This window comes from Capsicum annuum, chromosome 12, assembly GCF_002878395.1.
Source record: "Capsicum annuum cultivar UCD-10X-F1 chromosome 12, UCD10Xv1.1, whole genome shotgun sequence".
NCBI lineage: Eukaryota > Viridiplantae > Streptophyta > Magnoliopsida > Solanales > Solanaceae > Capsicum > Capsicum annuum.
Window position 1 is genome coordinate 137,562,025 of NC_061122.1, and position 72,089 is coordinate 137,634,113.

Below are 72,089 nucleotides of genomic sequence, written 5' to 3' on the forward strand. Positions count from 1 at the left end.
TGCCATGACCTACCCCTCATGTCAGCAAATATGAGTTTCCGGTGTTCTTCCATTGAACTCCCACCTTCACGGTTAGATTTCACACTCCGCTTTTTATTGCCCAATTAAAATCATTTCCAACCAAACTATTATACCATTGTTATTAACCAAGGTTATTAGATAGTGGTATCATCATATCGACTATAACTTGAAAGTATTGTCCTTAGCCAAAACTTTTAGAGATCAAGGGATTCTCATGTACCCATAGATCACATTGACCAATTAGCTTAGGGGGTTCCTATGTACCCCTCAAGTATTCATTACCATTTTAACTTGGGTGATTTCCTTGTACCCCACAAGTATGTTTATTAAGCCACACCACTTAAACCATTAGGGCTCCATTACCAACATTAAACCATGCATAAGTTCCCTAAAGAGCTCAACAAAGTAGTGAAAACAATCTAATAGGCATTTTATCAAATACATTGGGGGCATAATATTACCAAAACGAAAATCCATTACCAAATAATCATTCTCATACAACCAATTATTCAAAACCACCATTAAAGCATATAAAAGCATAATTAAAACATGGAAAAACCATAACCAAATATTTATAACCGAAACCCCTAATTTATATTTGAAAACCCAAAACCATACAATACACACACCATGAAAACATTGTATAAAATCATGCCTTTAATTGGAACTAACAATGAGAGAAGAAAACATGCCTTAATTGATAAAGTTGGTAAAGAGAAATCACCATAAAAGCCCCAAATTAATCCTTAAGATGCAACCTTATCTTCCTTTGCCCAAGAACTCTAGAAAGGATTCGAGTGTTTTCTAAGTGTTTAGGAATAGAATAGTAGAGAAAATAACCTTCCAAGTGAGTTAAAAGTTGTGGGGCCATATTAGGTTAAGTGGAAAAATGTCCAGATTGCCCTTACTTGAACTCCTAAAAATCCCGTCAGGTGGGTACAACTATCTATACCAGTAGTACCCTCAAATACGAGTGGTACCCACCACTCATACCCAAGGTTATCTCTCTTGGACCCAACACTGTCCAAGGTACGACTTACCCCTCACTATGTCGTACCCAAGTGTACGACTAGTGCCAATGATTCACACCTCTGGCAGAATAAAATCCCAAGGGGATTGAACACTTCCCACCATATGAGTCCATGGTACGACTCTTAGCCTAGCTTACGGCTCATGATGAGCCACTCAAACTCAAATCTAGCTTAAGTTACCAAGTCTAAGACTAAGTGAAGTAACCACACAACTCGTACCCACCTATATGACTTGTACCACCCAAGTCGTACCATTTTTAGAAATTAAATCCAACCCACCAATCAATACTAGTCAACATACGACTAAACCATACCCCTCGTATCCTAGTGTATGAGTCATTACCTCTAGTCGTATCCTTTTGAGAGACCAGAAGCCTAGGAAATTTTCCAAGGGCCAGAAACTTAGGGTGTTCACTGTTCCTCACTAGGAACATTAATCCTCGAATGACGGACAAGGTAGGGTAACCACAAGCACGATTCATTTGCATTATCAAATATATTTCCAATCTTTAACAAAGTTTGAAAACAAATATGCAAAGATATTAATCGTTCCTTTAACAAACTTAGAAAATAAGATGTGTTGAAGAGCACATACCTTCTGCATGAATCCCAGGAGCAGAAAATAGATGCGGATACTTGGATATCATGTCCTCCTCTGCTTCCCACATAACTTCTTCCACCTTATGTTTTCTCCATAGAACCTTAACCAAAGCCACATCCTTGATTCGCAACCGACAAACCTGCTAATCCAAGATCTCAATCGGAACCTCTTCATAAGACAAAGAACCTGAGATACCCAACCTTTCCAAAGGAACAATCGAATAAAGATCACCAAAAAAACTTCCTCAACATGGAAATGTGAAATACCGGATGAATGGAGATCAAACTATAATGCAACTCCAATTCATATGCCACCTTACCAACCCTCTAAAGAACCACATAAGGAACAATATACTGGGGGCTGATACCAAACCGTATTACTCCCTTCATGGGAGATACCTTTAAGAACAATGTTTCCCCAACCTCAAACTCTAAGTCTTTATGCCTTACATCCGCATAGGACATTTGTAGACTTTGGAAAGCTTTAAGCCTATCCTAAATCACCTTCACCTTTTCCATAGTCTAATAGACCAAATTTGGACCGAACATATCCGTCTCATTAAGCTCGAACCAACCAATAGTAGTTTTACACCTCCTACTATACAATACCTCATAAGAGGCTATTACGATACTAGAATGATAGTTATTGTTGTAAGCAAACTCTACCAAAGGTAAATGCTCAACCCAATTTCCATCATAATCAATCACACATGCCCGAAGCATATCCTTTAATGTTTGAATAGTCCTCACAGCTTTCCCATCCATCTGAGGATGAAAAGCAGTACTCAGACTCGCCTTAGTACTCAACCCCTTCTGAAAAGACCGCCAGAAGTGAGATAAAAATTGCGTACCACGATAAGAGATAATCGAGACAGGTACCCTATGTAGTTTCATAATTTCTTGAAGATATAACTGCGTATCATCCTCACCCGAAAAGTCCTCACTGGCAAAAAATATGTGGACTTTGTCATCATATCTATGATGATCCAGATAGAATCAAATTAGTTTTGAGACCAAGGAAGATCGGTAACGAAATCCATATTAATCACCTCCTATTTCCATTCGGGAAAATCATTTCTTGATACAACCCACCTAGCCTCATGTGCTCAACCTTAACTTGTTGACAAACCATGCACTAGGCCACAAAATCAGCCACATCCCTCTTCATACTATTCCACCCATACATCTCCTTAAGATCATGATACATTTTAGTTGAACTGGGATGGACAACATAGTGTGATTCAAGCGCCTGCACCAAAATCCTTTGTCCCAATCCATCTAAATCATGAACGCACAACCTCACTTACCATCACCACTGATCTTGAATACCATTACCTTTTGCCCATCAAAATTACTCTTAATTTTTATCAAGAAAGAATCTATCACTTGCTTCTCTTTAAATTATACAACAAGAGATGACCGAACCACTTCCTGTACCATCACACCACCATACTCATAGTTCAAGAGACGAACTCTAAGATTAGCCAATCAGTGAATATCATTCACCAATTCCTGTTTCTCCTTATCTACATGAGCCAAACTCCCCGTGGATAACCTGCTAAGAGCATCAGCAACTATGTTATCTTTATCTGGGTGATAGTGAAAACTCATATCATAATCCTTGAGAAGCTCCAACTATCTCCTCTACCTGGGATTTAGCTTCTTCTGAGTGAACACATACTGTAGACTCTTATGATCAGAAAAGATGTCTACATGCACTCCATACAAATAATATCGCCATATTTTCAAAGCAAAAACCACCGTCAATAGCTCCAAATCTTTAGTAGGATAGTTTCTCTCATGCACCTTAAGCTTTTTAAAAGCATAGGTAATCTCTTTCCCAAGCTGCATCAAAACACAACCGAGACCTACTCAAGATGCATCACAAAAAACTACAAACTCGTCATTGCCTTCAGGAAATGTTAGAACCAAAGCTGAAGTTATCTTATCCTTAAACTTCTTGAAACTCCCTTCACACGCTTTAAACCAAGAAAATTTTAATTTCTTCTCAGTCAACTTAGTCAAAGAAGCCGCTATCAAAGAAAAGCTCTCTTCAAACCGCCTATAATACCCAGCTAAACCCAAAAAGCTCTGAATGTTGATTAGGATGGTGGGTCTAGGACACCTTTTAACCACCGCCACCTTTTGAGGATCCACCATGATTCACCCACTAGAAATAATGTGACCCTAGAAAGTTACAACGTTCAACCAAAACTCATACTTGGAAAACTTGGTATATAACTGTTGTTCCTTCAAGGTATGCAACACAACCCGGAGGTGATTAGCATAATTCACCTCACTCTTAAAATAAACCAGTATGTCATCAATAAACACAAAGATAAAGAGATCCAAAAACTACCTGAAAACTTGGTTCATCAGATCCATAAACGCCGGCGGGGCATTAGTCAAGCTGAAAGGCATAACCAAGAATTCAAAGTGCCCATACTGAGTTCAAAAATCTATCTTAGGGATATCCTCCTCCGTAATCTTAAGTTGATGATACCTAGACCGAAGATCTATCTTAGAAAAGAATTTTGCACCTTGCAACTGGTTAAACAAATCATCAATCCTTGAAAGAGGATACTTGTTCTTAATTGTTACCTTATTCAACTACCTGTAGTCAATGCACATCCGAAGGGAACCATCTTTCTTACGCACGAACAACACTAGTACACCTCACAAGGATACACTAGGATAAATAAACCCCTTATCCAGAAATCCTTGAGTTTTCTCAACTCAGCCGGAGCCATTCTATAAGAAAGAATAGATAATGGATGAATGTCCGAAATTAGATCATTACTAAACTCAATTTCCCTATTCGGAGGAACACCAAGAAAATCATCAAAAAAAACCTTGCAAAACTCATTTACCACTAGAACTGAATGCAAAGAAGAACTTTTCAAGTTAGAATCTTTAACTTGGAACCAAATGATAGAGACAACCTTTGGATATTAATCTCTAAGCTCTAAGATAAGAAATAAACCTCCCTCTAGGAGCTAGGTAACCACCCTTCTACTCTATAATTGGCTCACCAGGGAACCTAAAGACAACCTTTATGAGGTCGACAATCTAAGAAAGTGTAACATGAGTGTAACCAATACATCTCCAAAATAATATCAAAATCCACCATATCTAGCTCAAACAGATCTACAAAGGTCTATTTTCTACCAACAGATACCACACATCCCCTATAGACTCTTTTAGCAATTACCGAATCACCTACCGAGGTAGAAACTGAAAAAGAATCCAAAATAACCTTGGGGTCAAAACTAAAACATACGGCCATATATGAAGTCACATAAGAAAGAGTGGACCCCGAATCAAGCAGGCAATTCACGTCACAAAAAAAGAGTTGTAACATACCAGTAACGATATCAGGTGATGATGCCTCATATTCTTGTCGAGATGGAAGAGCATATAACCTATTTCAGCCTGTGCTGGTACTAAAAATACGAGAAAATGCAGAAGCCGCACCACGAGATGCAGGAGCAAAAAATAAAGCGACCGAAGCTTTGACCGCTCCCAAAATACTTTTCCCCACTGAATAGTTTATGAGCATGTGACTTGGCTGGTTATATTTAAAACACTTGTCTCTCCCTTCATCACGAAATTCTCGATGAAGACGACCACAGAACCGACAAGGAGGGCATGGCAAAGCTGACTGACCCTCACTTGCCTGGGATTGGGCACCCTGTGCCCGAAATTATCACCACCTTATGAACGCCTGTCACCCAATTACCTCAGGTAAGGAGCACTAGCAGTAGAGAAGGAACCAGAACTCTCCCACTTCTTTTTTAGCCATTTACCTTCATCCCAACCACCCTGCTACTGAGCATCACCCTTCTCAAAGAACCTGCTACTCTTACCTTGCCTTTTCCTAAACTCTGTATGTTTTCTTTTCTCACCATCTACCTACTACATGTGGACAGCTAACCTTGAAATATCCATAACCTTAATCAGTAAGGTAGTCTTGCTTTCAAGGATCAAGTCTTGACATAGCCCAGAAGTGAACTTCCTCATTCTCACCCTCATGTCAGCCACCAAATCTAGATCATACCTTGATAGTTGATGAAATTTCAAGGCATATTCCTTGACAGACATTTTTCCCTGCTTAAGATGTACAAACTCCTCCATCTTTATTTCCATCAACTCCTAAGGAAAGAAGTGATCCAAGAAGGCATTAGAAAAGGCCTTCCACAAAGACAATCTATATCACCTCTATCATTGTCCCACTCCTCGTACCATTGGTACGCAATATCCTAGAGCTGATAAGTTGCAAGGTTCACACCATCCATATTTATAGCCTGTATCACTCTAAATATTTTCCCTATTTCATCCAAGAAAACTTAAGGATCCTCCTCCACTTTCACACCAGTAAAAGTAAGAGGATTTATCTTTATAAACTGGCCAACCCTTATGGCCTTTGCAGATAAAACACCAGACACATCCCGCTCAACCTGAGCAATAACAAACTGAACAGTAACATGCATCAATTTCTAAAATTTTACATTAGTCACCTCGCTTTGAGGTGGACTAGTAGCAACCAGAGAAACTCTACAACAATTGAGTCTAAACTTCAGACGTAGGATGTACTCCATCAATATCGTCCCTAGATAGGACAGAAGGATTTTTTTGTGTTCTAGATCATCAAGGCATGATCTAAAAAGTGAACAAACAAGGATTAGAGAGGAGTCCAGGACTTAGACGCCAAGATTAAAAATAAAATACCAAGAAAATGAAACATTCCTAAATGCCCTATAGCCTCTCTCTTATGAGTGTGGTAAAGAAACTTTAGTTTACATGGCTATGTGGACCCCTAATTAACCATGAACCTAAAGATCTGATACCAACTTGACACAACCCAACCTGGGACCTTATCGTAATGGGCGTTCTAAGCCCAACCCAGACTTGGGGCTGCCCCTATTACCCTCCTAACCTCTATTCGTCTTTCCTAAGTTGGCTAAATTTTGAGTATATAATAATATAGTGAATTTACTTAGTTCTAAACTCTAGGATAGGTCCATAACCGAGACTGATCCAACTGAGTCTAACCGCTCAAACCCAATTCGGACCATACCAAAACCAAACCAAGTTTCATAACATAACATAAAAGGATGGAACAACCAACAATACCATCTAAGAGTGCCAGCCCCAATACAAAGGTTGACACCAATACCGATCTCTCTCATGCCAATGCATAGTAGTTCTATAAAAGCCTCTAACCAAAGAATACCAAAAATTCAATTGGGACATGCACACAACCATAGCCAAAATCAATATCCATAATTAAACCGAAGTATAAAATAACATTCATGAAATGGAGCCTTCTGAAAAGATGAAAGCTCACCACTTTAATCCAAAAGCTGACCCCGAATGTCTGAATGCTAAACATGAAGAGTAGCATGATCCCTTTCTGCATCGCATGGGGATACAACACCCGAAGATGGGTTGGCGGGTGAACGCTAGCATGAACTCAGGATAAGGATAAAATAATGTCATTTAATAAAACTAAGTAAACTATCCATATTCAAGCAAATCATACGTATATATATAACCATGTCTGGAAAGGAAATCGAATTTAGCATGCATTTGAAACCATTAGCTTATGTAAAGCTTAACCGTCCTAAAACCACCCATGGGCAATATGACTCCAGTGTACCCCTGAACGGGCCCCGATGTGTATAGCCGCACCGATTAGAGATAATATAAGAGTCAGAGATTCCCATATACCCTTCACTCTCTATGATACATATGTATAGTGTACTTAAAGAATTCTCGTGTACCTCATAAGTATCATATAAGGTCGCTATGACCTACCTATCATGTCAACAAATATGAGTTTCTGGTGTTCGTCCATTGGACTCCCGCCTTCACGGTTAGCTTTCACACCCCACTTTTTATTGCCCAATTAAAATCATTTCCAACAAAACTATTATACCATTGTTATTAACCAAGGCTATACACCTTCATGGTTAGCTTTCACACCTCGTTTTTATTGCCAACTAAAAATATTTTCAACCAAAATATTATACCATTGTTATTAACCAAGGCTATTATATAGTGGTATCATCATACCAACTACAACTTGCAAGTATTATCCGTAATCAAACCTTTTAAAGATCAAAAAACTCGCATGTACCCATAGATCACATTGTCCAATTAGCTTGAGGGATTCCCATGTACCCCTCGAGTATTCATTACATATTAACTTGGGGGATTCCTTTGTACCCCACAAGTATGTTTATTAAGCCAAATCATTCGCTTAAATCATTCCACACCATTTAAACCATTAGGGGTCCATTACCGAGTTTAAACCATGCATAAGTTCCATAAAGTGCTCAACAATGTAGTAAAAATATTCTAAATGGCATTTTATCAAATATATTGGTGGAATAATATTAGCAAAATCAAAAACTATTACCAAGTAACTATTCCCATTCAACCAATTATCCAAAACCACCATTAAAGCATATAAAAGCATAATTAAAACATGCAAAAATCATAACCAAAACCCCAAATTTATATTTGAAAACCCAAAACCATAAAATACTCAAACCATGAAAACATTAGATAAAACCCTGCCTTTAATTGAAACTAACAATGAGGGAGAGAACATGCCTTAATTGACAAAATTGGTGAAAAATCACCACAAAAGCCCCAAATTATTTCTTAAGATGAAACTCTATCTTCCTTTGTCCAAGAACTCTAGAGAGGATTAGAGAGTGCTTTCTAAGTATTAGGAATAGAATAGTAGGGAAAATAACCTTCCAAGTGAGTTAAAAGTCATGGGGAATAATTAGGTTAAGTGGAAAAATGTTCAGATTGCCCTCACTTAAACTCCCAAAAATCTCATCAGGCGGGTACGACTATCCATACCAGTCGTACCCTCAAATACGAGCGGTACCCACCACTCGTACGCAAGGACATTTCCCTTGGACCCAAAACTATTCAAGATACGACTCATTCCTCACTATTTCGTATCCAAGTGTACGACTAGTACCCATGATCTGTACTCTAGCAGAATAGAATCCCAAGGAGATTGAACACTGCCCACCATATGAGTCTATGGTATGACTTGTACCCTGGCTTATGGTTCATAGTGAGCCACTCATACTCAAATCCAACTTAAGTTACAAAGTCTAAGACTAAGTAGAGTAACCAACTCATACCACCCAAGTCGTATCCATTCCAGAAATCAAATCCAACCCACCAACCAACACTGATCAGCATACGACTAACCCATACCACTCGCATCCCAGTGTACAATCCGTTACCTCTAGTCGTATCCTTTTAAGAGACTAAAAATTCAGGAAATTTTCCAAGGAAAAGAAACCTAGGTTGTTTCAACAAAACATTAAATTGATTGAGTCCATATATGAAACACTAGCAATATGATTTTTTTTTTATGTGAAAGTAAATAAAAGTAGGTTTGCATCCTTGCTCTTTAAAGACTGAAAGATATAGAGGCGCAATGACAAGTATGTACACTGCACACACTACTCTCCATTAGTTCAATTGCCATTACTTCACTTTTCTTATCACTTTGCTATATTCTAAATTTTAGATAAGATGCATTTCAAATATGAGACTGCTCTTTTCTTTCTTCATTCTCTTTTCATTCTCTTTTCATTCACTTGATTCTTTGATTTTTTAAAGATATATTTACTAACAACGTAGATTTAAAATTATTAGTATGTATGCTTAATTTGTTGAACGAGTTACTTATTCTTACAAGATGTTTCTCCAGTCTATTATTGATAAGTCATGGTGAGACATGTAATGGTATTAGCTAAAAGAAAAGAATTTGAAATTTTATGTAGGAATATATTATCACTTTGACAGATGTGTACTCTTCTGTTTGCTAGTTTGTAGTTGACTGTTTGTTTATTTACAGTTGTATATCAGAATGCAAGTAGCTTAATCCCTATATATTCTAACATTGCTACACTTTTTCTATTCATATTATAAATTGTAAGATTATTGACCGAGTTGAAATTTTCTTAGTTGTGTAAATGAGTATTCTCAAATTAAATCTAAATTCATTTCTCCTTTTCCTCCGCAGGTACTTTTTGTCAGATGCTGCCTCAACACTATAAAGAAGACAAAATGCAGCACTATGTAATAAATAGTGTAGGATGTAGATGAACGATATGAACAATGCAGTCAAATGCAAACCAACGATGCCAGCCATATAATATCTTGTGTACATAAATCTATATGCATTTAGGTAGCAAAAATGTTGTAATAAATAATATATAAGCATTTAGCTAGCAAAAAAGTCTCAATGTTGGGCCCACGCTAGCATGGGTCATCATGTGCACCAACACCAAAAAAATACTGAAGTACACCAGCAACAAGAAATACACCAACACCAAAAAAGTACAGAAATGCACCAGCAACAAAGCAACAAAAAATACAGACAAGTTTTTTCAAGTAATCTATAGAAAGGTTAGAGGTAAATAAAAAATTCCTTTTGATTCAGTTGTTTGTCTTCTCCACACGTATCAAGAGGTTAATTTATTAATAAGGAAAAAAATTCAACCGACCTTGAGTGACATTATATTATTATTCCTAGAGCTCGCCATTATCGGTTGTGCTTCAATTCGTTTCTCTTCATTTATTCGTGAAACTCTCACCTCAAGCTATTGGTCTAGTTTGAAATAAATCAAAACAAACTAATATATAAAATAAGTATTTAAAAGGAGGACAATAATGTTATTCAATTTTATAATACTAGCACTTTTGTAATTCAACTTTTAATTTGAGGCAAGCTAATTTATTACAAATAGTCCTATTAACTAATCTAGGAGTAATGGTTCCTTGCCTATCTCTAAGTTGAAGTGGCAAAGCTTGTTCAGCCATCAACAGAGGCGGATCCAGGATCCGAACTCTCTGGGTGCCAAGTAAATTTATCGATTAAATTAATCAGATTATTCATTCTTCAATCTATAGAACAACTAACCAACCAATTAATAAAAAGGAACAATAATAAAATGACAAAACTTAATCTTTCAATAATATTACTAATATCCATAATTCATTACAATTGTCCACGACGAGTTTTCATATTCTGAAAACGATCAACGATGGCATCATTACTTACATTTGCAAATACATCACACTCTTTGTAGCATATTAAAAAATCATTTAAATATTGATCACCAATACTATTTCGCACTTCATTTTTTATGTTCTTCATGGAAGAGAATGCTCTTTCCACAGTTGTCGTAGCAACGAATAAAATTAGAGCCAACTTCACAAGTAAATAAACAAGTGAATAAGTCTCCACAAGATTTGCCTCAACTAATGCCTTTGCCAAGTCACGAATTCCTTGCAAGTTGGAGAATTTGGAATTACCACCTCGCATATGAATTATGAAAGTATCAAGTTGGTAACTCAAATCTCAAAGCTTTCCATCATCAAACACATTTGGATAACACTTCACTAAAGTCATAATTCCATCTTTGTCAAAGGTAGAGAAAGAATTGACAGGATTCAAGCTACCCATCCCAAGAAGCAAATCACTACTCACTATATCAAAACAATCATTAAGCTCTTGAAGTTGCACATCAATGACCGCACAAAAAATTTCAACACATAAATGGTGCAGATAACAAACATCCAAACACTTATGCTTTGACTTTCTAGGAAAATAAGGCTCATCTAATTTGGGAATTAAGATACCATGTGAATCACAAAACAAAGACATCATCCAACAAAGATTTCCACCCATTTTCTCTTATATCTTGCAATCTTTTCTTTGAGATACTAAGAAACTCCACGGCATTAACAATATCTTGATCTTTTTTTGTAAAATATTGCTCAACTCATTTGACATGGCCAACACTTTCAACATCAAGTAAAGCATAAAAACAAATTTGAATGTTTTGACCTTTGTCAAAAGATATTCCACTTGATTTCTATCACTTGAGGTAGAACCTTCAATTTCAATCACTTCAAGCACATGAACAATAGATGAGAAAATAACAAGAAAGTTATCCAATGTCTTGAAATATGATCCCCAACGAGTATCACCAGGTCTTTGAAGCCCACTTTCTTGATGTAATCCTTGTCCGGTATGAGCTTCACTGGACTCAAGCAATTGCTTCAAATTTTAGGCTTGGTAATGACGAAGTAAATCTCTACGCTTAAAAGATCCTCCAATAACATTCAACACATTAGTAACAGGATAAAGCAAGTCTTTAATTTCTAAATGTTTTTTAGCAATAGCAACAAGTATCCGTTGCAATTGATGTGTAAAACAATTAATATAATATGCCGAAGGACTATCTTTCATAATTAAAGTTTTGAGACCATTTATATCTCTTTTCATATTACTAGCTCCATCATAACTTTGTCCACATATTTTGGATGGACTTAGTGAGTGATAAGAAAGCAAAGAATAAATTTCTTTCTTCAATGAGCATGCCGATGTATCACTAACAAGGACAAGACCAATAAGTCGCTCTACACCTTCACCATTCTTATCAACATACCTCAAAACAAGAGTCATTTGTTCTTTATGTGAGATGTCTTTGGATTCATCAACTAATATCCCAAAGTGATCTCCATTCAAGTCCTCAATTATAACTTTCAATGTTTCTTTCGCACAAGCATTGACAATATCCTTTTGAATCATAGGACAAGTCAAAGTATCATTTTGTGGAGCTTTTTCTAATATTACTTTTACCACATCCGGATATTTGTCTCCATGTCACAGCAAAAATCCTAAAAAGTAGCCTTGATTAGTTGAAGCTTCACTTTCGGCATGACCTCGAAAAGCAATCCATGATACAAAAGAAGTCTTGCCACATCAATTGAAGCTTCCAAGCGAATTCTGTAGCCTTGATTAGTTGAAGCTTCACTTTCGGCATGACCTCGAAAAGGCAATCCATGATACAAAAGAAGTCTTGCCACATCAATTGAAGCTTCCAAACGAATTTGGTACTCACTTCTTGCCTTCTGAGAATGTTTGTCAAGAACAACTTGAATTGATTGACGATGATTTGACAAATCTAGCATCTTATTGTAACATTTGTGATGAATACTATTTACTTTACCGACATGTAAACGAAATCTTTCAAGAGCCTTAGTCCAACCCCTAAAACCCTTTGATGCATAAAAATCACCCGTAGTTTCATGAACAAATTCATTTTTGAACAAATAACAACGACAATATGCGGTATCTTTCTCCACACTATACTCCAACCAAGTTGAATTTGAACCTTTAAACCAACTTGAAGCAAATTGACACATTTTACCTCTTATTTCACTTGAAGGATATTGTTTCAAGACAGGTTGACAAGGCTCTTTTTCAATATAATATTTTATCACTTCATCTCATATTCGAGGATCATAATCAGAAATAAGTCTTCTTTCTCCCGGATCGACTTTAAGTGAACCCAAATCAAGGTCAGTTATAAGACAAGAACGATTGATATTGACATTACTAGAACTAGATTGAGAATAATTAATCTTCTTGAAAAAATTCTCCATCTCAATTCACAAAATTAAAACACTTTCTCCTAAATTAAGATAATTTCAAATTTGGATTTCTAGGCTCAAGAAAAAGAAACAAAATAACTTTTAAAAATAACTTACAAAGAGAGCAAGCAACAAGCAAAGAGAGAGAGCAAGCAGCAATAATAGCAAACCTCAAGAAAAAAAGAGTGATGTTTTGATTTGGTCCTTCACTCCTTTGGAAATAGGGTTTTTGTTTTAATTTTAATGAGAGATATTTTATTATACCTTTAAAACAATTAAATTTAAAAAGAAGTTAAAAAATAAGATTACTTTTATACAAAAGTCAACTGACAACTAGTAATACGTTTTTGCCCTGTTTTAATGAAAATTATACGTCTGTTGATTGTTACCTTGTTTTAATGAAACAATTAGTAGCAAAAATGATTTTAAAAAACAAGTGCTGCTAGCCAGGATCGAACACGCGACCTTGGGGCTACAAAAGAAGCAATTTGCCACCTGCACTAGACAGTCTTCTATTATTATGGGTGTCATATTTAATATGTAACTATATCCGTATATATATACAGCTATATATATAGAGTTTCCGTTGATGTTTGCGGGTGGTGTGCCATCCCCACGGGCCTTAATAGATCTGCCCTTAGCCATCAAAACATGCAGTTGGGAGGAGCAGTCAGCTGAGATAAAAGTCAACCACTTTATTGACTTCGCGAAAGCTATGCAGGAGTACCGAACTCTGCAGTTTTTTCGAAAACGAGCTACACAAAGAAATTAAGGGTCATTTGGTATGAGGTACTAATATAAATAGTTTCGAGATAAAATACTAATCCCGTGCTTCGTTTGGTTACCTAATTTGGGATAACTTATCCCGATACTAATAAATAGTACCGAAATAAGTTATCCTATACATTTGGCGGGATAACAATTCCACCTTAAGTTATACTTAGGATAAAATTATAAAAAGACACAATTACCTATATATATATATTACCCTACTACTATATATAAGAGAGAACGTGAAATTTCGGTAGTCCTCACATCAATTTTTTTTTGTTAATTTTATTCATAATTTAAATTTTAATTACTCTATAAATTTTTATCCATTTCAATAAATTTGAACAATTATATGAGCTTATTAAATGCTACAGATGAGTCACGAAAAAATAATAGTGACACCATAAAAATAAAAATTATTTATACAATCAAATTTAATCAAATTTAAAATTGATTGAAGGATTTATTGTCTTTATATTTTGTAGATATGTTTACTAAACTTATTTCAATTTTCATTTTTTTCTAACAAAATTATCATGGACAAGGAATTAAAGTATGTTGACATTCCCTTTCTAACTTAATACATGCCTAATTATTAAATAAAAAATTATTTATTATATTTAGTTAAAAATATTTAAAAATTTAATTTTTTAAAATATTATAATTTGACTCTCCAAATATTAATGATACTAAATAATGAAAAATGAGAGTAATTCTTTTTCACATTTCTTATGATGAATTCTTTTGACAAAAAATGAGATTATCAATATTTTATAGAATTTAGAACAAAATAAATAATTTAACATGAAATATTAAAGTTTCATACACATTTAAAAGATATCAACATAAATTTCTTAACATATATTTTAGAAAAACGAAACTAATAAATTTAAAAAAAAAATTAGTAACTTTTTAATTTCTTTAGTAAGATTTAATATGAAGAAAAATAATTAATTTAAATATGGTGAAAGATATTTTTCTAAATAAACTATTTATTCTTAAAAAGAATGCAATGCATATTATTTTTAGTACCAAAAACCAAACAACTACCAAAAAATAATACCAAAATAACTAATTCCGGTACAACTAATTCTAATATAATTAATTTCAGCATAACTTATCCCACCATATTTTCCAACTAAACGACCCCTAATAGAATTAGGCGATGGTGGGGCACTTTCCAGTATATTTGAACAGATCAAGTGAGTCCGTTTCAATCTCAACAGGCTGAAGAGCAAAAGTATCAAGAATCTCAAGCCCTTGCCCTTTGAGCAAGGCAGCACCCATGAATCCCACAATCCAGATACCTTCCGAATTACAAACTACACAACCAATGCCTCCTTTATTACTACCTGCGATGAAGGAGCCGTCGATGTTGACTGTATAACATTGCGGCGGGGTTTTATCCAAGTGACAGGTAACAGGTATAGTGATGGGCTTATGAAGGGAAGGGTCTGAAGCTGTGAAAAATCTATATTCAAAAACTCTGGAATGCACCATAGAGGCATATTAACAAAGCACAACGTTGATTGAAAAAATTACTATTTCGGTTAAGCCATAAATGCCCAATTGCGAAAGGGAAGAAATCTCCAATTAAAGGGAATGGGAGGGGTGTGAGGGGGAAGAGGAAAATTTAGTTTTTTAAGAGTTAACAACCAATGTGCAGAGGTGAAGGAGATAAAATCAACATTAAGACCAAAATCTAACCAAAATTTTTTGGCAATGAAGCAGCGTAAGAAAATATGAGCTGTAGTTTCCTCCTGAAGTTCACAAATCGGGCATAGGGGAGCATCAGCAATGCCTATTTGATGGAGGTATTTAAGAGGTAGGCACTCTCTTTTGAGCAAAGCCAGAGGATGAACTTGAATTTATTTAATCGTATCAAGCTTCCAAATCCAAGCACATTCATAAGGCAAAAAATCATTAAAGTGAATATAAGTACTAATATAATTATAGGCACTTTTCCTGGTAAATAGGTCGTTTGAAGAACCTGGCCAGTAGGGTAGTATCGAGGGACGAAGAGGTAGCGTCTAAAGCTAACAGTGAGGGATTTTTCAAGAATATCAGTATATCACTAGGAAGTTGCAACGAGATTTTAGGCCAGTTCCAAGAGGATCCATCCCAAAGATCGGAAAGCTTATAATATTTCTCTCGTAAAGTTGGGGGGCCGTGAATCATTCAAAGGGGAGGGGATCCAGGGATCCAACTATTATAGCAGAAATTAACAGATTTGCCCGTTATAGGTTTCCAAGCTACATTAGGGGAGCAAATCTCACCTCCTCGTAAGATAATTTTCCAAATAAAGGAGGCATTCCAAGTTCTAGAAGTGTTATACTTATTAACCGAAGTACTGGCCAAAAGGGAAGTACAGTTAGAAAATAATCTCCATGAAAGGCCGGTGAGAAGAGTAAGGTTCTCTGTTTTGGCGTCAATAATCCGAGCCTACCAAATTCCTTGGGACGGGAGACGGTTGTCCAGGAGATGTAGTGAAGTTCTCTTTTCATGAGTGAACCCCAAATAAAGTTTGCTGAATTTATTCAACGATCTACTTTGACTTAGACATAAAATTTAAAAAAATAAAAAAGATTATTGAATTTATAATTTTAAATTAAAATTGTGTCAAATTTACTATAATATCCTTTAATATGTTATACGTAAAAAATTAAAATTAATGTATTACCAAAAAAAAGAATTAATTTTGTTTTAAAATAAACTAAAAAGATCATTCCTTTTTAAAAAGAGAGAGTACTTGTTATTTACAAGTATCTATAAGCACACAAATATTTACTCGTATTTACTCGCATTTTCATTTTAGTATGTTGATTTGTAGCCGCACAAATCATCGTAACTTCTTGTAGATCACAAATTAACTATTCATAACCCCTAATCTAGATCACAGATTTTCAAGAATCTATCTTTCGTTAATTTCGTGTTTAGAAATTATTCATCTGCTTGTTATCCCCAACCTGATCCTTGTAAGCCGAAGTTCAAAGATAAAACATCACAGGGTATTTACATTGAACATCATATGCATGGAGGACCATTACTTGGAATATTAAGAGCAATAAAAGAAAAGTAGAATTAGAAAGAAAAAGAAATTAAGAGTATTTATTGGAAAATGATACATAAAGATACACAAAGATAAAAAGAGGCATTTACAGTGTAAAAGTGTTTTACTATCCAACTAACACATAGAGTGCATAAATAATGCCGGGTATGTATCCCAGGATTGTCAGCAATACACAAATCCAGAACTCGACCTGCATTTTCCCAAAAATAATAAATACAAGCTCATCAATCGTCAAGCTCTTCAAAAAGAAACATTTATTTATTGGCTAGGAATTACAGCATGCATGATCGTAAGAATTGCTATTTTCTGGCACTAACATCTCCTAAAGTACTATGTCCATATGAATTTTCACTATTTTAAACACAACATACAAAAATGAAATATCCAAGCACATCGAAAATCATTCTCTTATATATATAAAAATAAGAGATCACCAATTGTATGTCAATTATTTCCTGCAAATTAGTTACATGCAATCAATAATCTTCCAATTGTATATGTATGTTGGACAGTTAGTTTTCTTAAAATAATTTATCAGGATAACATTGAATTGGACATGACTGTACATTAATTAATTTGAGTACTAATCTATAAAGTTCATTGTTTATTGTTTAATTAGGGGAAAAAGAACTTACACCACAGCCACAACGGAGGAAGACACCAACAGGAGGAAGTATGATAGCAAGGATGACTTCAAGAAATGTTTCAGAACCCATTTTCAATACTATTTTCCAGCTTGGGAATTAAGAAGAAGTGAATGAAAGAATGGATGAGATATGATGATATACATACATACAATATGTGTGTCGGTTAATAAGGGCTTAAGAACACACGTGGAAGCACCTCAACACGTGTGATCCTATAGCTGCGTTTATGTGTACTTTACCAACTACACCTTTTTCAATCAATACACGTTTTATATATACTCCCTTCGTCTCAAATTATTCGTTTCAAATTTTTTAATTTAATTTTTTATTTTATTTATTTTTTTATTAATCAAGAAGAGACAAATTTTTTTTTTCATATTTTATCCTTTGCATTAATTATTTTTTCTTCAAATTAAAATATAAACATCATTTAATAGAATTATTATGATAAACTAATCATATTATTAATTATTTTTCTTAATCTATGTATCATCTCAATTTGAGACGGGTAATTTGGGACAAAGGAAGTACTAGTTTAGATAGTTTAGATATACTCGTCTCACATGTACCTTATCTTAATAAATTTAAATGTTACACTAAATATGATATTTACTTATGTAATAAAAAATTTATTTAATTAGTTATAAAATAGTTGTAAATATGTAAAATTCAAATAAGGCTAATAAAAAATATATTGACAATTTCTTAAATATACGCTTGATGTCTTAGCAAGAAAATAATTATAATATTTAATATGATTCTGAAATTTGATCGATCTGTAGCGTTAAAATTATTAAGTTGAATATTATAAACAGTTTTAAACCAAACCCGAATTGCAATATTGAATTTACATTAGAAGATTCCCTGCTTTTAGTTACATGTAGGTGCACATGTTACTATTTTAGGGCCAATAATATTATTTAATTATGTAATAAAAAATTTATTTAATTAGTTATAAAATAGTTATAAATAAGTAAAATTCAAATAAGGTTAGTAAAAAATATATTGACAATTTCTTAAATATACTTTTGATGTCTTAGCAAGAAAATAATCATAATACTTAATATGATTTTGAAATTTGATCGATCCGTAGCGTTAAAATTATTAAGTTGAATATGATAAACAGTTTAAACCAAACCCGAATTGGAATGTTGAATTTACGTTAGAAGTTTCCCTGCTTTTAGTTACATGTAGGTGCACATGTTACTATTTAGGACCAATAATATCATAATATCATATTACATTATACTAAGTTACTACTTCCCTTTTTCCTTCAAAGACAGTTTTGATAAGAATTAAGTGTGGATGTCTCTAATTTTCAATGATCTTGTTTGTAAAATGTATATTTCTCATGCACAAGTATGTTGGTTTTAATGGTTGGCAAGATTGCCTATAAAGTCAATACAATTGTCTTTTTTTTTTTTTTTGGTAGAAAAAAGGCATACAATTGTCTCCATTTTATATACATAGATCAAAAGATTAACAAAAGTCCCTATTATTTGTTTCTTAATTTTTTTACTCTGTTATTTTATTTTATAACACGTCATCAGCACGAGACTCTACTATCTCAAAGCTTGAAGACTAAGGTATTATTTTCTCTTCCTTTTTAATATGTCTAATCTTACGAAACTTGAATTTGTTACCCTTCAAAGTTCGGCAAGAAGTACCTTTCATGAGTATTGTATGCTGAAATCCATTTGGATGCTATGGTCTTGGAAATACAAATAAAAATAAAAATAAAGCATCAAATCAAAATTGTGTTAAGGCTATGATATTCTTGTGTTATCATATTGACGAAATTTTAAAAATTGAATATCTTACTGTTAATGATCCAATTGTTTTGTGGAATAACCTAAAAGAAAGGTATGGTCATACATCCAAAAACACGATATGATTGGATGCATCTGAGATTTCAAGATTATAAGTTTATTCATGAATACAACTCTGCCATGTTTAAAAAAAAATTCTCAATTGAAATTATGTGGAGAGACTATTAATGATGTTGATATGATAGAAAGACACTCTTCACCTTTCCTGCCTCGAATGTGCTCTTGCAACAATAATATCGAGGGAAAGGTTTTAAAAAATATTCTGAACTAAGTTCTATTCTTCTTGTGATTGAACATAATAATGATTTATTAATAAAAAAATCATGAGCTTTGACCTACTGGATCCACTACAAGAAAATAGCGAAATTGTGACAAAGATTTTAGTCACAAATCTGTCACAAATCATTGATTGTGATGGATTTGTGACGAAAAAATGTCCCTCTCAGAACCTTTGGTCATAAAATTATTGTGACGCATTTAATTTCCGTCACAAAATTATTGTGATGGAATTGAGATAGATCGTCCGTTACAATATAAATTCTTAAATTTGACTCAAATTCCATCACAAATTTATAACAGATTTGTGACAAAATATTCCGTTATAAAATAATGACAGAATAATTTCCATAACAAATTCTTTAACCTAGTCACCACAATTGTGACAATATATTTCATTACAAATAATTAGTGACAGACTAATTTAGTCACAATATGACTCTCTTGCCTATGTTAGTAACATATTTAGGATAAATTGTGACAAATTAAATCTGTCACAAATTTTATTTGAATTTTTAATTTTAATAAATAATAATTACGAAATACTATGCTCTCTCTCACGTTTTATATATATATATATATATATATATATATATATATATATATATAACATAATACAACATATATAATAAAAAGCCGTTTGAAGTTAATTAAAAATGTAAAATCACAACTTCAATAAGCAAAAGTCTACCAATAATTAAAATTTAAAGCATATAACTATCTAAAAATGTGACAATGTTCAAGTCGACACTTCAAGTAACTAAAGTCTCAACATAGTAAACACTTGAGCATTAGATGAGTTCCTATTAGGGAGAGTAGGATTACTAAATGAGCAAGAAGATAATGTCATATCGCTCATCATGCGAGACCATTGCTCCTTCATGGATTTGAATCGGTCATCTCTTTGTTGCCTCAAACGAAAAACTTTTTGCTCTACTCGTTGTTGCACCTCCAACTCTACACGCTCTTGAAGAACTCTCTTGATTTTCTCTCATATACGACACCTCTTTCTCAAGTATTTTAATGTGCTCTTCGACAACATGATCGAACACTACAGGCAAATTGCATGTCATATCTTTATACAAGGTTAAAGCTTGAGATCTCAATCCATACACACATCATTTTTTTTTCTCTGCCCACAATATCAAAGTAGATTTATATCGAGTTCTTGATCTTCTAATGAATCATTTGTTGATCCCAAAAGAGCAGTAGCTATGACAACCTCCATTTTATCCTAAAAAATACAAACAACCAGCCAACAAAAACAGTACAACAGTAGCATACCCAGTGTATTCCCTCAAAATGGGGTCTGGGGAGGGTAAAGTGTACACAGTCCATTCCACTACCTCAGATGAAGTAGAGAGGTTATTTTCGATAGACCCCGACTCACGACAAATAACAGTATAACAAGCAGAAAACAAAAACAAACAACAAAATGGGGTAACACACCACTTGATAATAAAAAAACAAGACATCCACAGAGTAATACTATGAACTATCTATCCGAAATCCCAAACATCACCAAAACACCATAAATAAGAAACTACAAGACACATGCATGACAGTACGACTACAGGTATATCGATAAACAAAGCACTCCTCAAGGAAGCTATCAAATATGAACCAGAAATAACATTTAAAATAAGCGTAATCACTGAAAATAAACCCTTGAATCAGCAGGCTTGCGCAATGCATCCAAGACAGCTCGCAAGGCAATACCAAGTGCAAGATGATTTACCAGCTGATTCTTAACAAGTGACCCTGCATAAGCAAATTCATACCACAGCAAGAATTATAACTCAACTAGGAAACAAAATTAGAAAAAGGGAAAGTAATTTAAACAAGTTTAAAATATAAACTTCAAAAACTTTAAAGTCAATTGATGTTTTGAAATTATATATTTCTTATGCAATTAAAAGATTAAGCAAAGTAAGCCTTAAAGTAGGAAAGTTTAGAAAGACATATTTAACTAATGTTCATTGAAATTAAAAGTGGGAAGCTCGGGGGAAATTTGCGATTTCAAACATTATGGAGAGGCCATGAGATGAAGGTAACTAATTAATGGAGTTGAGGCAGGCTCATTAATATTACAGATGAAATAGTGAAACAGTATCACTAGCAATCTTATTTTTTTGATGAACTAGGTGTACGCGCTACTTGCGCTCACCTCGACTAATTTCACCGGTTACTTGTCACCTCCCGCGGTTTGAACCTGAGACCAACTTCATTGACCACTACGCCACGCTCTTGAGTGCTACCAGCAATAGTTACTAGTAATATTTACTTCATTAGTTCACAAGTCTAAAAATAAATTGAAGAAGTTGTGTATCGGGGCCACCTCGTAATACTAATTCCTTGACCATTACTTGTGGGACTACACTGGGTATGGTGTTGTTGTTGTCGGACCTTGTAACACTAATTCCATCCATTCATCAACCTTGTAATAAATTTTTAAAGTTGTTTTTATTGGGGCCACTATAAAGGATACTTATCTGCAATCTCAATTTTTTCAATGGCATGCAAAAGAGAACAAAATCATTCAGTTCTTTGTATAGAACTTACAATGGACCCTTGCCTTGAGCGCCAATAAATTATTTATTTTTTCTCAATCACAAAGTTACAGTAGAAAGATAAAAGATTCAACAATATTGCTCTTTTCAACAGCGTTCAAAGAAGAAAAATATGATATAGTGCATTTATATATAATCTAGAATGTTAATTTGTGCGTCAGAAGAGAAACTACATTACCAAGCCTAAGTCAAAGCTACTCTTTTGTAAAGTAAAAACAAGTATTTCCACCATATTCAGATGCTTCCAATGGTTGATTTGGGATACCAACATCTCTTTGTTTCATTATGTGATTTCTAGACGACTGAAGACTTAAAAGTGTAATGTCTAATAAGGTCGGCAAAGAAGAGCAGCAACAGACTGCGTGTAATCTTGACCAGAGCTCTTATTCTTTTGTGTATAATAATCTATAGAGAACCACGTCAAACCCGACTGCATTCTGATGAACAAGCCAACAGAGCTATTAAAACAACCTCTTATTGCTATTAGTTGCAAGCCTGCAATAGAGCCCATTGGGCTACAAATGCCTACGAGACTAATTCGGTTGTGTTGACTGCCTAATAATCCCATGTCGGGGACACACTCTAGACGAATGATTGATTTATATACATTCTTAACAAGCATTTAGAGCTCCAACTTAGCAAGAACAAAAGTTGGCCCCAATTGGCTGACCAACTCATGCCTGGGGCACACCCTAGATCAATGGTGAATCTCCCCACAATCAAAACATGCCATCGGAACTCTCTAATACACTAAACCTATTGACCCAAAATAGTAGCCATGGCTCGAAATCCACGACCAAATATCCCATGATGTCTGACCATAACCCTGTCTAATGTAACCTCACCACGACCTATCTGAGAATCACCAATAACCTGAGGTGCCATTTATACATACCTGATAAGATGCAAGTGATGGTGACCTCTGCTGGTAGGATCCCTACTCCTAGATGGAATACCACTAACAGTAAACTACCTACATGGACACTTACTGTCACCTCCATATGTCTTAATACATTTCCTCTCTTTATTCCTTACATGGTTAACAACCTACAAAAATAAATATCTAGCTACTACTAAGTTCTCTAATTGCAAGAGAAGTAGTACAATCAATCCTCTAAAAATACCTACACCAACCCATGCCATGTAGGAACTAACATAAGAGTATCTCTGGTCGACTTGAGAAACTTATACTATAAAACTAATAAAGAGACTTGCAGCACAACAACAAATCCCAACACTAGCCTTAGGATCACTCAATGTACCAAGCACCACCACTAACTGTGAAGTATCCATGAAATAACTCAGAATCCTCAACACGGTATCCTAAAAAGTTGATGTAGTTACAAATTATTTTGGAGCCTAGGCTAGCCCCTTAATCTAATGGATTATTCAAATGCTCAGTTTGGGTCCAAATGCTTTAAAATCAATGGTTCTCTTAAACCACTCTCAGAAATATTCCTCTCTAACTCTTTAAGATTTCAACAAGAACAACAAGAAGCAAACCACAACAAGAACAACAAGATGTCAGCAACAATGCTAGTGAATCGAAATAGGCCACACACGGCTTCACTAGACTTCAAGAATTCAACAAAAACCAAATTTTGAAGAGTACGAGATTGCAACAAGTGTAGTGAATCAAAATTGGCCCCACATGGCTTCACTACTTCAAGATACAAACAACAATGTCTCAAGATTACAAAAGAAGGATAAATAACTTTACATACAATATCCAAGAATCTAAGAATCCTAATAACATGAAAAAGACCCTAAGATTAAAGGATGTTAACACCAAGTTCTTACTTGGTCCAAAAGGAACTCTATGACCTCAAGATCCTAGTTTCTATCCAAGATACAACACAAGTCACTCTACTTGCAAGAGCTACATTGATCTCATGCTTTCAGGATCTAAAGAATGAGAAGCTTATTAACAAACTTACATTAATGCTCTTCGACTTGGCATCAACAAAACTGTCATCCTTTTTTGGGTGCAACTTCTTAAATATCTCCCATGAATTTGGTTCACGGCCCATTTCAGTTGCATGAAAAAAAGTTCAACATTAAAATCGGAGATAAAGTCAAAGAATTAATCTACTCCCTCCGTCCTATTTTATGTTTTACCATTTGATCGGGCACAAAGTTTAAGAAATAAAGAAAGACTTGGTAATTTTTACCAAATTGCCCATCAAAAAATGTGCTACTAACTTTTTTTTTAATTAAGTGGGACCAATAAAGGTAAAACTGGAATTGTGTGTTTTACTAGTTACCAAATAAGGAAAGATGACTTTTTTTTTGGGACGGACCAAAAAGGAAATGATGACACATAAAATGGGACGGAGGAAGTATTAAAGTACAAAATTTACTAATTTTATAGTATGCTCCACTGTTAACCTGGAACCACCGGTATGCTTGCTTGGACTAGTGCCTAGACCACCAGTTTCACTAACAACTAACAAACTTCAAGCACAACTCTGGATTCTAATTTGATGAAAAGGGCGTAAACTAATAAGTTACCCTGCTGATATAAACTAACACATCAGCGTAAAAAGAGTTGTAGATGGTAAGTCAAATCATCTTAAACTAATGATGTGACTTGCCGGTATAAAAGGCTAAAACTGAATTCTATTATCTATAAGAGGCATTAAGTACTAAGTTATCCTAGGAAAAGAATATATTGTATTAAAAAAATATTTCAAACCTAAAGAAGAAATTCTGCAAGATAAATTGTCAAAGTGCCTAACCAAATTATTGAGACACTAAAAGGCTATGTCCCTAGGTTCACAAGAACCAATACGACACTCAATAGCAGTTGGATGCAACAATGCAACATATACCGAGTGGATAGCTGTTAGTCTCGACCCTGCACAAAATATAACTCAGCAGCGCCTGCTTGGCCTTAGTCTGCTTCACCATGACAACTTGCAGGGCAATACCCCATCAAATAAGATACCTTTCTTACTAAACATCTCCAGTTCCCAGGTCGTATTTATCTCCGAGTGGACTGTTCATCATATTAAGTATTGAGGCCTCTCCTCCTGTACAACACAAGGTCAAATACAGGGGGAAATGATTATGCCATTCTCAAAATTCAACTACCACTAACATTACCGCTATCCATTACGTACTAATCTACCAAGACTGCTACAACTGCTCTCCTATCAGTAAGTTGCACCACCAAATCTCATGGTCAAACTACATCACACAGAGAAAAATAGAAAGTGTTTTATTCTTCTTTTTAACTATCCTATTTAAGTAATATGTGTAAAATAGCACCAAAGCATCCTCCTGCTTCAAAAGACAGGTTAAAATCCACTACAACTACTAACTCCCCAACTGATGGCTCAAACCAAAAAGTAAATTCAAGAAAGTTTAACACAAGAGAATATATCTATGACTATGAAATGAAATGAAATGAACCGCATTAACTAACAAACATAACCATAAGCAAGCGAGATAAATACTGCACTTAACAACAATAACACGAAATAGGTAATACTAGCGACAGTACTAGTTATTATAAACTAGAAAATAGGTACTTCAAACTAGAAAATACGTACTTCAATAATAACACGCTTGTTTTCTATCGTTTACTTTTCCTTCATTTCAGGACATTGTATATCTTTCGACACAAATTCAGCAAATCCAACTAAACCTTGTGATACATAACCCCAATTACTGTATGGCATTTAGCAACAGCTACATAGTTTTATATGAGACAAACCACTCAATAGACGAGTTGGCTTTACACAATTAACTCTAGTAAAAACATCAGAAGAGCAACTGAGATCACACTAAACTCTATTCAAACAAGCGACTTGGGCAGTTGGACGTGTGCTAAGGAAGTGCTTGCGCTGACGAACTCAATAATTTGACCCCAAAGAATGGAATTGGCTCAAAGAGCGCCAATGATATTCAACATGAAAAATTACCTAGTGATACTAATAAAAAATAGTGGAAGCTAAATTTTATATGCTAATTTGATTCCAAACCCATCTAAAAGTCTAGCTATAAGCAGGACATAGACATTAGGCGACCACAACATTATTAAGCCACTAAGAAAATAAAGCATGGATGACATAATAAGCATAGGGAGATGACCAACACTGTCAGCTATGGATCCAGAACAAGTTGTGACAAGGAACAACCCCATCAATGCCTTCTGACAGCAGAAATAACCCCATGAGTTCCAAGAAACAACTGAAACTTGCGCCACATCACTAGTTAAGGGAAATTTTATTGGAATCAATCTATTCCATACCTCAACAAGCAAAAATCAACCTATTCCATACCTCAATAAGTTGAAAAAAATAGAAATTGAGATAAATTACCTCAACGAGTGAAGAAGAAGAATCGAAATTGAGATGAACTAAGTGCTTGTGGAAGAAATTGAATTCGAACTCTCTCAGTGAATGCGACTGTTTCTGCCTATGACGAAATTAAGAAGATGAAAATTAAGGGTTTTGGGGGAAACTAATGGAAAAAGATGTAAAAAAAAGAGAGAAAACGAAAAACATTGTAGAGGAAACCCCAATTCTACTTTTGACGGAAATAAATCTGTCACAAATATATATATATTTTTTTAAGGAAATAAATTCATCACAAATTGTTATTATATTAATTATATTTTAAAAAAAATTGTGATGGAATGCTCAATGTGTCACAAATTTAGTCACGGATTTGTGACAAAAAGTTATTATTTTTTTTCATCACTTTTAGTTTGTGACAAAAATTATGTCTGTCACAAAAATTATATTTAAATCTATCAAAAAATTATCACAAATCTGTTACTTTTTGAATATTTATGTGAAAATTAAAAAAAAAAATTATATTTATGCAAAAATAATCCATCATAAATCCATCAAAATTCTGTCACAAATTGTGAAAGAAGTGTTCCGTCTCAAATATTTCGTCACAACTTAACTATTTTTTTGTAGTGATCTACACCATTTTCTAAAGTGAATGAGGTGTACGTCCACCATGCTAGGCATAGAAAGGGTCGTGGATCTAATCGTGGACGTGGTTGTGGCTATGATTATGGTCAAGAAAGAAATCATGTTCCTGGTATTAGTCATTCATCAAAGAAATGACTTCGTTAAAAGGAACAAGAAAAGAATGAGAAACGTGAAGCAAGTAAAACATGTGTTTGTTTTTTATGTGGTGCAAAAAGCCACTATATGCGCAACTGTCATACTCCCAAACACTTGATTGAGCTTTATCAAGAATCATTAAAGGAAAAAGAGAAAAATCATGAAGCTAATTTTATCTCTGAAAATCATGTTGACGTTGCTCATTTAGATGTAGCAGATTTCTTTTAGCGTCCTGAGGGAAAGATAGATCACCTGATTGGTGATGGTTCTGTGACTATATAAAAGTGAACAACTTTTAATGTTTGTTAGTAATAGTAGTGCAATGAATAAATATTAATTTACGAGTAGTTGTTCTATTCTATTAGTATTCTTGTTTTGGCCATATTATCGCATTTCTTAGTAATTTATTTTTGATTTGATCCTATCATATTTTAATATGCAACGTTCTGTCTGCTTACAAAAAGAAAAAAATTGCTCATATAGTCTTAATTCTTGCATCTTTTCTGATATCATAAAATATAGTTCACTCGATTATATTTATAAAGAAACATTTAATCAAATTACCAATAAATTTTCTTTAACTTGAATCAACTATTATTATTGATATTGTTTTTCTCAACAAGTACGTGAAAAAGGAATCTTAGTACTTGTGACTTTCTATTAAAATTTACCATGAAAATGAACATCACTCATTTAATTGCTCAAATTTATTATACTACTTAGTGTTAACTTTGTAGTTCATCCGTTATTAATATTTAATATATATTTCTTTTGTGTATGTCATTTTATTTGAAAATATGAATAATTTTTAAAGCAAGCTATGCAATTATGAAGACATTTGCTTAATTAATTCTGGTAAAACACACACACAATATTTAAAAATGAGAAATATTTTTCTCATTTAAGTATGGGCAAAATAAGTGTTACTATAATTGTTGATAGTACTAATTTGATTAAAGGCTTCGAAAGAGCCATTATAATTTTGCCTAAGGGAGATAAACTCATCATAAATAATGCTATATTTTCTTCTAAGTCTCGGAGAAACTTGTTGATTTTTAAAGATATCCGTGAAAATTTTTATCATATCAAGACAGTGGATGAGTTGAACTATGAATATCTTGGTATTACCAAGAATGTCTCTGGACAGACGTGTTATAGAAAAGTTTCCTGCTTTATCTTCTGGCTTGTATTGGATAAAGATTAGTGCGATTGAGGCACATTCTATAGTAAATCCAAAGTTTACTAATTCTAATATTTTTTAACTTTGGCACGATCGACTGGGACATCCTGAAACTATAATTATGAGACGAATTATAGAAAATCCAAATAGACATCCATTAAAGAACATGAAGGTTCTTTCAAATAATGAATTTTCTTGTACTACTTGTTATCAAGACAAGCTAATTTTGAGGCCATCACCAACTAAAGTTGGGATTGAATCTCCTGCATTCTTAAAACATATACAAGGGGATATTGTGGACCTATTTATCCACCTAGTGGGTTGTTTAGATGGTTCCATGTGCGCCTATTATCATCTCGCAAATTGATATTTACAAAATTATTGGAACAAATAATACGATTACGAGCACAGTTTTCTGATAATCAGATTAAGTCTATTTGCCTTGATAATGATGCAAAGTTTTCATCTCAAGCATCTAATGATTATTGCTTATCACTTGGGATATAAGTTGAACATCTTGTAGCTCATGTTCACACTCAAAATGGCCTTGTTGAGTCATTAATTAAACATTTGCAATTGATAGCAAGATCATTGCTTATGAAAACTAAGTTTCCTACCTTTGTTTGGGGTCATGCTATTTTGCATGTTGCAATACTTGTTCATCTCAGACTGACAAATTATCATAAATTTTCTCTATTATAGTTGATTTTGGATCAAAAGCCTAATATATCTCATTTAAGAATTTTAAATGTGCTGTGTATATGTCTGTTGCACCACCACATCGTACAAAGATAGACCCCCAAAGAAGGTTAGGAATATATGTTGGGTTTGAATCACCCTCTATTATTTGTTACCTTGAACCATTAACTGGAGATATTTTGCTGCTCGATTTGCAGATTGTCAGTTTGATTAGGGGGAGAAAATAGTAGAATCAAAAGAGAAATTTTGTGAAAAAATTCATCTCTATCTAATCTTGATCCACGTGCTTCTATTTATGAGCAAGAGGTATAAAAGATTATTAACTTGTGAAAAATTGCAAATCAAATGTCAGATGCATTTACAGATTTAAAAAGAATTATAAAATCATACATTCCTGCAGTGAATGTCCCAATATGAATTGAGGTCCTTGTAGGACCATTTACTAGTATCGTCGCTAATGAATTCAAAGCACGCTTGAAGTGTGGTAGATCATTGGGTTCTAAGAATCAAAATCCTATAAAAATAAAAATAAATGGTCAAGATGACACCATGAAAAAATCTCATATGAAAGTTTAAGATTTGAACAATTTTGATATCCCCGAAGGAACTAATGAGCTGAACCTCAAGAAAATGAGGAATTATCGATAAATACAAGTGATGGGAAAATTAATTTGAATCGATCAAAAATAGTGATGGACTATGTCTTTACATATAATATTGCAATGAAAATCATGCAAGATGGTGAGGAATTCGAACCTCAATCAGTCACATAATGTCGATAAAGAAATGATTCGCCAAAATGGCAAGAAGCAATTCAATCTGAGTTAAATTCACTTGTCAACGTTAAACTTTTGGACCTATTATTCAAAAACCAAATGGTATTAAATCTGTTGTCTATAAATGGGTCTTTGTGCGTAAAAGAAATGAGAAAAATAAAATACAAAGATATAAGGCACGCCTTATTGCACAAGGATTTTCACAAAGGCCCGACATCGATTATGAAGAGACATACTCACCAGTTATAGATGGAATAACATTACGTTATCTCATTAGCTTTACTGTTCTTGAGAGTCTTGAAATGCATTTGATGGATGTGGTTACAGCCTATCTTTATGGATCACTTGATAATGAGATATACATGAAAATTCCTGAAGAATATAAAATGCATGAGGCATTTCGAGAAATGTATTCAATTAAATTGCAGAGATCATTATATAGTTTGAAGAAATCTAGATGCATGTGGTATAACCGTCTTAGTAAGTATTTATCTAAAAAAGGTTATATAAATAATGAAAGTTGCCCATGTGTTTTTATAAAGAAAATAACATTGGAGTTGGTTGTACTTGTTGTTTATGTTGATGACATAATCTTATTGGAACTTCATAGAGCTTCAAAAGACAATTGATTATTTAAATAAGGAATTTGAGATGAAACATCTTGGAAGGACAAGATTATGTCTTGATTTGCAAATTGATCATTTGACAAACGGTATCTTTATCCATCAATCTACCTATACAAAAAAGGTTTTGAAAATATTTTATATGGATGGAGCACATCCATTAAGTACTCCAATGGTTGTTTGATCACTTGATATGACTAAGGAAGGATCACTCCAATCAGTGCACTAATGTATCTTACTAACTCTATAAGGCTTGATATAGCCTTTTCTGTTAATTTAATAGCAAGGTATAGTTCTTCTCCTACTAGGAGGCATTGGAATGGAATCAAAAACATATTACGGTATCTAAAAGGGACTATCGATATGGGCTTATTTTATTCTAAAAGATTGCAGTCCTGATCTTGTTGGTTATGCTGATGCAGGTTATTTATCTAATCCACAGAAAGTTCGATCTCAAACATGTGTTCATATGTGGGGGTACTTCCATATCTTGGAGATCCACAAAACATCCATCGTGGCCAAACCTAAGAGGTTAAGGGATTCCCATGTACCCATTTACCAAGTTAACTTGGGAGATCCCATGTACCCTACAACTGTTCCATTATTACGTTTGCTTGGGGAATTTCATTGTACCCCACAAGGAGCTCAATTAACCATAACCATAACCACCAAACTATTTCATTTAACTACTCTAAACTATTTAAACCATTTAGGGTCCATTACTGAACCATACAATGAAATAGTTCGATTAAAAATCCATTAATATAGTGAAATCATTATCATAGGCATTTTATCAAACATGATGGGGGCATAGTATTTCCAAAACAAAACCAATTTCCAAGTTGCCATTCCCATGCAATCAATTATCCAAAACCACCATTAAAATATGTAAAAACATAATTAAAACATGGGAAAACCATAACCAAACCATTATAACCACAACCCCCAATATATATTTGAAAACCCAAAATCATATAACAATTATGCCATGAAAACAATTCACAAATATGCCTTTAGTTGGAACTAACAACGAGGTAAGAAGTACATGCCTTAAATTGAGTAGATGATGGAGATAAATACCAACATAAGCCCCAAATTGATCATCTTAGTAAATCCCTAGCCTTTCTTTGCCCAAAAGCCAAAGAGAGGATTAGAGAGTGTTTTCTAAGTGTTAATGAATAGAATAACAAAGAAAATAACCTCCTAAGTATGATATAAGTTATTGGGCCTTAATAGGTTTTATGGGGAAATGTCTAGATTCACTTAAACTGCATAAAAGGCCCATCATAATGTATGACTACCCATACGAGTTCTATCCTCCAATATGAGTGGTACCCACCACTCATAACCTAGGCCTTCTCCTTGGACTGAACACTGTCTAACATATGACTCATCCAAACTAAGTCGTACCCAAAGCATATGACAAGCATCCTTGATCCATACCCCTGGCAAAATAAAATTCAAAGAGATTTAAATACTGTCGCCAATATAAGCCCACGGTAAGACTCGTACCCTGGATAGTGAGCCACTCTTACTCAAATCCAAGTTAAGTTACCAAGTCAAAGATTAAGTGAAGGAAACACACAAACCAAACAACCCATATCCACCAATATGACTCATATCCACAAGTCATATCCCTTCTAGAAACAATCCAACCCGCCAACCAATACTAGTTAGCATATGGCCAAACTCATACGAATCGTACCTAAACATACCACTAGTACCCTCTTGTCATATCTTATCCAGAAACCAAAATTCCAGAAAATATTCTAAGGGCCAAAAATCCAGGGTGTCATAGTCTCCCCCACTAGGAATACTCATCCCCGAATGACGAAAAAGGTAGGGTAACCGCAAATAGAGTCATTTTCATTATCAAACATTAATCTAACCTTTAACAAAGTTAGAAAACAAAGGTTCACAGATATTGACCTTTTCTTTAAGAATGTTTGAAAATAAAAGTATGTTGAAGAATATATACCTTCCGCATGAATCCTAGGAGCAAAAAAAATGTGGATACTTGGACTTCATGTCCTCTTTTGCTTCCCATGTAGCCTCTTCCACCTTGTGGTTCCTCCATAGAACCTTAATCGAGGCCACATCCTTGGTCTGTAACCGATGAACCTGTCGATCCAATATCTCAATTGGGACCTCTTCATAAGACAAAGGTACAAAATACCCAATCCCTCTAAAGAAACAACCAAAGAAGAATAACCAATGTATTTTTGCAGCATAGAGACGTGAAATACCAGTTGAACGGAGCCAAAACTAGAAGGAAACTCCACTCCAGAAATTACAGTACTAACCCTCCGCAAAATCGCATAAGGACCATCAAACCGGGGACTGAGCTTCCCCTTCTTACCAAATTGCATTACTCCATTCATGGGAGATACCTTTAGGAATATCTTATTCCTAACCTCAAACTCCAAGTCTCTATGCCTTACATCTGTATAGGACTTTTCGCAACTTTGGGTAGCCTTAAACCTATCCCAAACCACCTTTACCCTTTTAATAGCCTAATAAACCAAATCCAGATCGAACATATCTGTCTCACCAAGCTCAAACCTACCAAAAGGAGATCTATACCTCTTACCATACAATGCTTCAAAAGGGGCCATACCAATGCTAGAATTATAGTTATTGTTGTAAGCAAACTCTACCAAAGGTAGATGCTCAACCCAAATTCCACCATAATCAATCACGCATACCCTAAGCATATCCTCTAATGTCTAAATAGTCCTCTCTACTTACCCATCTATTCTAGTATGAAAAGCAGTACTCAGACTATCCTTAGTCCCCAATCCATTCTGAAAAGACTGCTAGAAGTGAGATAAAAATTGCATACCACGATCATAGATAATCAAAATAGGTACCCTATGAATTTTCACAATCTCTTGAAGATACAACCGCGCATAGTCCTCAGACAAATAATTAGTCCTCATTCGCAAGAAGTAAGCAGACTTTGTCATCCTATCCACGGTGACCTAAATTGAATTAAATTAGTTATGAGGCCGAGGAAGATCGATAACAAAATCCATATTGATCACCTCCCATTTCCATTCAGGTAAATCAATTTCTTGATACAACCTATCGGGTCTCATGTGCTCATCTTTAACTTGTTGACACACCATGCATTTAGCCACAAAATCAGCCACATCTCTTTTGATACCATTCCACCAGTACTTCTCCTTGACATCATGATACATTTTTGTCGAACCGGGATGAACAATATAGTGCAATCCATGGGCCTCATTCAAAATCCTTTGTCAAAAATCATCATCATCAGGAATACACAACCTTTCTTGGTACCGTAAAGTACTATCACTACTGATCTCAAAGACCATCACCGTTTGCACATAAATATATCTCTTAATTTTCATTAAGTCAGGATCCAGCATATGCTTCTCCTTAATCTCTGCACCAAGATACAACCGAACTACTTCTTGTACTATCATACTACTATCATTGGATTCCAAGAAACGATCATCAAGATTAGTCAGATATTGAATATCCTTTACCAATTCCCTCTTTCCTTTATCCACATAAGCTAAACTTTCCATAAACAACCTATCAAGGGCATCAGCAACTACATTAGCTTTACCTGGGTGGTAGTGAAGACTTATATCATAGTCCTTGAGAATTTCCAACCATCTCTTTAGCCTGAGATTTAGTTCCCTTTTAGTGAACACATACTGTAGACTCTTATGATGTGGAAAGATGTCCACGTGCACTTCATACAAATAATAACACCAGATTTTCAAAGAAAATACTACCGCGATAAGCTCTAATCCATGAGTAGGATAGTTCCTCTCATGTACCTTAAATTTCTGTGAAGCATAGGCAATCACCTTCCTATGTTGTATCAAAATAGAACTAAGTCCCACCTGAGACGTATCATAATAAACCACAAACCCCTTATTACCTTCAGGAAATATAAAAATCAGAGCCAAAGTTAGCTCATCCTTAATCTTCTTGAAACTTCCCTCACAAACATCGGACCAAGAAAACTTCACCTTTTTCTGAGTCAACCTAGTCAAAGGGGCAACTATAATTGAAAATTTTTCCATGAATTGCCTATAATACCTAATCAAACCGAAGATGCTCTAAATATTGGTTGGAGTCATGGGTCTAGGCTATCTTTTAACCACAACCACCTTTTTTGGATCCATCATGATCTCCTCACTAGAAATAATATGACCTAATAAAGTCACAACGTTTAACCAAAACTTACAATTAGAGAACTTGGCATACATTTATTGTTCCATCAAGGTCTGTAACACCATACGGAGGTGATTTACATGATCCACCTTACTGCTAGAATACACCAAGATGTCATTAATGAACATAATGATAAAAAGATCCATAAACTGCCTGAAAAATCCTGTTGATCAAATTCATAAATTCCATCGGGGCATTAGTCAAATAAAATGACATAACCAAGAACTCAAGGTGCTCATATTGAGTACAAAAAGCTGTCTTATGAATCTCCTCTTCCATAATCTTAAGTTGATGATATACATACTGAAATCTATCTTAGAAAAGAATTTGGTACCTTGCAACTGATCAAAACAAGTCATCTATCCTCGGAAGAGGATATTTGTTCTTAAGCATTACCATATTCAAATTGTCGATAGTCAATGCATATCCAAAGGGAACCATCCTTCTTGTGCGCGAATAATATTGGTGCACCCTATGGGGATATACTAGGACGAATAAACGCCTTATCCAGAAGATCCTTATATTGCTTCTTGAGTTTTCTCAACTCAACCGAAGCCATTCTATAAGGAGGAATAAATATTGGACGAGTGTACAGAACTAAATTAATAACAAACTCAATCTCCCTATTTGGAGAAATACCAGGAAAATTATTTGTAAAGACCTCAGGAAACTTATTTACCATCAGAACTGAATGTAAAGAAGGACCCTTCGAGTTATAATCTTTAACCTGGACCAAGTGATAGCGACACCTCTTGGAGATTATTCTCTATTCTCTAAGATAATAAATAAACCTTTCCCTAGGAGCTAGGGAACCACCCTTCTACTCTGTAATCGGTTCACCAAAGAACCAAAAACAACCTTACGGGTTTGACAATCTAAGAATACATAAAAAGAGTGTAACCAATCCATTCTCAGAATGACATTAAAATCCACCATGTCCAGTTCAACCAAGTCCACTAAAGTCTGCCTACTACCAACAGATACCACACACCCCTTATAGACTCTTTTAGTAATAATCGAGTCACCTATCAGGGTAGAAATAGAAAAAGGATCCAAAATAACCTCAGTATCAAAACCAAAACACATAGCCACAATAGGGGTCATATAAGAGAGAGTAGACCCCAGATCAAGCAGATAATACACATTACGAGAAAAGAGTTGTAACATACCAGTTATGACATCAGGCTATGCCTTAGATTCCTATCGAGATGCAAGAACATATAACCTATTCTGGCCTGTATCGATACCAGAAGCAGGATCAGATGAAGAAGAGCACCACTAGGTGCAAAAGTAGAAAATGAAGCAACCGGAGCTTTGACCGCTCCTTAAGCACCCTTACCAACTAGAAAATTCCTGAGCATATTTCCTGGATGACCGTATTTAAAATATTTATCCCTTCCTTCATCATAAAATAACCAAGGAAGACAACCATAGAACTGGCAAGGAGGGCATGAAGAAGTTGACTGAGCCCCACTCTTCTGAGATTGGGTACCATGTGCTCAGAAATTATCACCACCCTACTGACGCCTATCTTCTAAATATTTAGGTTAAGGGGTACTAGCAGTAGAGAAGGAACCAAAACTCCCCTACTTCTTCTTTTTTCATTTATTGCTATCTCGACCCCCTTCTTATAAGCTCCACCTTGCTCAGAGAACCTGCTCCTCTTACCCTACCTTTCCTTGAACTCCATATATTTTTTATTTTCCTCCTCCACCTACTATAAGTGAACAACAAACTTCAAACTATCCATATCTTTGATCAGCAATGCAGTCTTAGTTTTAAGGATCAAATCCTGAGATAGCCCAGAAGTGAACTTTCTCATCCTTTTCCTTATATTAGACACTAATTCCAGAGAATACCTTGATAGCTGATGAAATTTTAAGGCATATTCCTTGACTGACATTTTTCCTTGCATAAGATTCATAAATTCCTCCATCTTTACTTCCCTCAGCTCTTGAAGAAAGAAGCAATCCAGAAAAGCATTTGAGAAGGTCTCCTATAAGGACAAGTATAGCATCTTGAGATTTGGGCCCTTGAAAATTTTCTTGGGTTTTGGACTTTCTGGGCAAGGTACGACTCAAGGGTACCAATCGTGCCCTTGGATATGATATGAGGATGGCTAACTCATATGTTGGATAATGGGTTTGGCTTGGTTATTGTACAATATATGACTCAACATCAACGAGTTATATGGTTTGATATGAGAAGTATGATTCCAAGTCGTATGATATTTATTGGTTGGACTAGTTGAAACTGTCCAAGATATGGTTTAGGATATGATTTGATGGTATCCTAAGGTGAGAGTTGGGGGTTGTTTTTTCATATTTTGTTCAGTATAGGGGACCATGGTGAAGGGTAGGGTACGAGTTTGGGTACAACTTATACCATAGGGTATGATTTGCATGGGTGAGTCTTACCCACCTGGAAGTTGACTTTCAACTTCTTAGTCGAGGGTAGTCTGAATATTTCCTACCCCAAACCCTCATGTATCCACATTATATAACCTTTGGTGTCCTCTTATAACACACTTTGAAGAATAGAAAAACTCAAAATATCCTCTCTAAATACTCTCTTGAAGATTAAAGGCTAGGGTTTCTACAAGGGTTCTTTAAAGGGGCTCAAGAGTCAAGTTTCTCTACGGAATCTTCTTGTACAAGGCATGTACTACTATCATAATTTTTAGTTCCAACTAAAGTCATGTTTTAAGGTTTTTTAAACATTGATTATGAATCATGAGTGGTGGTTTTGAAAACATATGTTGAGGGTTTTAATGCATATTGTTAAATGTTGGTTTAAATTATGTTTTGACATGCTTTTGGTGATGGTTTGCACATGTGGGTGCTTCTTGGTTATGGTTTAACAAATGGGTCATGATTTAGCATAAACTCAATGGTTTATTCTTTGGTTATGGTCTTGGTAAAGATATTCCCTTAACATGTTTGATAAAATATGTAAGAGAATGTTTTTACTCTATTGTTGAACTTTCATTTTATCTATTGCATGGTATCATTTGTTAAAGGAACCCTAAATGTATTTGGATGGGTTTGCCTATTTTAAATGCTTGGAACAATCTCGAATAGTCTAAATGGTTAGAAAGGTAAAAGGGTAAGGTCTTGGTGGTTATGGTTGGTCTAACTAAAAACCTTATGGGGTACATAAGAATACCCTAAGAAATGAAATAATGAAATTTGTTTGAATAACGGTTATAGATTAATTGAATATATTTTTGGGGTGCAAAGGAATACCCCAAGTAATATTAATAATGAAATACTTGCGAGGTACACAGGATTCCCCAAAGTAAGCTTAATGATGATGTACTTGCAAGGTACATGGGAATTCCCTAAGTAAACTATAATGTAACCTATGGGGTAGATAGGACTCCCCTAAGGTTGGATAAGGACATTTCTTGCAAGATATAGTTGGTACGACGATACCACTTGTACTAACCTTGATTCATAATAAATGGAATAATGGTTTGGTTGGATGGTAATGGTTTTTTATTGGGAAATAATAGCGGGGTGTGATAGCTATCTGTGAAAGTGGGAGTCCAAAGGATGAACACTGGAAACTCATGTTTGTTGACATAGGATAGGTTACGATGACCTCATATATAATACTTTTGGGGTACACGGGAATCCCCTAAGTAGATTTATACATATGATTCATGGAGAGCAAAGGGTACTCGGGAATCCCCTACTCCTAGGGTATCTCCGATTTGTGTGGATACATGTATCGAAGACTGTTCATGGGGTTACACTAGACCCATATAGTCCTTGGGTGGATTATGATGGTTAAGCTAAATATACCCAGGTTAATGGTTTTAAAGGCATGCTAAACCTAGTTCCGTATCCCGACATGGCTATATATATCTATATATCTATGGTTTGTATGCATATGGTTGGTTTAGTTGGTTTTAAAGGTTGGCATTATTTTATCCTTTTCTTGAGTGCATGCTAGTATTCACCGGCTAATCTATCCTCGGGCGGTTGTATCCCCATGCGATGCAGAAATTGGCTATACTACTCCTCTTGCTCTTTGACCAAGTTTGGGAATATTCGGTGTTGGATTGAAGTAGTGAGCTTTCATAGTTTGGAAGGAATCTATTTCATGTCATGGATTACTTTATATATGTTTGTATTTTCATAGACTTTGGGTTTGGCTATGGTCGGGGGAATGTCCCGGTTAGGTACTCTTTGGTTTTGGTTTAGAGACTTTGTATGGACAATTGTGGATTTAGGTATGGTTTGATCATGTTATAAATATAAATATACATTGTATTATTGTTTTGATTTTGGTATATGGTGTTGGTTTGGCGACATGTTGAATATTGGTGGTTGGACTTGGTTGAGTTGGTCTCTGATATCGACTTATCCTAAAGTTACCACATTGGAAAATACATTATCTTGTTATATGTTCGGAGTTCATCCGACTCGAGATATATGTTGGTTGGTTGGGTTGGGTATCGAGGGCCGTCTCCGATCCCAAATGGACTTGGGATTGCCCATTACGACAAGGACCTAGTTTGGGTCATGTCAACAACTCCTCAACATTACCTCTATCCCTATCCCACTCCTTGTGCTACTAGTACGTAACATTCTTGGGCAGATAAGCTGTAAAATTTACCCCTTTCACATACGTGGCCTGCATCACCCTAAATATTTTCTCTATTTCATCCAAGAAACCTTGTGGATCCTCCTCCTCCATCACACCAGTAAAAGTAGGAGGATTCATTTTTATAAACTAGCCAACCCTTTTAGCCTTAACAGATGAACTACTATATGCATCCTACTCAGCCAGAGAAGTAACCAGCTGACCAATGACAAGAATCTATTGACAAAATTCCACATTCATCACATCTACCTGAGAGGCCTAAGAAGTACTGGAAGGAAACAGAGGAGCTATAACACAATTAGGGATGGAACCCCTAGACCAAGTATGGACTCCAGATGTAGGGCGTACCCCATCAACATTGTCCCCAGATGGGAAATAAGAGTTTTCTTGTGGTCCAGATCATTGAGGCATGATCTGAAAAGCAAAAAAACAAGTATTAAAGAAGATTCTAGTGCTTAGATTCCAAGATTCAAAATAGAATACCAATAAAGTAAAACATTCCAAATGACTTTTAGCCTCTCTCTTATGAATGTGGCCCACTACACACCCCAAAGAGAGACTCTACTAGACATGACTTTGTGGACTCCCAATTGACCATGAACCTAAAGCTCTAATACCAACTTGACATGACCCAATCCAGGGCCTTGTCATAATGGGCATACCAAGTCCAACTAGGATGGGAGACCACCCACGTTACATAACCCAACCAACCTATGCATATCCTGAGTCGGATGAATTTTGAATGTATAACAAGATCGTATTATTGTGTAACCCAAGACTCTGGAATAGGTCTATGACTATGACTATCCAAAAAAGTCCAACCATCCAATACCTAATCGATAACCAATACTAAACCAAACCATAATCCAAAACCATAACAATATGAGTTCTAATATAATTATATAATCCTAAAATAAAAGAGAATGGAACAATCATAAAGTCAGACCAACAGTATCATCCCACTACTAATGCCAATACTAATGATGACACTAATACCAATCCTGCCTATTCCAACCCATAGCAGTTCCACAATAGCCTTTAACAAAGAGAAAACTAATATCTGGTTGGTACATGCCCCAATCGTAGCCAAAACCAATATCCATAAAATAAAAAAACTATATGAAAATATCCATAATATAAAATGGAGAATTCAGGAATATGGAAACTCACCTTTTCAATCCAAAATCTAATCTCAAAGTTTGATCACTATGCAGGAGGAGTGGAATGACCAGTTCCTCCATCGCGTGGAGATACAGTCGCCCAAAGATGGTTAGTGGGTAAACACTATCATGAAATCAGGATAATGATTGAATAATGGCATCCAGTAAAACCAAGTAAAGAAACCATATACATACAACTCATACATATATATAGAAAACCATGTCGGGAAAGGGAACAAGGTTTAGCATGAATTTAAAAACATTAACCTGGGAATGTGAAGCTTAACCATCCTAAAACCACCCAAGAGCTATAAGGGTCCAGTGTAACCCCCTGAACGGGTCTTGATGCGTGTAATCGCATGAAACAGAGATACCATAAGAGTATGGGATTCCCAAATACCCTTCTCTCTCCATGATAAAAATGTATAGTATACTTAGAGGATTTCCATGTACCTCATGAGTATCATATATTGTTGCCATGATGAACCTCTCATGTCAGCAAACATGAGCTTCCAGTGTGCATCCATTGGAGTCCCACCTTCATGATTAGCTATCACACCCTGCCATTGTTACCTAATTAAAACCAGTTCTAACCAACTAATCTATTATTCCATTACTATTAACCAAGGCTATAAGTAGTGGTATCGTCATACCGACTATAGCTTGCAAGTACTGTCCTTAGACAAACCTTAAGAGGTTAAGGGATTCCCGTGTATCCGTTTACCAAGTTAACTTGGGGGAGTCTCATGTACCCCACTAGTGTTCCATTATTATGTTTTCTTGGGATATTTTATTGTACCCTACAAGGAGTTCAATTAATCATTACCATGACTACCAAACCATTTCATTTAACCATTCCAAACTATTTAAACTATTTAGGGTTCCATTACCAAATCATACCATGCAATAGTTCCATTAAAATCCAATAATATAGTGAAATCATTATCATAGGGATTTTCAAACATGTTGGGGGCATAGTATTTCCAAAACCAAAACCAATTTCCAAGTTACTATTCCTATACAACCAATTATCCAAAACCACCACTAAAACATGAAAAACATAATTAAAACATGAGAAAACCTTATTCAAGCCATTATAATCGAAACCCTCAATATAAATTTGAAAATGCAAACTATATAACAATTATGCCATGAAAACAATTCATAAAACATGCTTTTAATTAGAACTAATAATGAGGGAAAGAGTACATGCCTTAAATTGAGTATATGAAGGAGAGAAATAACCAACACAAGCCCCAAATTAATCACCTTAGTAAAACCTTAGCCTTCCTTTACCCAAAATCCTTAGAGAGGATTAGAGAGTGTTTTTCAAGTGTTAATGAATAAAATAATAGATCAAATAACCTTCCAAGTGTGATATAAGTCATGGGTTCTTAATAGGTTAAGTGGGCAAATATCCAAATTTCCCTCACTTAAACAGCATAAAAGTTTCATCATAGGGTTCGACTACCCATACGAGTCATATCTTTCAATACAAGTGGTACCCACCACTCGTACCCTAGGCCTCCCCCTTGGACCTAACACTATCCAACACATGACTCACCCAAACAAAGTCGTACCCAAAGCATAAAACCCACACCATTGATCTTTGGCCTTGGTAGAATAGAATCCAAAGAGGTTTGAATAATGCCCCTCCAAACAAGCTCATGGTATGACTCATACCCTGGCTTACAACACATGGTGAGCTACTCATACTTAGATCTGAGTTAAGTTTCCAAGTCTAAGATTAAATAAAGGAAAAACCCAAACCAAAGGACCTATATCCACTAATATGACTTGTATCTACCAAGTCATATCCATTCCAGAAAGCAATCCAACCCACGAAACAACACTAGTTAGTATACGACTAAACCTATACGAACTGTACCCAAAATACGATTGGTACCCCTTAGTCATTTATTGTCTATAAACGAAAAATATAGTAAATTTTATAAGGGTCAAAAACCCAGGGTATTATATATACCATTTTTTGTGATCGCGGTATACCTCCGAGCACAGATGATAGCAAAGTCAAAAACATATTTTTGACTTTCAAAACTTATTCAAAACCCAAAGAGCACAACCCAATAGTAAAATATGAGTGTAAACTACATTTCTAATCCATTGGAATCATCAAAAGATTCAACCAAGATTATTTTGACAAAAAATGGGGCCTATACCTATAGTTCTATTTTTTTTATAAAATTCACTCAATAGCCTAAAATAAGTTTGGGATCCTTGGGTCCTGAACCAATGTTCCCCCTAGACTAAAATTGATGTTTCGAACATGATGAAGATGTTGGATTATCTATCCAAGGTTATTTCGACCAAATATGGGCCCCATACCCATATTCTTAATGTTTTAACTTTCTGACCAATAGATCAAAATGAGCTTAGGCACATTGGGACCCAAACCAAAGGTATATCAAGCCTAAAATAAATATTCTTAAGATGATGGAACATTTGGAATTGTATCTGAGATCATTTACTGAAGTTATTGCCTGATGGCCATTTGGAACCAACAAAAACTTTAAAAAAAAATTGCCTATAAAAACCAAATAAACTACCCGATAACCAAACCATCGATCCCAAAAAGTCATAAATGACTTGGGGTAGCTATGGAGAAGCTCAAATAGCAAAGATAATTAAAAATATGAAAAATAACTGAAATTGTCATTACATCTCAGCAATAGGAATAATAGAGGTGTCAGTAGACTTTGAAGCTGGGTCATCTTGTGGTGAATTGAGAGAATGAGAATGCTATGTAGAAAGATCTATATATGGTGTAGGAGATAAGGGCACCTGATTGGATATTTGATTTGTACCCTCCTTAAATTGGGTACTAGTGATGTTGACTAGGTAGCTGCTGTTGCAGACTTATTTTTAAACCCTCCTCAGACTGGGGGTCTTGTGTAGTCTCCTCATTTGCTGAATCAAATTCACCCACCTTTTTAAAATCCTTCTCTCTCCCAATAGACTAGGGAGAGTGTGGGGGTGAAGTCCTGTCTGACTTTATCCTTGATGTAGGAACTTAAATGGTTGTGGCTATCCGGACTCTAGCCTATGTAGATGAAGGTTGAGTACCCCAACTGTGTCTGTTTTGGTAGCTAATTTCCAAGGGTGGCTGAAATAATATCCTCTGCTACAATCGTTCTTTGGCCAATAATTTATGGGATTGTTGGTCTGTCTGGGATCGGCTACTCCTTCACTGAGCCATTACACTCAACAAATTCATCATGATTTCTGGAATTTATTGAGCTCTTTGTTGAAGCCTTTGGCGCCATAGTACCTAAAAAAGCAAGTGTTAGTGTTAGGAGGAAAATAAGGGAGTGCAAAATTTGAAAAAGAACAAAAATTGTCAAACTTTGAATTTTTCCAAAATTTTACATCCCTACATAGTGTAATTAGTTCATTCCAGTTCAATTTTGCGCATACAACTTGTAACATTTATCAAACACAGGTAAGACATACAAGACTTTTGGGATTCATCAACCTTTTTAACTTATACTTCCATTTGAGCATGATCACAAAGTTTTAATTCAAGAAAAATTCACCAATTTTAACGTGTTGATTATTCAAGGCTCCTAAATATAAGTTTGTTGAGTTTTACATGATTCACAAGAAAATATACGTACCAACTGATTTATTTTGGATTAAGCACAAGAAGTTACTAATGGGTGCCAAGAAATTTATCTTCGATTTTAAGAGATAGAAGTAGAAACTTGAAAAAGTATAGAAACCCTAGCCTTGGAGAGTGTTTAAGCATGTAAGTAATGGAATGAGGGATGAGTCTTGCCACATATAAAATTTGACAGGAAGTTGAAGTTTTTAAATTATAGAAGGATTTGGAAATTTGAGGATTATGGGGCATAAAGATCAGCTTTTAAGCTTTTACATGTTAGGGTAGGCTGATTTTGGGATGGGCAAGGCTTGGGTAGGCCCCAATTTTTTTAAAAAATTAGGCCAAATAATTTTGGGTACCTACGAGCCATAGGTGGCAGGTCATACGTGACCAAAATATTTCAAACCTTTTTTTAGTTCTTTGGACTTTTTGTTCTGACATATAAGACACCACTTATGCAGTCATAATTTTTATTTATGACACTGTAAGTAGGTTCGTAGGTAAAAGTTTAGAGATACCTAAAGATCCTCATAATTTTTATCTTGCATTTATTATGTAACTTACCTGGCAGAAGTGCGACTTATGACCTCCATAGGTGGGTCAATAAGTTCCATTACCTGGAATTTTTTGAATTTAGCAATGTTTTACCATATTTCAGGTAGTTCCTCATGATGTACACCTATAAAAAAGAAAAATAATGTGAGCACTAAATTATTGGGTTGCCTCCCACCCAGTGCTTGATTTAACATTGTAGCATAACGTGGTCATGTTGGTTTCTTAAACTTTACCAACAGGACCATGTTGTGCTTGATTTAATGTTGCATCAAGACACAGGTACCTTGATTACTCAGACTTCATCAAGATAACCATATAAATGGCCTCCAGGGTCATCAACATAATTTATTACTAACACCACCCTCATATCAATCGGTTGCCTTATGGTTCTATGAATATTGAAGGTGACCTCTTCATCATTCAACCTAAACTTAACCTCCCCCTTCTCCATATCCACCAAAGATCTACCCGTGGCTAAAAATAATCTCCCCAAGATTATAGGCCTCTCAAATTCAACTTCACAATTCGAAATAACAAATGGTATTATTCATTGTATGGTTTTCCATCAACAACTATATCATCGTTAGTTTTAGAGAGCTTAAGCCCACCCTTTTAACTACCAGCGACATCAAGTTAATGCTGATACCTAAGTCACATAATGCTTTGGTGAACCTAGATATCCCAATGGTGCGTGATATCATGAATGCTTTAGGATCACCCTTCTTTTGCACCAGAGATCGAGAAATGATCTCATTACAATGATGCAACCCACCAACATCCAAAAAACTAACAACTCTCTTCTTTGATACCAATTCCTTCATATATTTTGCATATCCAGGAATCTACTTGAGATATTCTAGAATAGGGATATTCATCAACTCCTTCAGCATATCAATAAGCTTTCTGAACTTTCTTTTTTTTCTTCTACTTCAACCTTTGAGAAAAGATGGGGAGGTCGTGGACTGGTCTTCACTACTATATCATTAACCCTTTCCTTACATTTCTCCTCTTTAGCAATATGATCAACACTTGTTGACTTTTTTAATTCTCCTTCAGGCATCTCCTAGGGATTGACACTATCATTCCTTGGCTTATCAACCATAGACATAGGGAGATCAATAATTGCCTTACTATTTTGAGTGGTAATGACAAGATAGTGATAATCTTTCTTAGGATTCTGAATTGTATTACTTGGAAGGGTGATCGTTTTCCTCTAATTTAAAGTTGTAGACATTGGCCCAAACTGTTGCTCCAATTGCTTAATCAAAGGAGCATGTAATTCTACCTTTTAGGTTAACCCTAAAATTTATTCCTTAATCTTCTTCAACAATTTTCCTTAATTTCATGACCCTTGACTATCTTGGACAACATCGCCTCCATGCTTGACTTAGTGTCACGGTTTTCTGGAGGAATGTACTTCTAACCTTGGTTTCCTTGCCCCTTGGCTTAGAAACCCGCTAACTCTCTATCTAGATATTTCGCATCTTTTTCTAACTCAAAATCATATGATTAAGAGGCCTTACCCTGTGAGCTTACTGAATTTATCTTTTTAAAATTCAGTGTCCTGAACTGCTTTGTCAATAACCCAACCTCCATCCTTAGTTGAGTAACCTCTTGCACCACTGCATCATCAACAACTCTATGCTCATTGGAAGAAATAATAGCATAAAATCTAATGCCTTTCTCTTTCTCTCGAGTATGCCACCCCCAGTTGTTGAGAGCGATCTGGTATAATATCTCAATGTTGCCTCCCAATTTAGGTACATTAATGCTTCACCAGTAAAAGTGTCTGCATAGCTTTCAAATGGGTATTCAAGGATCCATTGAAGACTCAAATAAGTTGCTTTCTACAATTCTATGATTCAAATCCATACTTAACTTTTTTAAACAAAAACTATGCCTCATACATTGATAAAAAGTCCACCAGCTTAAAATTATATATCTCATTCTTCAACTAAAGCATTCTTTCTGATGGAAAGAAATGATCTAAAAATTTCTTCCACAACTCATTCCAAGTAGTGATTGATCCTTGAGGAAATTTCCCTAACCATAATGTAGCTTTACCGATTAAAGAGAAAGGGAAAAACCTAAGTGTGAGAGCTTCCTAATATACCCACGGTATAGTGTATGATGAGAAAATCCTAGTAAATTTATTAAGGTGCATGTTTACATCATCAATGTGTAAGCCCTCAAACACACTCTTTGATAACACTCAAACTACACCTCTCTTATGAGAATGTAAGCGATCATTGCCAATATATAACTCAAATAAGCGATCATTGCCAATATATAACTCAACTAGTTGGGGTCGAATCCCACAGGGAATATGGAGTGAATTTGAGTTATCTACGGGTTAATCAACTAATAGTTATCAGTTTCCTGTGAATGGGGTTTTTTGGAAAGGTGACAAATAATTACTTTTCAATTCAGTGTTTGAAATCAATATGATAAGGAAAACTAGAGTTAAGTTCACTATGGGTGTTGGGATTTGATAGACGCTAGTAATAGTTCAAGATTCTTGTGATAGGTAGGAACAACAGACTATCCTTGTCGAAGTTATGTCTAAATGTTTCTCAACCTATTTAGACATTTAACCACCTAATTCTCTCAAACTTAGGGAATTTATATTTCATAACAGGAAGTTATCTAAAGTTAATTAATCTTGTTATAGCACTAATTATTAAATGGAAGTTTGATTCTTCCAAGTCCCTATTGATAATTCACTTCTTACTAGGGTTGATTTTTTATCTCAAGTAGATCACCAGTAAGCAAGGCCTATCGTTTGCAACCAATAGTCAGAGTATAAAATAATGGAATTAACAAGAAGTTTCAACCATCGTTAGAATCTTGAACACTTAGTTACGTTACAAACCCAAACCCATAGATCCCACAGCTCGGGTTAAGGGAATTTAGCTACTTATAATAAAATAATCAAGACAATAAGTTGAATTCATAGTTTGATAGATGAACTTACAGCAAGATGAATATCAACAAGTGTTTCTCAGATTTGATTAACAGTAGAAAATCCCAAAATAATTGTAATAATCTCTCTAAAAATAATAGTAAAGTTCAAGTCAGAAAACTAGAGAGAAGAGATTCTCAAAACATCAGTTCCCCCCTTTCATTACAAAACCCTAACATATGCTTTAAATACTTCAGCCTACTTATGAAAATAAAATCATAGATCACAGTATTTTTTTGGACAGGAAATGATGTGTAACACGGCTTATCAGGAGTCTGACGACTTATTAGGAATGTCGTCAGCTCTTCTTAACTTTTAACAATATCTGCCTTAGGTTAAAAATAAGACGTGACAGATTATCAGATATGTGATAACTTATCAGAATTATCATCAATTCTTCACTTCAAATCCCATTCCCTGCCTAAGCCTAATAACGAGCCTGATGGCTTATCACACTTATGACAGCCTATCACAGATGTCATCATGAATTCTAGCTAAAGCTCATTCTCTGTCTAAGGCTGACGGAAACTCTGATAGCTTATCACAAGGATGATGACTTATCAAATAGGTCTTCAACTATACTTCCTTCTCTACTTTCTTAGAAATCAACTCTTTTACTTCCATTATTGTTGGTTCTCTTGCATCTTGACTTTTACTGCAATATTAAACAAAAAACAATTACAAATGACCGAAGTTACTTAAGACTTTGTAATTATTCTTAGTTAAAAGCCTCAAATGTGTTAGCATCTTCTCACACATCAACACCCTCAACTTAAAACAATTGTTTGTCCTAAAGAAACAAAAACACAACCATGAGGATACAGAGTACATTCACCAGTCAACCATCCATATTATCTTAAAACATGTTCACCATCTCCAAGGTCAATTCATTTAAAAGCCACAACTGTGAATATTATTGAAGAACACCAATGCGACACACAGGAATTAAGATATGACATCAATTGAGCAACAACAACCATGCATGTACCAAGATTACACTATCCAAACAAGTTAGGAACTAGAAACACAACCAGTGTGCCCTCACTACAAAGAAGTCCCACTTCACTTATATCAGACATCACATATGTAACCATGGGGACAATCAAAAGACACTCACTCTCAGAATGAAGTTCCAATCAATGTATGCCAAATACCATAGGCTTGCCCTTATTTTTATTACCAAGATTTTCAGATAGGTCAGCTAGGATCGCCTATAGGTCTTCTCTTTGGCTTGTAATGTAGGCTAGGGGCTGGTATGATACTCGATGATATTTAAAGTGACTAAGCCTCCTTGACACTACACTAACTTTTGGGGCCTCACTTATTAGCCTTTTTTCAATTCTTCTCTTTTCTTGATCACACATATTCAGGATGGGTACCGTCTTTTCTACAATCACTTAATTTTTTTCACAACTTTTCTTTTCTTCTTCTTTTCCACTGCACTTAGCTGTTTATTCTTTTTTTTTTATTCTACCTTTCTTTATACTCATTTTACATCATGCACCTCTATGATAGCCACCCTCAACTTAGGCCATTTGCCTAAGTCAAGGTGCACAGTGTCCAAGGAGGACCAAGGCCAAAACAAGTTCAATATGTATAAATGAGACAGTGATAGGTATCATAAAAAAAGAAATAGGCTATTCAAGCTCAAAATAAGGATCAAGGGATATTATGCATACAGGGAAGGTCATTTAGGCTAAAAGTGGCTAATCTCAAAATGGCCTATGATCCTTTCCTAACCCCTATCCTTCAATTTAGGTAAGAGTAACCGGGCAAGTTCTGGATTCAACATACAAAGGGAACTAAGTAAGATCTCACACGCACATGGCATATATCACAAGTTACTACTTGTCCAGTTCATGCAATTGTTTAGCAATGATTATCAAGTCACTAGAACTGATGCATAATAATATGCACAGTGGTCACAATTAGATGCAAATCATATAGTTAAATAATTAGACCATTTAAGAGGTGTTCACAAAATAACAAAACCATGTTAACTGCCTCAAGTACTTATATTTCACCTAGTCAACTGCAAAATATTACAACAACAACTCACACTACACCCTCAAATTAAAATCAAAGAAAAGCTGAACTAAGGGTTAGGGTATACCTGGAGCAGATCAAGCACGGGAATCATGGGTCCCTGACGCTGTTGCTACATCCTCAGCTACCTCATCTCCATCGGGATCCTCCCTCTATTTTGACACATCTGGCCTAGCAGTTGTTGGAGGCCTAGTAGTTTAGGCACCTACAACTCTCACTCGTAGGGCCTCCTCCTATTTCTCATTTTCTGCTAGTGACTTGCTTATCGCCTTCTTCATCTCATTTTTATCCTTATTTCTTTCCTTCTTCTCCACTTTTCTTTCTTCATCGCTATCAAGCCTTTCTCTCTTACCCTTACCTTTCTTCTCACCTTTATTACTTTTTTTCTTTATTAGTTCCCTCGTGAGATCAAGCAATGGGATTTCACCCTCAGACTCATCAACAGTTGGGTCTACCGACTACCACAAGTTGGTGCTACTGTAATACTCCAATATTCATCTTTACCTTGTCAAAGGCGGATCTAAATTATACAAGGTCTGAGCTCGACATTTCTCTTAACTGTGTATTAAAATGGTTTTCTAACTCATCAATCTATTCGGGAAAGGCTCAAAAGGGCTCAAGTGTAACCTTAATCCTCTTGTCTATCGTAGAGGCAAATTGCTTGGCAAAAAGTTACAGTTGAGCCTCGAACCACTTGGCTTGTTTTGCCACTCTCCTAAAATTCATCGAGTTGAAGGCAAATTCTATGGTAAACACAGCAGTTGAAGGATTTGTTCTATTTCTAGGCACTACGTTTGCTAGTTCTTGGGATGTCGGTGGTGCAGCTTCAGAATCCAACACTTCTACATTAGGCGCTGAGCTGGTATCTGTAACTGGTGGATATTTTTCAACCCCTGCTTCTCTATCAAATGTTAGCCTTGGCTGATTTTCATCATATCGTATGGGGTTGTGGGTCTTCTTAGTAGGCAGTTCGTTGTCTATCCCTACAACCTTAGGTATATTGGCTGCCTTACATAACCTCATCAGTAGACAAGGGAAAGGATATGCCATGTCAGGACTTGAGACCTAAATTTTAATCTCCTCAGTAATGATTTCTTTGAAGTTCAAGTTGAGTTTATCCATAAGACTTGCAACCAGTATTTCTCTATCATCTCCAAGGATGTCATCTCCCTCAGTAGACATCAAATAAGTGCGCACTACACCCTACTAAAACCTTGACTCTTGAGTCAGGGAGGCCTTGAAAATCCTTTCATTCAGGTTGGTCAGCCATTCAGGTTTTTCTTCAGCTATGAGGGTGGCTAACCAAGACTGTTGATTTGCATGATGCTTAAACTGAGTATAGAATTTAGGTGAAATGGCCTGAGGAGTGAATTTGGGGTCATGAAGAAATCTATTGATTTTTGTTTCTAAGAGATCCACCATCACACCCCTTACTAAAACTTTATCCAATAAGGGTTTATCTGCTGATATCTCCCCTTCTTTGTACATGTTCTACAATCAAGCCAGATAGTTTGCATAGAACTCCTGATTTAGTGTAGGGAAAAATGAGCTTCCTTATTTTGTGGTCCAGCCCAAGTCGTGGTCGAAATTTTTGCTCCACTTTAGGATATCTGCTTTACCCAGTAGTGATGATCTTCTTTTCTTCAAATATTGGCCTTTTAATGGTCCTCTTTTAGTTCTGAGAAGCCCTTTATAGAAGATTTTCTGTGCCTTGTGAATTTGCCACCTAGCACTATCTCGAAACTTGGGGTTGTTGCATTTAACCAGAGTTCCTTGAATCAAAGATTCTTTATCATCCTATTTTTCAGCAAAGGGGACTTAGATGATGGTCCCTCAGAGTCAGCATGCTCTAACTCAGGCTCTCAGACTCATAATGCTCAGACTCATGCTGCTCGAAAGTTGTCTGCTCAAAAGCTGTACTATCAGGTGGTGTTATTTCTTCAGTATCACTTTCTTCACTCTCCTCCACTTTAACTGGTATAGGTGGCGAAGGCTTTTTCGGGCTTTTGTTTTTCCTTTTCTTCCTGAGCAGTGGCTCCTCCTCCTTATAATCGGATTCCTCATTGAAGAGTCCCCAAGGTACACTCTCCTTTGTCACTTTCTTTGTAGGTTTGGGTCTTTTTCCTTTGGGTGCCATTGTAATACCTGTAGCAAAAGAAAGCACTCATTTAGCACTCATGATCATCCAACTTAAGAAGTTCAGTCATTATAATTCTATATTACTCAAAAGAGGTTCACAATTGTATCAAATTAAATTTGTGATGACATGTTCTGATAAGTCGTCACAAATGTGATAACTTATCATTCGTGTCGTCATCCTTAAACAGAATAGGCTTATTTTTCTCAACTTGTGAAAACATAGTCTGATAAGCCATCATAAATGTGATAGCTTATCATACACTTCGTCAGCTCAGAATACAACCTCCAGCTCAATTTTAGTCTTGATTATCAATCCACTTTCTTCTTAGAATTACATAGAGTTGTGTTCTTCAGCTAAGCCCTAGGTTTTTACGCACAATGCAACACTGTACACCCTAGATTTTGTTTTTCACACAATGGCAAGTTAAGCATGCCTCAATCCCTTTGAAACTAAGATTTACCTCAGCTGCATCACTTACCTAATGATGTAGAGAGTTGAGTTATGAGCATACCTAATAGGTAACTTCTCTTGGTTACGTAAGTGAAGGAAGTAGTAGATGAAAGAAGAGTTCTTGATTTTGATTTCAAACCCATACTTCACAGGGAAGAATATTTTTTGTGTTTTATTTAGGAATTAATTTTGAAAAGAGTAAGTAAATAAACTAAATATGGAAGGAAATAAAACTTAAAGAAAAGAAAGAAGATACGCTGGAAGGTGAAAAGGTTTGATCGTGGGCCGGGCTGAAATTTTTAGTATTTGGGCCTAATATTACCTGATGGCTTATCAGATGTCTAATAAGTCATCGCAGATGTCATCAACCTTAGCCAGAGTGTTGCCTTCTTTTGGATTTTTTGATGACATATATGACGACTTATCATAATTATGATAACTCGTCATATCTGTCATTAGGGTCCCTTGGCTGACTGCATCAATTTTTACCTAGACCCCTGCATACCTCTTCAGTTCATTATGCTTTCTATCTAAATAAATTAAAACAACTTATGTTTAAATATAAAAAATTGGGTTGCCTCCCAATAACGCCTGATTTAATGTTGCGGCACGACTGGGTTATCTTGACTACTCAGACTTTGTCAAGACACCATGCTGCTACCTCTTTCCCATCTTCATAAAAGACATCCATGATTGAGAAGACACTCATCTCCTTTTGCTGTGTCATAGATGAGTTCATTTTGAATCTTGCTTCTTTATCATTGAACCTGAACTTCCGCTCATTCAGCTCCATGTCCACTACTACTCTCCTAGTACCAAGGAATGGTCTACCCAAAATGATGGGTACTTCAAAATCCACCTCACAGTCTAGGACTACAAAATCTGCAGGAATTATAAAGTCGGCCACCTTTACGAATACATCATGTAATATTCCTACTGGCCACTTTACTGACCTATCCGCCATTACCAACCGTATGTTTTTTAGGGTAGGATCCCCCAAACCTAGATGTTTATACATGGCTAGTGGCATCAGATTTATGTTCGCCACCAGATCACATAGGGCCTTAGCAAAATTGAGAGACCCGATTGTATATGGAATAGTGAATGCTCCAGGGTTGGACTTCTTCTACACTAAGAATCATGTAGAAATGACACTAAAATGGTTGAGATTATCCTATGGTTTATAGCTTACTGCTCTTTTATTTGTTACAAGGTCCTTCATGAATTTAGCATACCCTGACATTTTCTCGAGTGCCTCCACTAAAGGTATATTTATTGTTAACTGCTTTAACATTGCCATGAATTTGCTAAATTTCATGTCATCAACCTTCTTCTCCAATCTTTGAGGAAAGGGAGGTGGTGGTGTTAGGAGAGTTTTCACCACTACTTCCTTTTCTTTTTTTTTCCTTGTTCTGGAGAGTCATCAGAACCATCCAGCTTCCCAGACTCTACTGGACATTCTTCTTTGGGTTCATCATCTACTTCAATCACATCTTTAATCAAACTTTTGCCCAAAGAAGGGCCAGGTAATATTTTACCACTCCTATGGTAATTACTATACACGAGCCATCACTTTGCGAATTCTAAACTGTATCACTTGGTAACATTCCACTCTTCCTATAGTTCAGTACTGTGGAGAGTTGGCTCATTTGTTGTTCCAGCTGTTTAATCAAAGTGGAGTGTTAATTTACCAACTGACTCATAGAGGAAAAATCGGTCTTTATGGTAGTCACCCCTGAGTTGGTAGCCTCCACTCTCTTTAATAATTTAGCCATTATGTCCTCCAGGGACATCTTTTCATAACTTGTTGTAGCAGTCTCACGATTTCCAGGAGGTACATATAACCCGCACCTATCATTATTGCTCGTCCAATTACCTTGCTCCTGGTTCTTATATCCAGCCTTGTCATAATAAGTCCGACCTTGATTTCCTTGGATATTGCCTCGGAAACCCCCCTGATTATTTATATAGTTCGCCTCTTCTTCTGAGTCAAACTCCACTTTGCTCTGCGATCCCACAACCTTCACTTTCTCAATTTTAACTGATAGAAAATTCTTGGTTAGCCATGCCCGACTCTGTTTAGTCATTCTCTCAAGAATTTCTAAAGCCTCTAGGAATGTAAGATCAACAAACGAACCACTAACAACATTATCTACAATCGGTTTTGTCACAGTGTTAAGAGCCCTATACAAAGTGTCTATCAAGTGTATGCCCATCATTTTATGGTTCGAATACTGCGTCAGCTTCTTTTTAAATCTCTCCCAGGTTTCATTCAAGGCTTCAGTTGGGAGCTGTCTAAAGTTGTTGATCTCATCCCTCAACTGTACCCTCTTAGAAGGTGAAAAGAACCTTTTTAGGAAAGCTCCTTTCAACTGCCTCCAGTTGGTTATAGAATCAGGTGTCAGCTTATTAAACCATAATGTTGCCTCCCCAAGCAGAGAAAATAGAAACAATCTCAAACGGACAGTGTTCTGACCCACTCCTGGGCTATCAAAAAATTTACAAATGGTGACAAAGTTCACCAGATGCAAGTTCGGATCATCCCTTTAAAGGCCACCAAACAACCCCTTCAGATTAAGGAATTAATCATAGTACTCGTAATGTTGAATTTCGCCCCTGGTGCTAAGGTGGAGGAATAATTTCACCCAGTTCACCTGCTCCATCCATTCCATCATCATCATCATTGAGGTCATACTGGACCGGCTGGGGATCTTGCTTTCCTCAGAATGGATGGTTCCTATTAGCATTATGCTGTACTGGCCTCATCTTCCAAGTCGTCATCCTTAGGATTTGGATTCCGTACTTGTTGACCATCATTCTACACATTCACCTGAGCTCTAGCTAAGGCTGCTAACCTGTCATTCTCTTGCTGGTCTTCCATTCTTCCGATTAGTTGCAATTCCTGATTAAATAGTAATAATGGTTCTCTGGAACTTCTGGTTCTTAGAAAGCACAACAAAAGTCCTGCAGCAAACAAAAACAACAAATAGATGTAAAACTAGGAAACTTAACTAACAGTCAATTAGCTCACACAACTTTAATTTACAATCGTATTTCCCGACAACGGTGCCATTTTTGATAACTCTCAAACTATACCTCTCTTATGAGAATATAAGTGATTGTTGTCAATATATAATCCAGCTATGTTGGGGTCGAATTCCACAGGGAATATGGTGTGAATTTGAGTTATCTGCGGGTTAATCAACTGATAGTTATTAGTTTCCTTTTTAGAAAGGTAACAAATAATTACTTCTCAATTCAGTGTTTGAAATCAATATGATAAGGAAAGCCAGAGTTATGTTCACTATTCGTGTTGGGATTTGACAGATGCTAGTAATAGTTCAAGATTCTTATGGTAGGTAGGAACAACAGACTATCCTTGTCGAAGTTATGTCTAAATATTTCTCAACCTATTTAGACATTTAACCACCTAATTCTCTCAAACTTAGGGAATCTATATTTCATAACAGGATATTATCTCAAGTTAATTAATCTTGTTACAACATTAATTATTAAATGGAAGTTTGATGCTTCCAAGTCCCTGTTGATAATTCACTTCTTACTAGGGTTGATTTCTTATCCCAAAAAAATCACCAGTAAGGAAGGCCTACTATTTGCAACCAATAGTCAGAGTATAAAATAATGGAATTAACAAAAACTTTCTACCACCTTTAGAATCTTGAACACTTAGTTATGTTACAAACCCAAACCCATAGATCCCACAATTCAGGTTAAGGGAATTTAGCTACTCATAATAAAATAATCAAGACAACAAGATGAATTCAGAGTTTGATATATGAACTTACAGTAAGATGAATAAAAACAAGTGTTTCTCATATTTGATTCACAATAGAAAATCCCAAAACAATTTTAATAATCTCTCCAAAACTAATTGTAAAGTTCAAGTTAGAAAACTAGAGAGAAGAGATCCTCAAAATTTCAGTTCCCCCCTTCATTAGAAAACCCTAACGTATTCTTTAAATACTTCAGCCTAATTATGGAAACAAAATCATAGATCATAGTATTTTCTCGAACAGGCGACGACGTGTGTGATTGCTTACCAGGAGTCTGATAACTTATCAGGAATGTCATCAACTTCTCTTCACTTTTGACAATCTCTACCTTAGGTTGACAATGAGACGTGATGAATTATCAAAAATGTGATGACTTATTAGAATTGTCGTTGCTTCTTCACTTAAAATCCCATTCCCTGCCTACTCTTAATGATGAGCCTAACAGTTTATCATACTTCTAACGGCTGTTCACAGGTGTCTTCATGAATTACAGATGAAGCTCATTCTCTGTCTAAGGTTGACAACAACTCTGATAGCTCATCACAAGGCTGATGACTTATCAGACAGGTCATCAGCTATACTTTCCTCTCTACTTGCTCAGAAATTAACTCTTTTACTTCCATTATTGATGGTTCTATTGCATCTTAACTTTTACTACAATATCGAACAGAAAACAATCAAAAACAAGAAATGTTTCTTAAGGCTTTGTAATTATTATTAGTTAAAAGTCTCAAATGTGTTAGTATCTGCCCACACATCACTCTTCAGGTTCAACAGATGGATCATGGCACTGGTCATATCAAACTTCACATCCGGTGGTAGTGCAGCAGGAATGACAGCCCCTGTATCTATAGGATCAACTTATACCAAGGATACCCCTTCTTACTCTCTTGAGTTCTACTTGATGATCAACTCCTTGTCTCTTACTCTCTCACTTTGCCTCATGAGCTAAAATATGAGAATTTATATTCTTTGCCACATTCGCTTCCGCTAGTAATTTATTAGTAGTCTGATCTACATTTTCCTAAATCCTACTAGGTGGAGGGGGAGGCAAATTATTTGTGTTATTCTAAACCATTCAAGCTTACCTTCTCGTATATGTTCTATCATTCTATGATTTAGCCGTAGGATTCTTTACAATTCAAGATTGATGGGGAGTAAGGGATTTCCTTGACTCTTTATGCTAGGATATACTGGTGTATTCCCCAAGAAGAATGGAAAAATAAAACCTAAATATTTTAACAACTTAAATCAATAATTCCCAACTGTAGTACCTGATAGTTTTGCCAAAATTTTATGTTGACCAAAACTATACCTCCAAGAAGTATAATGCGGTCGAAGACATATATAGTAACCCAACTAGGTTGGGGTCAAACCTTTAGGAAATATGTGGAACTATTTCTTGAACTCACTGGAAACACCGAGTAGTACAAAAAATAAATGGCAGAATTTTTCTGTGAACAATAAATTGTAAAAAAAACTTAAACGTTTTTCGTTGTAATTAATCGAAAACAAAAACTAGGCTTATGTTCCCTTTGGCTTCTAACTTCGTAGGCTTATCGTGCTTAATCCAACTATCACACTGCTATGCATATAGACTCTAACAAGTTATGTATCACTAATAGCGTATCAACACACTTTAGTGAATCTCACTCATCTCCTCTTAGTCTTAAAGTGCCATAGGACTAGCCCTTGTCTTTGACCCCAGTTCAACAATCTCTTCTCGATCTCAAATTGATTATATAAAGATAATTAGCTTAAGTAGATTAAAAAGATGCATATAATGGTAATTATCTTTAAATTATAGTTGTGATAATTTTCTCCTAAGATCTCTCTCTCTCTAGTTCGTCGTAAAAATGGTCGGGATCTAACATTTACAACCATTAAGAAATTAATAAGAGCAAAGAAAACCACAATACATGCAATAAATATGATGTAGAAAGATTGCACATTTCTCCTGCTTCATTAATCTTTCAGGGTTTCCAAAACCCTAGCTAAGGGAATTTGCCGCTTATCACTATGAAACAATTAATGGAATTTATAATTTAAAGAATTAAATTAATCTCACAAGAACTTATGGCAAAAACCTAAAGTATCAAATTGAATAGTAAATCAAATTCAAAGAACACAATCCCAAAATCAAAAGAGAATCTCAGTATTAAATTATATGTTTGAGAATAGTATGAGTGCTTAAGCTAACTAAAAAAGTCAAAGGGTAATTTAGACTACATGAAAACCATTCCAAAGCAAAAGAGGAAAACTGGAGTTGGTGGCCACCTATGGAGCCATTTATGGTCCTTAGGTGTTACCTACGATCCGTAGATGCAGTCACGTAGGTGACAGACTCCCAAAGTTTTGTAAATCTCTGAAACTTCATCCTCTAGAACTTGTACTGACATCTACAGACCGTAGGTAGCACCTAAGAGCCTTAGGTGCCCATTGTAGGTGAAAGGGTCATATTTTACAGCTTTTGAATCGCTATTTCTCAACTCTGACACTTTTTCTAGTATATATGCCACATAGGTAGTACCTAGGGGCCGTAAGTGCCCATGTAGGTGGTTCAAAACATTAATTTTCACTTTTTTTCTCCTGCTTAGATACTATAACCTGGTTTCCTACAAAATACAACACATCATATCTAACAAAATGACCTAAGTAAATGCATATTCTTGTAGTTTTAAGAATCAAAATTGCTATGAACTCATAACACATCAGTATTCATCCCTACAACGCCCTTTTGATGCATATCCAGGTGTGATTGCACTATATGGATAGTCGATTCAGGTGATACTTGAAGCCCATTCGAGCTAGATATTGATCTATGGATCAAGAGTTAACTCCTACCTTTTCCTATTCTATACTACGACTTAGTTATATCTAGACACAAAATTTTCCTCTTATTTGGATATCTAATGTATTTTTTACCTCGAGTATGATGATACCAGGTTTTTGGATTTAGTTGTCATCTTGATTATATTTCTGCTTTTACCATATATATATATATATATATTGATCAACTCTATTCTAGGGTTCTTGCCTTGGTGTTGGTATTGTTTTTTCTATTTTTATATTAGTTTGGGTGGTAGGCTTACTTGATAAGGCTAGCCATGACAAGTACCATCATGACCCTTAGTTTTTGGGTCATGAAAAATTGGAATTAGAGCAAGTTTTTCATTGGTCTCAACAACATAAGAACAAGGTGGCTAATTGGGTCTCACGTATCGATACATAGTTGTTTGTATCTAATTTTGATAGGCTATGAGATATGCTTAGAAAACTTTTCTTATTTCATCTTATATCCTGTGGATATTTCATACCTGGCGTTCTTAGTCATATTTCACTCTTTTCTATGTAGATTATGAGGACTAGATCCAATGAGGCTAGAGATTTGGATCCTCTATCTATGGATAAATCCTAATCTAGAAGGCGAGTTTCAAGTTATAGTCGGGCTCGATGTGGAGGATGGTAAGAAGATCTTCCCTGTCTAGAGATAGCACTAGGGAACTTTCCCCTAAGACTTAAGATGACTATGTTGGAGATATAGGCCCAACTCCGATTCTATCGATTTCTTTTACCCCAGTCTTAGAGGGGTTATCGGTTCGCTTACTGACCCAGTTGGAGAGTGCTTCATTGAGTACACCCATTTTCCCTTCTACTTCAAATATTTTACCTCTATCTATGCTAGAGTTTACTTACGGTATTCCTCTAATTTCGATTGTGGATCCTCCCGTTGTACCTATATTTGCTTATGGTACTCCACAGACTCTGAGTGTAGTTCCTCCTTCAGCACTTGTATTTGAGTAATGTTCCAAGATCTGGAGTTCAACCTTCTTATATTATTCCTCCTAATATGGGTTCTTAGCCATCCAGATTTTTATGCCTCCTATTATTGCGAGTACTACTGTCTTTCGAAAATTAGAAGAGGTTTGAGATATTCACTCATTTCGGTCCTCCTAGGTTCAGTGGTGTTTTGGACTAGAATGCTTATGAGTTGATGATGGATTGTTGGGAGAAGTTGCATAACCTTGGTTTTCTCGAGTTGCATGGGGTTTATTATACTACTTACCAATTGAGAGATGCATTTGAGGATTAGTGAAGATATTATTAGTTACCAATCTCTTGGTTTGCTAGAGATGACTTGGGATCAATTCACATAGGCCTTTTTGGATATATTTATGCCTTTTAATTTGAGGATTAGGTGAGAGATGGATTTGATCACTTGGATCAAGGCTCCATGACTGTTGTAGAGTATGAGGCATGATTTTATGTTTTGTCTAGATATTTTTATACTAGTATTATCACTAGTCTGAGAAAATTTAGAAGTTCATAAATGGGATGGATATTTGTTTCAGCTTGCTACTGCTCAGATGGCAGTGTATGGAGCATCATTTTAGAGTATAGTGGATCATTCTAAGATGACTGAGTCTATTTTTTGAACATCTTAGGGAGGCACTAAGAAGGTGTGCTATTTGGGTGAGTTTAGAGGTCATATCTCTAGAGGTAAAGATTTTAGCTTCCACGGGTATCATGGTAGACCAGTGTAGGAAACCATGCAAAGTTTAGATAGTGGGTCTTCTATTTTAGTAGTATTTGGTAGTCATCCTAGTTTAGACGTACCTCCTTTCTTTGTCCTTGGCTACCCCTTTATCGGCTGTGGGAGGTAGAGGTTCTAGGTGTGAAAGGTAATGGTAGTGGTGCCCATGATAGTGGTCGTAGGGCTACTTAACCAGGTGGTAGATTTGGTTAGTGCTATGCTATAATTTTTAGTATAGAGGTAGAGTCCTCTGATGCCATCATCATAGGTATCGTCAGTAAAGACCCAAAATCACCTCTCGGGATGTCACACGGTGGTTAGGGCTACAAGTAGCCCCAAGCTAACCCTTTGAGCCTATCACTTCTCATAATAACTCATTCAAGAAGGAATACACAAAACACTCGCATTGGCATGTAAAATGAAAGGAAATATGAAGGTAATACTCGGCCCAAATGACCATTAAACTGGAAATATCAACACAACCACAATCTGATAACTAGTCTGACAAAGCCTCTACTACTCCATGAACTCAAGAGCCGTTGGGACTGGTCTCCAACTGACTCAAACTGAATTGAAAGTAATAACATAAACACTCGAGTACTGAAATGTCTGAAGATAGGTCCTCAAACCATGAGGACTCACTACTATGAGATGTAGACAAAGGTACTCAAAAATCACTGACGAGGCTGGGAATGAGCACCTGAACTTACATTATTAGACAATGTTGCACATAGACGTATATATGGATCAGCACTTGGGAATGTACTAACTATATGGGGGTGTATGCATTTACATAAAACAATATCAATAATCTTTAATCAAATTATGCATGAAAATAGGATGACTCACATGGCTTGAATAAGTCAAAATGTAAAGATCATAAATCATGTAGAATTAAGCATGTAACACAAATCTCATGAGTCATTATACTTTAGCTTTAAAAATCTGAACTCTTCTCTTATTCTCATTACTCAAAGACTAAAGAAAGCTTTAAACAATCCTTTCAAACTCATGTTTATATCTCATGGAGAGTAAAACTTCTTTAATGCTTAAGAACTTATAACTCTTTTGAATTCAAACACTTGAAACTTGGAATCATATAACTTGGGTTTTAAAACCGGTGATCAACTCATATTAGTAGAGAAAACTACTTCTTCCTTTGGAAAATACTCAAAGGCAGTTCATTCATTTTAGAAAATATCTCATCTCAAACTTTAGGGGAAACATTCTATCTCAATGGAAAATACTTTAGTTTAGGGAGGTTCTCTTAACCGACATAAACCATGCGAGCTACATGGAGTTGAACGTGTTGTCCTCTAAAGGAAAAAACCTCACGATGGGGAGAGGCTCATACTCTTGCCAAGGAGTATTACCTCAACTCATTGATCACTTATCTCGGCCTCGGGCCCAATCATCTTGGCCTTAGGCCCAAAATCTCAAACCTACGGTGGCACGTAGTTCTGGTGTAAGAACCGTAGTAACTTACCCAACTCAGTGCTAAATATAACTCCCTTTAGTTTATCTCGCTCATCTCATGGAAATTCACTTTCAAAAATCATCTCATGATTCATTCATAAGAACCCCACAATCAAATCTGTAATCTCATGTGGTAGAGTGGATTTCTAAAATCTATGATCATTAGGTCAAAACATTTCTCAATAATCTCAAAATAATCAAATCATGGGTGCTTATAGCATAATAGTTCATAAAATTGCAAGTCTCAAGTAGGGCTTAGTTACCCATAATTCAATCACAAGTTAAAACTCATCATAATGCATAATAGATAGCATATAGATACATAATTCATGTAGAAATCTGGAAGTTACAGAACTTTGTCTCAAACTATCAACATACTCATATACTTCAATTTCTGGAATATTAAAACTCTTAAATTCTCAAGGAATAACAACATACGGTATAAACCCAGCTTCAATTTCTTAAGAAAACATGTAAAATCATGCTATTAGACTCTCAATTCATGGGAAACATCAAAAGCTTGCAACCAATAACAATCGGTGAAAAACCCTAATTCAATTTCATGTAAAATCTCATAAGTTGCAGAAAATTATAGTTTAAATAAGCCTTTGGGTACAAGGATGAAAGGATTACCCTTGTTCAAAACTCCACATACCTTAGATTATGAAATTAGATGAACAAGCTTGCTTCAAACTCTTCTTCTTACTCTTGAGAGAAGGTTCTTGCTAGCCTTGAACTTGGGGAACTTAAATCTCAACTTAATTTGTAGAATCTATAGTGAGTTCTTGGATTTCTTGGAGAAGGGTTTTAGATTTGATCTTAAGGGAGAAACCCTAGGTCTCTTGTGTTTTGGATGATGAATGAAGCCATTTGCTTCACTTAGAATATATCTGGTTGATAAAAGAGTGGAAAAGACCATAAAGCCCTTTTTAAAATGAGTTTAAAATACTAAACGGGGACTGCGATGGTCCATCGCAAGCCCGACGGTCCGTCGGATCATCCGTCGTACGTTGGCCAGGATGAGACCACACTACCTCAGTGGCGACGGTCTCAACAACGGTCCGTCATAGCCTTGATGGTCTGTCGTCCTGGCCGTTGCACTTGGGCCAAAAAAGTGGGTTGCTTCCTTGGTTGTGATGGACCGAGTGATGGTTCGTCGCAGACTCGACGGTCCGTTGGATCATCCGTCGCACCTGGGTGGTTCTGACAACTCTTAGTAAATGGTCATAACTTCTCACCCTGATGCTGGATTTGGATAAAATTGGTATCATTGGAAAGCTAATTCAATTCTCTACATGACAAAAAGTCAAATTTAAGAAAATTCTTTTTTGTTTAAACACCAATCACTTGGAAAGTCACTTCTCAATATTTTAGGGACGAAATTACACTTCACTTGATACGCTCAAGGCTTAAACTACAACAGAACTTTGTAGGGTCTTACAATATCTCCCCCTTGGAAACATTCATCCTCAAATATCGCTAGTTATAGTAGTAACACAGGAAAACAGAGTACACATAGCTGAAGCAATTTGCTAAACGAGCTCAAAATCTTTCTAAACTCTTGAATACCTCAGAAATTGCAAGAACTCATGCAAAAATAGATATATAGCTGAACTTTAGATTTGAAGGGCTGAATTAAGGAAGAATAATACGTTCAGATTTATCTGAACTCGCAGAAAAGAGGTGCGTGTACTTGGCTCGCATGTCTGCTTCTGCCTCTGAAGTTACACCCTCAACTGACTGGTTCCGCCACAACACTTTGACCAAGGGAACCTCTTTGTTCCTTAGTCTATGGATCTAAAAATCTAGGATCTCAACAAGAATCTCATCGAATGAAAGACTATTCTGAATATCAGCACTCTCTGAGGGATCTACTATAACAGAATCACCAATATGATTTTTAAGCATAGAGACATGAAAAATAGGATGAATAGCTAACAACTCCGTAGGCAACTCAACCTCATAGGCTACCTTCCCAACACGGTTTAAAACTCTATACAGGCTAACATAACGGGGACTAAGATTTCCCTTTTACCAAACCTCTTCACCCCTTTCGTGGGTGAAATCTTCGAGTACACTAAGTCACCCACTTCAAACTCAAGATCTCTTCTCCTCACATCGGTATATGACTTTTGACGACTCTGAGTTATCTTTAACCTCTCTCTAATTAACTTAACTTTCTCCATAGCTTTAAACACTGCATCAGGCACAATCACGACAGCTTCACCCACTTCAACCCAACCTATGGGTGATCTATATATTCTACCATACAAGGCCTCAATGGTGCCATCCTGATGCTAGTATGGTAACTATTGTTATAGGCGAACTCTATCAATAGAAAATGATCTTCCCAACTTTCTTTGAAATCAAAAGAACACGCCCTCAATATGTCTTCTAGGGTCTAAATGGTCTTCTCAAGCTGACCATCTATCTGTGGATGAAAAGCAAAACTTAAAAGAACTTGGGTACCAAGAACCTACTGAAATGCCTTTCAAAACTGAGAAGTAAATTGAGTACCCCTATCTAAAATGATAGACGAGGGAACTCCGTGCAGCCTGACTAACTCCCAAATATACAATCTAGCATAATCCTCTATTGTATAAGATGTATGCATGGGAAAAAAGTGCGCGGACTTAGTCAGCCTGTCTACAACAACCCAAATAGAATCATGATGACGGCGCAAAAGAGGTAACCCAGTCACAAAGTCCATATTCACCACTTCCCACTTCTAAGTGGGTATACCAAACTCTTGCATCACACCACCAGGTCTTTGGTGCTCTACCTTAACCTGTTGGCACGTTACAGACTTTGCTACAAACTCAACTATATCCTTATTCATACTATTCCACCAAGAGATTTTTCGCAAGTCGCGGCACATCTTAGTAGTGCTAGGATGAATAGAATACCACACTCCATGTGCTTCAACCATAATCCTGTACCTCTGATCATTAACATACAAAACACATAACCTACCCTGCAATCTCAATACGCCATCTCCCCCTTGGGAGAAAACCTCTACTTTTTGGTCCTTAAATGACTCCTTCAGTCTGACCAAACTAGGATCTCTATCTTGCTTCTCCTTCACTTCCAAAACTAAAGAGGATTCAAAACTACTTTGCACCAAAGTACTTCCCTCAACTAAATCAAGAAACCTAACACCCAATCTATCCAGACAATGCACATCATGAGCTAACTCTTTCTTACCTTCCTCTACATGAGCAACACTACCCATAGACAATCTGCTAAGGGCATCTGCCACTACATTGACCTTGCCGGAATGACATAACACACTCATATCATAGTTTTTAAATAAATCTAACCACCTCCTCTGCCTAAGATTTAACTCTCTGATTAAATACATACTACAGGCTCTTATGATCAGTAAACACATCAACATAAACACCATAAAGATAGTGTCTCCAGATTTTCAAAGCAAAGACCACAACAGCTAACTCAAGATCATGGGTTGGGTAATTCTTCTCATGCGACTTTAACTGTCTAGAGGCATAGTATATAACCTTACCTCTTTGTATCAACACACAACCCAAACCAATTCTAGTGGTATTACAATGCACCACAAAACCATCTGTACCATCAGGCAAAGTCAACACAGGGGCTGAAGTAAGACGAGTCTTCAACTCCTAAAAACTCTTCTCGCAGGAATCTGACCACTGGAACTTAACTTTATTTTAGTCAACTGGGTCATAGGAGATGAAATAGAGGAGAAACCTTCAAAAATATGGCTGTAGTAGCCCGCTAGACCCAAGCAACTTCTAATGTCATACAGAGAGATAGGTCTAGGCTAATTTCTTATAGCTTCTGTGTTTTGGGGATCAACTCTAATACCTTCGGCTGAACCAATATGACCTAGAAAGGCTATAGACCTTAGACAAAATTCATACTTACTGAATCTGGCAAATAACTAGTGACCTCTAAGAGTTTGCAAGATAATCTAAGGTGATCTACATGGTCATGCTTACTGCGGGAGTACACAAGGATGTCATCTATGAACACTATGACAAAGATATCAAGATATTTCTTGAATACTTGATTCATGAGGTCCATAAAATCTGTTGGGGCATTGGTAAGATTGAAAGACATAACTAAAAACTCAAAGTGATCATAGCGGGTTCGGAAGCCTGTCTTTGGAATATCACGTTCCCTCACTTTAAGTTGATGATAGCCGGATCTAAGGTCTATCTTAGATAAATAACTTGCACCTTGCAACTGATCAAACAGGTCATCAATTCTCGAAATAGGATACTTATTTTTTACTATGAACTTGTTAAGCTGATGGTAGTCAATGCACATACGCAAAGAACCATCTTTCTTCCGTATGAATAGAACAGGCGTGCCCTAAGAAGAAATATTAGGCCTTATGAAACCTTTGTCTAACAGATCTTTGAGTTCTTCTTTCAACTCCTTAAGCTCAGTAGGTACCATATGGTATGATGGAATAGAAATGGGATGAGTGTTGGGAAAAAGGTCAATCCCAAACTCTATCTCTCTATCGGGAGGTACCCCTAGGAGATCTTCCAGAAAAACATCTGGAAACTCATTAACAATATCGACTGACTGAATAGTTGGAGTCTTAAACTTAGTGTCTTTGATTCTAACTAGGTGATAGATGCAATCCTTGGATATTAGCATTTTGTCTTTGAGATAGGAGATACAATGACTCTTGGGAGTACCGAACTCTCGGACCACTCAAAAATTGGTTTCAGGAAACTGAAACTTGACCATACGGGTACGTTAATCTATAGATGCCTAACAAGAATGAAGCCAATCCATACCTAGAATAAGGTCAAAATCCACCATGTCTAACTCTATCAAATTAGCAAGTATGACTCCATGAATAACAGTAACAAGACAATCTCTATACACTTATTTAGTATTAACTGACTCCCCTAATAGTGTGAAGACTAGGAAAGGCTCAGGAATCTTATCGGGACTCATTTTAAAATTCATAGCCATAAGTGGGGTCACATAGGAGAGACTTGACCCAGGGTCCAACAACACATAAACATCAAGACAAGAGACACAGAGCATACCAGTAATAATATCGGGAGAGTCCTCCTGCTCCTGATGGGATAGTAAGGCATAGAATCTATTCTGGCAGTGACCCCCAATAATACTAGATGAAGTACCCTGAGCAGGGGCGGGACGGGGTACAAGAGCTGGTGCATTAGTAGTCTGTGGTTGAGGTCGAGTATCTCTATTTCCCTTCCTAACATGCAAATAATATCTAAGTCTGTGGCCCTGCTTGACACAACCAAAACAACCCCTCAAAACTGTTCAACATTCACCAGAATAATCCCTACCACACTTAGCATATAGAGGATAGAGAGGCCTATTACTAATGCTGTTCTGTGACCTAGACATAAAAGACCTGTCCCTTTGCTCTTGCCTGCCTCTAGGCACAGGCGTACTAGCTGATGAAGGTGTGGGAATGGATGGACATCTCTAAAACTGAGGGTGGTTCCCTTCATGTAACCTAGGCTGACTATACTTATGCTGCTCAGATCTAGTCCTCTTGTTACCCCTCACTCTATCTCTCTTCTTTATCTTATCTACCTCTATCTACTGTGCATATGCCATCAACCTAGCTAGATCTATATCCCTATATAGAATTATAGTTCTACACTCCTTTAGGACTAAACCAGAAACACCAGTCACGAATTTACTCATACTAGCTCGGGTGTCAGAAATCAAATTAGGAACATACTTTTCCAATTGGTTGAACTTCAAGCAGTACTCCTTAACAGCCACGGAGCCCTGCCTTAAGTTTATAAAATCCTCAATCTTTGCTTTCCTTATCTCAAGTGGAAAGAACTTATCCAATAATGCATCTTGGAACCCCTGCCAAGTAATTGGAGCAACATCCTCACCTTTACCCTTCCTCCATGATACAACCCAGTCATATGCTATGTCCTTTAACCTGTAAGATGCCAATTCAACACTTTCTTCCTTAGAAATATGCAGTACCTGCATGATCTTTCTCACCCTTTAAGGAATAACTATGGGTCCTCACCTGCCTTAGACCCATAAAACTCTGGCGAATTCATCCACATAAAATCATAGATCCTAGTAGTAGCTACATCACCTCCCTGCTGATATGCAACTGTGACCTAGTTATTGGATAGAACATCAGCAGTAACTGCTTGGGCTAACGCCTAAAAGGCCGCCCGAAACTCAACATGAGACACAGTCTCATTCAAAGGATCAATAGGTGGGGGTTTCTCTTCATTGTTTCCACGAGCATTCGCTCTTCGGAGAGGGATTTTCTAAAATAGGAGAGCACAAATTATTAGATGAGAGGGACAACTGTAGGGACAATGGAATCTGAAAGAAAGAAATAACTTTTTCCTAAAACGTCTTATAGCCTCTTGCTTATAGATGTGGTGCGCTACACATCAATGATCAAAACTCTACTCAACGTGGCTTATCAGACTCCCTAGGACTCCTTTAAAATCTTAGGGTCTAATACTAAATTTCCAACGACCAAAAATCATCTCCCGGGATGTCACACGGTGCTTAGGGATACAAGTAGCCCCAAGTTAACCCTTTGAGCCTATCACTTCTCATAATAACTCATTCAAGAAGGAATACAATAACACTAGAACTGTCATATCAAATAAAAGGAAATATGAAGGTAATACTCGGTCGAAACGACCATAAAACTAGAAATCTCAACACATCCACAATTGATAACTAGTCTGACAAAGCCTCTACTACTCCATGAACTCAAGAGCCATTGGGATAGGTCTCCAACTGACTCAAAGTAAACTTAAAGTAATAACATAAAAACTTGACTACTAAAATGTCTGAAGATAGGTCCTCAAACTATGAGGACTCACCACTGTGGAGATATAGACAAAGGTCTCGAAAATAACTGATGAGGATAGGAATGAGCACCTGAACATATATTATAAGACAATATAGCACATAGAAGTATATATGAATCAACACTTGGGAATATACTGAGTATATAAGGGTGTATGGATTTGCATAAAACAATATCAATACTCTTAAATCAAATCATGCATTCAAATAGGAATGACTCACATGGCGCGAATAAGTAAAAATGTAAAGCTTATAAATCATGTAAAATAAAGCATGTAACACATATCTCGTGAGTCATTATACTTTAGCTTTACAAATTTGAACTCTTCTCTTATTCTCATTACTCAAAGACAAAATAAAGCTTGAAACAATACTTTAAAAATCATGCATATATATCATGGAGAGTAAAACTTCTTTAATGCTCAATAACTTATTAAATCTATTGAACTCAAACACTTGGAACTAAGAATCATATAACATGGGTTTGAAAACCGGTGATCAACTCGTATTAGTAGAGAAAACTACTTCTTCCTTTGAAAATACTCAAAGGTAGTTCATTCGTTTTAGAAAATATCTCATCTCAAATTTTAGGAAAAATATTCTATCTCAATGGAAAATACTTTAGTTTAGGGAGGTTCTCTTAACCGACATAAACCATGCGAGCTACATGGAGTCCAACATCGTATCCACCTTCGGAAGAAAACTCACATTGGGGAGAGGCTTTATAGTCTTGCTAAGGAGTATAACCTCAACTTAGTGATCACTTATCTCATCTTTGGGCCCAATCATCTCGGCCTTCGGCCTAAAATCTCAAACCTATGATGGCACATAGTTTTGGGGTAAGAAATTATAGTAACTTACCCAACTCGATGCTAAATACTACTCCTTTTAGTTTATCTGGCTCATCTTATAGAAATCCACTTTCAAAAATCATCTCATGGTTCATTCATTAAAACCCAACAATCAAATCTGTAATCTCATGTGGTAGAGTGGATTTCAAAACTCTATGATCATTAGGTCAAAACATTTCTCAATAATCTTAAAATACTCAAACATAGGTGCTTATAGTATAATAGTTCATAAAATTACAAGTCTCAAGTAGGGCTTAGTGACCCGTAATTAAATCTCAAGTTAAAACCCATCATAACGCATTATAGATAGTATATAGATTCATAATACATGTAGAAATCTGGAAGTTACAAAAATTTTCCTCAAATTATCAACATACTCAAATACTTCAATTTTTTGGAACATTGAAACTCTTAACTCAAGGAATAACAACATAGGGTATAAACCCAGCTTTAATTTCTTAAGAAAACATGCAAAATCATGCTATTAGACTCTTAATTTATGGGAAACATCAAAAGCTTGCAACCAAAAACAATGGGTGAAAAACCCTAATTTAATTTCATGTAAAATCTTATAAGTTGCAAAAAATTATAGTTTAAATAAGTCTTTAGGCACAAGGGTGAAAGGATTACCCTTGTTCAAATCTCCACATACCTTATATTATAAAATTGGATGAATAAGCTTACTTCAAACTCTTTTTCTTACTCTTGAGAGGGGGTTCTTGCAACCCTTGAACTTGGGAAACTTAAATCTCAACTCAATTTGTAGAATCTATAATAGGTTCTTTGATTTCTTAGAGAAGGGTTTTAGATTTGATCTTAAGGGAGAAACCCTAGCTCTCTTATATTTTGGATGATGAATGAAGCCATTTGCTTCGGTTAAAATATATCTGATTGATTAAAGAGTGAAGAAGACTGAAAACCCTTTTTAAAAATAGTTAAAAATACTGAACAAGGGTTACAATGGTCAGAGCGATGGTTTGTCACTAGCCTAACGGTCCGTTGAATCATCCATTGTACGTTGGTTAGGATAAGACCATACTGCCTCAGTGGCAATGATCTCAGTGATGATCTGTTGCAGCCTTGATGGTTCGTCGTCCTGGCCGTCGTACTTGGGCTAGAAAAGGAGGATACTGCCTTAGTTACGATAGGTCGAGCAATGGGATTAGGTATTTATCACCTTGAAAGGGTGTACTTTATTAGGGATTTATTCAACCTAGTTTATCTAATCGAGTTAAAGGAATCTAAGGATCAATTTTAGGAATTTTTTGATATGGGATTTATTCGACCTAGTGTATCACCTTAGGGTGCGCTTGTCTTATTTGTGAAAAAAATGATGGGTCTATGTGTATGTGTATTAATTATCGATAGTTGAACAAAGTGATAGTTAAGAATGAGCATTCTCTTCTGTGTATTTATGATTTATTTTTTCATCTTTAGTCTGCTATGGTGTTTTCTAAGATCGATTTGAGGTTTGGGTATCAACAGTTAAAGATTATTACTTTGGATATTTTGAAGATAACTTTTCAAACTTAGTACAGTCATTATAAGTTCCTAGACATGTCTTTTGGGTTGACCAATGCCACAACCGTGTTTATGGAGTTGATGAATAAAGTATTTTAATTGTATCTCAACTCTTTTGTCATTGTATTTATATATGATATCATGGTTTATTCTAAGAATGAGGCCAATAATGAGGAGCATTTATAGATTGTGCTCCAGGGATTAAGTGATGAGAAGTTGTATGCTAAGTTCTCTAAGTATGACTTTTTGTTGGAGTCGGTCTTTTTCTTAGGTCATGTGCTAAACAAAGATATTATTATGGTCGATCCAGCCACGATTTTCGTAGTTTGTGATTTAGATAGGTCTACTTCACCTACCAAGATTTGGAGTTTTATTGATTTAGTAGGTTACTATTGGTGTTTTCATAAGGGTTTGTCATCTATCACAGTTTAATTGACCAAGTTTACTCAGAAAAAGTTTCTTTTAGTGGTCTGATGCTTATGAGTCTAGCTTTTAAAAGATTAAGGATTTGTTGACTTAGCTCCTATCTTTACTTTACCAAAGGAGGGCGTGAGTTTTACTATCTCTTGTGATGCTTCTAGTATTGGGTTAGGTGTTGTGTTGATTAAGAAGGGTAAGGTGATTGCTTATGCTTCTTGTTAGTTGATG

General features: G+C 35.8%; 3 protein-coding genes and 1 long non-coding RNA gene across 4 annotated transcripts; all 4 read right to left on the reverse strand.

The window, feature by feature from the left end:
• Nucleotides 1–10,692: 10,692 nt before the first annotated feature.
• Nucleotides 10,693–11,019, reverse strand: LOC124889668. The gene has a single exon (XM_047401646.1). It carries the CDS (start codon nt 11,017–11,019, stop codon nt 10,693–10,695), a length of 327 nt encoding a protein of 108 aa, XP_047257602.1.
• A 36-nt stretch (nt 11,020–11,055) lies between these two features.
• On the reverse strand, nt 11,056–12,908 carry LOC107849218. The gene is made up of 4 exons (XM_047401647.1): nt 12,414–12,908; nt 12,082–12,279; nt 11,592–11,757; nt 11,056–11,315 (listed from the first exon to the last, which is right to left on the reverse strand). The coding sequence occupies exons 1-4, from the start codon at nt 12,906–12,908 to the stop codon at nt 11,056–11,058; spliced, it is 1,119 nt and encodes a 372-aa protein (XP_047257603.1).
• Nucleotides 12,909–16,995: 4,087 nt separating this feature from the next.
• On the reverse strand, nt 16,996–17,756 carry LOC107849760 (salt stress-induced hydrophobic peptide ESI3). Its single transcript, XM_016694320.2, has 2 exons — nt 17,613–17,756; nt 16,996–17,167 (listed from the first exon to the last, which is right to left on the reverse strand). Exons 1-2 carry the CDS (start codon nt 17,691–17,693, stop codon nt 17,084–17,086), a joined length of 165 nt encoding a protein of 54 aa, XP_016549806.1. The 5' UTR covers nt 17,694–17,756; the 3' UTR covers nt 16,996–17,083.
• A 3,409-nt stretch (nt 17,757–21,165) lies between these two features.
• Nucleotides 21,166–26,837, reverse strand: LOC107850953. Its single transcript, XR_001668825.2, has 3 exons — nt 26,625–26,837; nt 24,237–25,331; nt 21,166–21,490 (listed from the first exon to the last, which is right to left on the reverse strand). It is a non-coding gene; the product is annotated as an uncharacterized LOC107850953 (long non-coding RNA).
• Nucleotides 26,838–72,089: the final 45,252 nt, after the last annotated feature.

Bases quoted from the DNA above. Each gene is read 5' to 3' on its own strand.
- LOC124889668 (XM_047401646.1), bottom strand. From the start codon at position 11,019: ATGCGAGGTGGTAATTCCAAATTCTCCAACTTGCAAGGAATTCGTGAC.
- LOC107849218 (XM_047401647.1), bottom strand. From the start codon at position 12,908: ATGTGTCAATTTGCTTCAAGTTGGTTTAAAGGTTCAAATTCAACTTGG. The intron at 12,280-12,413 runs GTGAAGCTTCAA...ATGATTCAAAAG, and splicing joins TTTTCGAGGTCATGCCGAAA to GATATTGTCAATGCTTGTGC. The intron at 11,316-11,591 runs GTTCTACCTCAA...TTCCCAAATTAG, and splicing joins TGAAGTGATTGAAATTGAAG to ATGAGCCTTATTTTCCTAGA.
- LOC107849760 (XM_016694320.2), bottom strand. From the start codon at position 17,693: ATGGGTTCTGAAACATTTCTTGAAGTCATCCTTGCTATCATACTTCCT. The intron at 17,168-17,612 runs GTAAGTTCTTTT...GGGAAAATGCAG, and splicing joins TCCTCCGTTGTGGCTGTGGT to GTCGAGTTCTGGATTTGTGT.